The sequence below is a fragment of the Ptychodera flava genome (assembly GCF_041260155.1).
Source record: "Ptychodera flava strain L36383 chromosome 3 unlocalized genomic scaffold, AS_Pfla_20210202 Scaffold_27__1_contigs__length_13241970_pilon, whole genome shotgun sequence".
In the NCBI taxonomy this organism is placed as follows: domain Eukaryota; kingdom Metazoa; phylum Hemichordata; class Enteropneusta; family Ptychoderidae; genus Ptychodera; species Ptychodera flava.
The window spans coordinates 3,440,942-3,507,957 of NW_027248281.1; the positions used below are offsets into that span (position 1 = coordinate 3,440,942).

The 67,016-nt window shown below is 37.6% G+C and overlaps 2 protein-coding genes and 1 long non-coding RNA gene across 3 annotated transcripts; 1 reads left to right on the forward strand and 2 right to left on the reverse strand.

The window, feature by feature from the left end:
- Nucleotides 1-426: 426 nt before the first annotated feature.
- LOC139126424 (C-type lectin domain family 10 member A-like) lies at nucleotides 427-14,832 on the forward strand. The gene is made up of 7 exons (XM_070692485.1): nucleotides 427-1,005; nucleotides 2,054-2,206; nucleotides 3,944-4,059; nucleotides 9,297-9,432; nucleotides 12,127-12,672; nucleotides 13,474-13,544; nucleotides 13,979-14,832. The coding sequence occupies exons 1-5, from the start codon at nucleotides 459-461 to the stop codon at nucleotides 12,396-12,398; spliced, it is 1,224 nt and encodes a 407-aa protein (XP_070548586.1). The 5' UTR covers nucleotides 427-458; the 3' UTR covers nucleotides 12,399-12,672; nucleotides 13,474-13,544; nucleotides 13,979-14,832.
- Nucleotides 14,833-35,371: 20,539 nt separating this feature from the next.
- On the reverse strand, nucleotides 35,372-47,064 carry LOC139126483 (uncharacterized). Its single transcript, XR_011550590.1, has 3 exons — nucleotides 46,915-47,064; nucleotides 38,060-38,146; nucleotides 35,372-35,551 (listed from the first exon to the last, which is right to left on the reverse strand). It is a non-coding gene; the product is annotated as an uncharacterized lncRNA (long non-coding RNA).
- Nucleotides 47,065-58,928: 11,864 nt separating this feature from the next.
- Nucleotides 58,929-62,463, reverse strand: LOC139126459 (uncharacterized). The gene is made up of 5 exons (XM_070692515.1): nucleotides 62,317-62,463; nucleotides 61,822-61,918; nucleotides 60,284-60,594; nucleotides 59,822-60,076; nucleotides 58,929-58,985 (listed from the first exon to the last, which is right to left on the reverse strand). Exons 1-5 carry the CDS (start codon nucleotides 62,452-62,454, stop codon nucleotides 58,929-58,931), a joined length of 858 nt encoding a protein of 285 aa, XP_070548616.1. The 5' UTR covers nucleotides 62,455-62,463.
- Between the last annotated feature and the right edge of the window lie 4,553 nt (nucleotides 62,464-67,016).

Genomic DNA, 67,016 nt, shown 5'->3' on the forward strand with positions numbered 1-67,016 from the left:
ACAATAGCTTATATGCTAATATCTGTCACACAGTTAGGGACCAACTGTGATACCTTGGCCGGGGGTCATGTAAATTACAGTCTTGGGGTCAATTCGAAGCCAATTTTTGTGTTAAGAAAATAAATGCCACAGTTAGGTTACGTCGATTAGAGAGAAATGAACATAGTATTTTTGATGAAAAACTATGTTCTCGGACTTGAAGGACATAATGCGTTAAACGATTTAAATGTACTAATGGCAGAACTCTACAAATTACACATATTACACAAATCTAACTAGAGTCAATCTTAAGAGCTTTTATAGTCAGACAAGAAAGGTCAAAAAAGCCCCGCCCGTTTGGAACTGGTCAATGCCTGTTACTTTGTGTTTGTTATTTTATCGACGTTAAAATGGCGAAGAAATGTGGCTTATTTTCTGTTTGGGGAACAATTTTAGTTTCTGTGTTCTTCTGCAGCGTGATGCGTACGATCCAAGCGCAGCCTAATCAAGAAGAGCATTGTGTTTCGAACAATTACTGTTTCCAACCAGACATTTGTGCGTACATATTCACCTTTCAGACGAGTGGAGACGGCCAATGTCCGGCAGTAGAGCAAGCGGTAAGCAAGGTAGACGACATAGAAGCCGATCTTGAATTGTTACATGAGAGGTATGTTGATATTGCGAGGGAATTCAGCGTGGTGAACAGTGAAAAAACTAACACCCAGCAATTGATACAACAACTCAATGACGTCATCAATGATTTAGAGGACCGCGTTGATGCTGTTGAGGACGATTCCGTTAGCAATTACATCAGTTCTGTCAATGACAAATTAAGGAAACTCCAACAAGAGGTAGAGGATAAAGACTCTCAAATAAGACAATTACAGAATGACGTCATCAATGCGTTAGAGAACCGAGTTGAAGCTCTTGAGGACGATACTGACCTCTGTAAACAAGGTTTAGAGGAAAAAGACTCTCAAATAAGACAATTACGGGAGGATCTAGCAAACCTTAACAAAAGTGAAGGTAAGTATCAAGAAATATCCACAGAAATAACACAACATGATGTCATTTCAGAAGTCAAATGTCGGCTATACTAAGAATAATAAGAACAATAATTAAAATATAGACAGACACGCAGTGTTGGAGGAAGGTCCAAGGTCAACTACTTTAATAAAGTTTTGACAGGCTATTAGCCAAAGTCCGCCAAAAAAACAACACAGTTGGTGGATTCAGCTAAATTTGTCAGAAAAATATTCGATAAATTTATAAATGAAAATTTTATACAGATTGAACAAAATCTGGCAATGCGCGACATTCGTAAGAAAGTAGAAGGGGAATTTGTCAACCATCTAGTTAACAATATCAGAGGAGATATTTTGATCGAAGATGATAGGATGACTCGAAATTTCAAATTGTCAACTTTCTTTGTTATTTGACCAATTATTACCGAAGTCAATCTACACCAGTTTACATACACATGGCAATTTTCACACTAGCTCCTCAGAAGTAAAAACTCTAGGAACGACCCGGTCGACGGACGACATTTAAGGCCGAATAAAAAAAATTTGTGTTGTTCCGATAACCCGACCAACACTATTTTTTACCTGCCGACCCTAAACGTTTTAGAGCTACGTAAACAATAAGTAAAAAATAAAGAAAAAAACCCGTAAAATTACGCGTTCGTTATTTGCCATTTTAATTTTTGCTTGAACGAGGATGTCTATTATGCTTTTTCCTTTTATATATATTATACATTTTTCTGGTAATGTTGTGGCCAGTGTTTGACCGCCCTGAACCCTTACAATGCATAAAAAATTATTTAAAAATAAAATACTTTGGAAAAAAAAATTCCTGCCGACCTACTTACCCTATTTTTGAAAACCATGTTATCGGAACAGCACAATTTATCTTTTTTGGGGGGCCTAACCTTTTCATACCTGACTTTCTTCTAGCTTACCAGAGCGACCCCTAGATATAGGGGTTTAAGCCTGAGAGGGTTTAATGAGAAACTTGTTTTACAGTTATTGATAGCAGGGCTAATACACACTGTTCGTTTTATATTAACTTTTAGATTGTGACATTGGCTGGCTGAAACATAAAGATGGCTGTTACTTTATTTCTTTGTCTCAAATGCACAGCTTTGACGAAGCGAGAAGTCAGTGCCATTCAGTGAATTCAGAATTGCTCATTATTAACGACGTCCAAGAGAACGACTTCATTAAAAGTAGGTTAACCAATTTAATATTTTGGAAAACATAATGACACAGAAAATGCTCAGATGAAAGATACATTAGAAGGGATAACAGCGGTGTATACGTCCCCAAATTATACACAAGGTAGTCTAGTTACCCCAACGTTTTAAATCAATATATAATACATCAAGCAACCTAATGCGTTCAAATACAAGTACACAGTTCTCCTTATAGGAAAATTACCCATGGTGCATTGCAACAAGCCATTTTGTCCTATGAGCAATGTTGTTTGCAAGAAAACAGGATAGTATTCAATGTCTTTTTTCGCTCATTTTTTGTTTTACACTAATCTGTCTTTAAAGGATATAAATATTAAAATAGCTTGATAAATACTTTGTGGTTCGATAGTCCTTAAATTGTCAGAAACGAATTTTATGCACTTTTATACAACTATCTTTTATAGTGCACTCCTTTTAAAACTTAAATACCATTATACAGCCCATATAAGAAAGAAACGGCAAAATTTACAACTTGCGGCGTTCATATGAAAGTAAGCACTCATCCTTATACATAAATTACTCATGTTGCATTGTAAGTAACCATTTTGTCGTATGGGCAAAATTTTGAAAGTTTGTTAACCCTTTGAGTGCTGTTATCTTTCCCACCAAAATTTAAGTGTTATATGTTAACAACGTTATGGATTTTCCTGTAATTTTTTGATAATTTTGGACCAAATGGACATAACATTTCAAAGGCTGCAATTTTTGACCAAAATTTTGAGAAAAATCTGAAAAAACTTGTCTAGATCTGAAAAAAGTTGCTGGCTATGTCATATTCTATAAAGGCAACAAAAGTTGACTTTGTCACTCAGAGAGTTAATTCACAAATGAAGGACAAACGAAGACGATTCATGCTCTTCACAGACTTCACTACATGTTTTGCATTACGTCAGATGTACACATGTGTACTTCTAACAGTCTCTCTTCATCACTGAAATGGTTATTCAGGCAATAAAGCACACCAAGCCACGGTGTACCACGACATTTTGACAAGTCCACTTCATTTATTCACTCGCTGTCGCTCGTGCATAAATGAAGTGAACTGGTCCAAATCGAGTGGTATACTGTAGCTGGGTGTGGTTTGTTGCTATTATATCGTAACAGTATATTGAAATTTTTAAAAACATCGAAAAAGGATTTTTGCTCAAGCCGAGAGCTCGCATGTGTGCCAGCCATGGTATGCCACGAATGTACCACGGTTCTTTTCACGTCTCGACCAATCAGATCGCTGTATTTGCACCATCAATATACTGGTATATAATTTTATGATAATGACGTAACACTAGATTGATCACCCTTAGTTATTTTAAAAGTAAACGTTTCATGCACAGTTTTATATTCAATGCATGTTACATTGGTATAAATAGACGAACATACGGAGAAGCTGTTAAACAGCCAAACAAAGTTCCCTTAGATGAGAAAAAAACTAAATTACGGAGGCCAAAGGTACTGGAATTTTGAGAAACAAGGCTTTAAATTGCCGTTACCGGATCAATATCAGCTTCAATTTCCCATCAATATAAACTGTCCTGCACCAAAACATACATACTGTGTTTTTTTTGAAATTACAAGGTAATTTTCATCAGTTGACTAGTTGGTAGTTACAGATGGAAGAAGATGTTGCGATGAGAAATGTTGGCCCTCAGTGCAAGAAGAAAAATGTAACTAACTGTCTTTCCTAAATCCATTTATCCACTTTTAACTCCATAGATATATTTGAACAACGGGGATTCTACTCGGTACATATAGGAATGAAGAATCAATTATCTAATATATTTTTTGCATTGCTATTTAGTGCAGAACTATCATGGCTCGATGGATCTACGGTACAGTATCATGTCACATCTATTTCTGCCGCTACGAGTGCGTCGTTCGTCATTTGGGTTTCTTATGCTTGGTTTCGTTGCATTTCAGTATTCATTGAACAGTGTTACATGCATGACTGAGTGATGTGACATTACTGAATGGTGTGACATTACCGAGTAAGGCAACATTACCGAGTGAGGTGACATTACTGAGTGATGTGACATTACTGAATGGTGTGACATTACCGAGTAAGGCGACATTACTGAGTGATGTGACATTATTGAATGATGTGACATTACCGAGTGAGGTGACATTACTGAGTGATGTGACATTACTGAATGGTGTGACATTACCGAGTGAGGTGATGTCACTGAGTGATGTGACATTACTGAATGGTGTGACATTACCGAGTGAGGTGACATTACTGAGTGATGTGACATTACTGAATAGTGTGACATTACCGAGTGAGGTGACATTACTGAGTGATGTGACATTACTGAATGGTGTGACATTACCGAGTGAGGCGACATTACTGAGTGAGGTGACATTACTGAGTGATGTGACAGTACTGAATGGTGTGACATTACCGAGTGAGGTGACGTCACTGAGTGATGTGACATTATTGAATGGTGTGACTTAACCGAGTGAGGTGACTTTACTGAGTGATGTGACATTACTGAATAGTGTGACATTACCGAGTGCGGTGACATTACTGAATGGTATGGCATTACCGAGTAAGGTGACATTACTGAGTATGTGACATTACTGAGCAATGTGGCATTACCGAGTGAGGTGATGCCACTAAGTACGTGACATGGCTGAGTGATGTGACATTACTGAATAGTGTGACATTACCGAGTGAGGTGACATTACTGAGTGATGTGACATTACTGAATGGTGTGACATTACCGAGTGAGGTGACGTCACTGAGTGATGTGACATTACCGAGTGGTGTGAGATTCTGAGTGAGGCGACATTACTGGGAGATGACACATTATTGAATTGTGTGACATGACCGAGTGAGGCGACATTACTAAGTGATGTGACATTATTGAATGGTGTGACTTAACCGAGTGAGGTGACTTTACTGAGTGATGTGACATTACTGAATAGTGTGACATTACCGAGTGCGGTGACATTACTGAATGGTGTGGCATTACCGAGTAAGGTGACATCACTGAGTATGTGACATTACTGAGCAATGTGGCATTACCGAGTTAGGTGATGTCACTAAGTACGTGACATGGCTGAGTGATGTGACATTACTGAATAGTGTGACTTAACCGAGTGAGGTGACTTTACTGAGTGATGTGACATTACTGAATAGTGTGACATTACCGAGTGAGGTGACATTACTGAGTGATGTGACATTACTGAATGGTGTGACATTACCGAGTGAGGCGACATTACCGAGTGAGGTGACATTACTGAGTGATGTGACATTACTGAATGGTGTGACATTACCGAGTGAGGTGACATTACTGAGTGATGTGACATTACTGAATGGTGTGACATTACCGAGTGAGGCGACATTACCGAGTGAGGTGACATTACTGAGTGATGTGACAGTACTGAATGGTGTGACATTACCGAGTGAGGTGACGTCACTGGGTGATGTGACATTACCGAGTGGTGTGACATTACCGAGTAAGGCGACATTACTGAGTGATGTGACATTACTGAGTGATGTGACATTACCGAGTGCGGTGACATTACTGAATGGTGTGGCATTACCGAGTAAGGTGACATTACTGAGTATGTGACATTACTGAGCAATGTGGCATTACCGAGTGAGGCGACATTACTAAGTATGTGACATGGCTGAGTGATGTGACATTACTGAGAACATGACATTGCTGAATGACGTGACTTTGTTGAGTGACGTGACATTACAAAGTGACATAACGCCCCCTGAAGAATTTGAACGGCATATGTCATCTAGTATATTTATATTTATATAGCAACGTGATAACAATGCGTTATATATTTAATTATATGGACAGGCCCAACTGACAGCGTAATAAACAAACAAGCGAGATCACACTCACTCTTTTGTAACCATTATAATACCACTACCTATGAATATCAAACGATATTGATGTCCGATAGAATAACAGACAACTATACTTATCTAGATAGTTTCGTGTCAAAGATAAACTCTGTAAACTCCACTCTACATTAACCCTATCAGAATAGATCTGTTGATAGATCTGTTTTTATATACAGGACATTATGTAATACTTTCTCTGTCTTCATCAAAGACTGGATTTAGGGAGTGTTCAGTTATTATGGCCGGGGGTGGGCCGGCAAATTCTTCCTGCACATCAGTCAAAATAAGTGAACCCCCTATCCATTGCACCAAAACTTTCATGACCCCCCTATTTTAAGATGACAAAAATTTCATGACCCCCTCCCCCCCCCCATTGCTTGAGTAAATCTTCACACACAAACCCCTCGGGGCCCAAAAAAAGATTCTCAGATTTTTTTTCAAATGACTCCCCCTAATAAACTCACAAGGTGTTAATGTTCAAATTTCCCCTTCTGACTTGCTATAATTGTGAAATCACCCCTCAAAGGGATTGGACAGAAATTACAGGTGGATCGCAATATTTTTGAGCAAGTATGTGTGTACAAAATGTTGATATTTGGATTAATTGATAATCAGCTGTTGATAATGTTGATTCACGATACATGGTAGTCTATGAGAAAACTATGAATATTTTTTTCCAATACAAAACAAGCTAATCTGTGTATTTAAAGACGTTTGATAATTCATCTTAAAGTACTTAGCTAGACAAGGATGGTTAAAATTTGATATGTGTGCAAGAAATTGGATTTTGGAATTTCACCGCAATGTTGATTCACTGTACATTGGCGTCTATGAGAAAACTATGAATAATATTTTTACAATGCTAAACTAACTTAATCTGTGCTTTTATAGGTGTTTGACAATTGATACAAATGTACTTGATTCAAATAGGGTATTTTGAAAGTTCAGATGTGGGCAACAATTATAATATTGGAATTTCACCTAAAAGTAAAATTTCACTTTTTACGGTACTAGTAGTCTACAGGTATTTTCCCTGACAAAAATTGCTATAACTCTAATATTTAAGTAATAGGAATTGTTCATTGCCCTCAGTGAGCTCGATTTACAATAAGACAAGCCTCAGAGCTGCCAAGGCAAGATTTTCACATGACAGATATATAATCAATTATACTTTTGTTCAGAGTTACAGTTAAATGACTTCAGAGAATGAAATCATGCAGCGAATCATTTTTATCTCTAGAATATTTCTGAACACTGAAACTGCTTTTTTGACGGGACGGATACTTAGAAAAATTAAGTTACCCCCCCCCCCCATCTGAGCTGTTTGAAAAATACATGACCCCCTCCCTTTGCAGTTTTCAAATTTAAGGTGACCCCCGCCTGAATTTTGCCGGCCTACCCCGGCTGTAATAACTGAACGCTCCCTTAATCCCATCAAAGTCGGGTGCAGAGGTGGCAGCGTTTCCATCTAAGCTCATTCTGCGTTCTTCTCGTTAGCTGATTTTCGCCTGACATCTGGCCAACTGCCGTAGAAGGTTGCACTTAAATCTCCCGCTTTGCAGGAGGAAATCAAGTTTTACTTTAATACACCGGCCCTGAGGAATCGCTTTGCAGGAGAAAAACCAGTTTTACTTTAATACACTGGCCCTGAGGAATTACAAAAAGGGGTATAGTTATTGTCTAGGCCTTATACTACTTGTTACTTTGCATTGATGTGCAGCAGACGCACTAAGACGGTGACTTGACCATAAGGAGTCACCAAGAACTCTGGCTCCTTGTTTGTTTGTTTATGCGAGTTTGTCTGTTTGCTATGCATGATTATTTCCATATACAATAAAGGACCGAGCCAATAAAGTGTCCACCAAGGCAGTATCCTGTAACGGCGTTCGCCAAGGCAGTATCACATCGGCTCAGTTCTTCAGTGTGTCTGTGCTGTGGACGATCTTAGAAGCCGTGTACGAAGCCTTAGGGACCGTTCAGTTTTTACGGCCGGGGGGGGGGGGGCAAAATCCAGGGGGGGGGTATCGTAATTTTGGAATACGCAAAGGGGAGGTCATCACTTTTTCACTGGTAGGAAAGGGGGGGGGTCACCACATTTCAAAAACATAATACCAACAATAAAGTTCACTTTATGCCATGGCCATGATCGACCCTCTTTACTACAATAAATATACATTATGTATTAACCATGACCCTCTTAACGGGCAGACGCCTTTGGCGGCCCACTCCAATTAGGTTTACTTCATGTAATGGCAATGATTGACCCTCTTTACCGGCGGGCCGCCTGTGGCGGCCCACTACAATAAATTGACTTCATGTAATACCCCACGGCAATCTTACCGTAAAATTCCCAATTGAAGCCGCCGCGGCTTGTATTAGAAACATTTTTGAGGGACCCCTGGGATCACGCACTGAATAATGGTAATGGCCGCGCGCCTTCAGCGGCCCTGTCCAGTAAAGTCTACTTTATGCAATAGCCATGATCGACCCTCTTTACCGGCGTGCCACCTTTGGTGGCCCACTAGAATAAAGTTGACTTTACGTAATGGCCCATGACCCTCTTAACCGGAGGGCTGCCTTTGGCGAACCACTCCAATAAGGTTTACTTTATACAATGTCCATGGACATGAGTTGTCTATGGAAATGAAGTTAAAAATTGCCTTACAGTCGTCCTAATTAACAGACGTTTCAATGGATGTGGCTGAGAAGTTTGTGCACTGGCATCTCTGCTACAAAGTGCGCCGTGTACCGGAGTTCAAATCCAAACCATGCGGGTAAATTTGACATATGGGTTTTGGTTATTTTTCAGGGGGGGGGGTCATCAAATTTTTTTGTCTGACAAAGGGGGGGGGGGGAGTCATCTTTTTTTTCACAAAAAATGCAGGGGGGGGGTCTATATTTTTTGAACACCGGCAACAAGATTTTGCCGGCCCCCAGGCCGTAAAAACTGACGCTCCCTTAACAAGAATTGCAATACAGGCTGGTTAATGTTATGACAATGTAGTGCTGAGTCAGTCTATTGCGGGGTTGAGCATCTTGATGTCAATTTGAGACACATTTAGTATTAAAAACGTTTGATCTTCATAAGGAGTTAGCTAGTATGTATTTCACACTAAGTAAATTTGACCTCACTGTTGATACATAGAATTTATCAGATGAGAGTGATTTCATGCATTAATCTTCTCTACTGTATTCTGTCTTGTTAAGATTTCCTACAGTGACTGGGACTCTGATAAACGCAACAAGTGGGATCCAAAATCGTGCGTTGGAATGAAGGCGGCAAGCTATGGGAAATGGTATTATCACCCATGTTCTGATAAATTAGGATTTATATGCGAAAAGCGTAAGGTTTATTTACCTGAAAATAATTTTCAATGAAAGTGACTTTGTCTTACCCCTTTTCACTGTCTTTCACACATGATACTTTATACTGATGGCTAATATGAACACCATTGGAACTAATTTGGGATAATTGGATGGTGAAGTAATGTCGTTTTAACCTGTAAATATAACCTCATCTGCTTTTCTTTTTATGTTACACACTTGTTTTTATGAGTAATTTGTAATATCGCAACATTCAGCTATAGGGCACCTAACACTTTTGAGAAATTTGCAAAATTTAAAGATTTGATTATCCCAAATTAGTTCCAATCGTGTTTATGAGACCTCGCAAGTATGTTTGTATCCCGAAAAATCGTTCAAACGTTTTGAATTTTTTTTTCGGAGAAATTTACATTTCGATGTGTATGCTAATTTCTAATTAAGAAGATAGAAAGTTCATCACTGGCTCCTGTAGTATGAGCTGGCGTGCATATCGGTCTCTGATTGGTCTAACTCTATAGGGAGTTCGTATGCGTTTGGACACTGGAGAGTTACAGCAGCACATCAAGCAATTTAACAGAGAAACTACAGTCAGTCGAAGGGATAACCATTTGGAAGAGATAAATTTGATGACATTCCCGACTCAATCGATCAACTGTAGCTAGAAAATGACAACCACAATGATTTGATGTTAATCTATTGCTGCGTATCAATCATGGTCTGAATGCCCTCTAGTAAGTATATTACTTTTCGACCAGAGACTTCGCGTCTTAGTGCTGACACATTGAAGCCGTAAAACAGAACAGGGACTGCCTTCATTTCGTACAACGGACTTTATGAGTTCAACGTAGCGCGTAATAATTTATGAAAAATGATCAATCTCATCTCAAAGTTTGGTGGAATTACTGCCAACCACACGCCTGTGTCCGAGTGTAGAACGTATCGGCTACCAGTTAATATGCAAAAGTGAGCACACAGTAATATCATAGACAGAGTGGCAACACTTGCATGCCTTTTGTTCCATGGTCGTCTCGGTAGACTATTGGCTTTTCATATTAAAATGAGCTTCAAAGGTGTTAAACTTTTTGGAGGCTCGGTTTGTGGTTGATAATTACACGAGATTATGCGAAAAAATACGACGAGATGGCATCGTACTACCAGTCGCGTAGCAACCATAGTTACTTTGTGAGCTCTCAGGCCAGAAACACTGCCTCACGCCAATCAAAACATAACACGCCAGCAGTTTCATAAACATGTCCTTCTTGGCGAACGTGTAAAAGACGGTGTGACTGACCGTAAACCATTGAGTAAAACCAGACAGTATCGATAAAAGACTTTCAAATTTGGTTCAAACACACTCATTATATATTCATAAAAATATGAGAGGAATTTTTTAAACGGTAAAATCCAGTTTCCTGAAGCTCAAAACACTCCCGTTTTTGCCAGCACATCCATTCCGATCAGCACCACACGACAACAACAACACAAACTTTGTCGAACATACTTTCGCTTAACAATTGGTGAAAATCCGAAAATTACCGAAGGGTGCATGGTCGGCACTCTTCGGAAAAGAGAGCCAAGAGCTTCGTGAGGCGAGGCAAACATGGATTGCTTACGTAACCGCTTCACGCCTTAAACAATAGCTGTTGCCACTCTGTGTATGATATTACTCTGTGGCAAAAGTGAGCACACAGAATTCACGTTCAAATTTAGACACATCACGTGATATGTTGCTACTTATATTAGCCTGTACGATAGTCGAGTGCCGTTCTATGTTCGTATGCCGATAAGAGTATACCGTCTTGTAAATTTTTGAAGAACAACTTGCAGGATGCGGGTACATCGGAGTCTCAGGGTTGCTGTCGGGATCACTTTTTTATTTCGTGCAATTTGCATGGCACTACCGGATCAACTATAGACAATTGGTATTGAAAGAACATGGTTCAAAATATTTTTACAAAAAAGTCAGTGATTTTATCAATCAAGTTCATCTAGCCATATCATGGTTATCTCAAGTTACACAGGCTACAGTAGGGAATACCTAGCATTAAATACTAGTATTGCCGTGCAATCTTCCCATTGTCTAATCCAGCCCTATATTCGAAACGCCTGACATCGCTTCTTGGTCTTCTGGCCAGAGGTCCATATATCTTTCTTCATAAATATGACTTTGTTTGTGTACTGGTTCTGTCTCAGGCCTCTCAGCTAGGCGACTGATGCGTTATGTTGTGGGTTCGAATCCGATTGAAACTATCCGTATTTACTATCTGTTCTGTGCTGTTTCGTGTCTATGTTTACAACTATTGTCTTACGAATTCTGACCTACTGTCATTGGATTATGGATTGGTATGATTGCGATTATTTTTCCAACTTGCACACTCCATTTATCAACCAAGAAACTTTTAACATCACCTATGATGGCCGTGCATTTTTATACGCTGCACCTAAACTATATACGGAACGCAAAACCATTCGACATCAGAGAATCCCCAAACTTGGAAGTTTCTAAGAGAAAACTGTAAACGCACTTGTTCTCTAGAGCACACCATGAAGCGTCACAGAGCAAAACACTTTTTTTTTTATTTTGGCGCTATCTATAAACTTTGCTGATTGATTGATTGATTGATTGATTGATTGATCGTCGATAACCATGGCTTGTTCTGACAGCGCTACGCACGTGCAAAGATATGTAGTTACCGTTGGTTCTCTCTTTCAGATAAACCGTTTAGCGTGTTTACTACAAAGAAATCACACAGTAACGCCATAGAAACGTGCAAAGGGCTTGGTATGATACTTGCTATGGACAACAATGACAGGAAACACCAGATTTTGAAGGACTTAATTGAAGAGAGTAACACAACCAACAACGAAGATTTTTGGGTCAATGGCAAATTTACAGATCAAGGGAATGTAGCAACATGTGACGGCGGAATACTTTACTACTCTAAATGGGCGCCAAACGAGCCAACTGTTATGATATCAATCTGACGTTGGATAAGGGCTGTGGGTATTTAAAAAATTCAAGCTAAATTCTAACTTCCACATACATAAGATTCCCCATGACGGTGATAAACTATGCTGACGCCACAGTTCGTGTCGGTCTATTCGGATGTCAGCACGATTCTGTAAAGGTACCTCCCAGCCCAGTCTTAGCCAAGCGAGTTAGCCCTACCAAGTGAGTGAAATTCCCCCATTATATTCCCCGCTCAAAACCTATCCCGCGTGACACAACCATGACACAAAATCATTGTGTGCAACTAAGGTAAGTAACTTCACTCTGAAATTTCACCGAGGTCATGAGGTCATAGAATCAGCTCATTCAAGGAACTATGAAAGGGAGAATAAATTATTAGGACAAACAGTGTATATGAATGTCTGTTTGATATGTTACCCGCCTGCTGCAATAATTTTGCCACAACGCTGACTCGTATATAATCGGTTAGGGGTTTACTTTTATAAACGGGGATATCACCGCTACCCCCTTGGAAGTCCTGGTACCCCCTTGAAAGTCCTGGTACCCCCTTGAAAGTCCTGGTACCCCCTTGAAAGTCCTGGTACCCCCTTGGAAGTCCTGGTACCCCCTTGGAAGTCCTGGTACCCCCTTGAAAGTCCTGGTACCCCCTTGAAAGTCCTGGTACCCCTTGAAAGTCCTGGTACCCCTTGAAAGTCCTGGTACCCCCTTGAAAGTCCTGGTACCCCTTGAAAGTCCTGGTACCCCCTTGAAAGTCCTGGTACCCCCTTGGAAGTCCTGGTACCCCCTTGGAAGTCCTGGTACCCCTTTGGAAGTCCTGGTAGCGCCGTAGGTACTTTTAAATTACTTGACAACATTAACTTACACCAGAACGGCGAGTATAAATATTCATTCTTGTGTCGATTGATGAGTAATGAAAAAATTGTATTTCATGGTTCGCTGTACCAAAAGTTTAGACTGTATAAACCCTCTCCTTAAGTAAAACCATTTTTCATAAGAAGGATTTCCCACAAAGATCGAAGAGTTGAAATCATAGTATTACACCGAAGCACAGTTCCTTCACTGTGACTGAAGTTGATTTCTTCTCGATAGGGCTAATGCTGGACATTATTGGGATGACGCACCATGTGATGTTCTGAAGATGTTCATTTGTCAACGGAAAGGTACATATATGTTCATATATGTTCATATAATCGGATGTGAACACAATAACACACAGGAACTCAGCGAGACGTACATGCATATAGAGAGACATAGACGTAGAAATAATATGCTGATATCTGTTTACATGGGTTGTGTTTATGTTTTCAAATTTCGTCAGTCTTGTAACCCTTTAAAATAAATCACGATGATTCTCCTGTAGATGATGATCCCACTGCTCACGAAAATGTCTACAATTCTCATAAATCAACAGACGACGAAATGCCATTGAAATTAGATTAAACTTTGCCATACATTTTGATGTCATTTTGTACATGTACACAGATCAAGAAAAAGACGGTTACTACATAAACTGATTTAGAATAAAGACAAACGTTATTTATCAGTGTCGATAACTTTTTTCTTTCATGTCTCTTTCCGATCACGTGCTCGTCAGATCTCGAAGATATTGTTATGTGAAGACGATAAAAATGTACCGTGGCCATGCCAACCATGCGATCGCTTGCTGGTGTTTAGATTAATTGTGTCAATATTTTACTTTTAGATAACGCATTTTGTATGTAATTTTTGTAATGTAACTTTTTTTCTCTGACTCAGTGAGTCTGCACATAATAATCTGGCAGTTTGATAATTTGTTAACCAGTATAATACCAAGGCAATATCGATGTTTTTGCCTTCAAAACTTTCTGTAGTAAATATATTGATTTTAAAATCATGAGACTTTTTTTTCTGTAGCCACAGACAATTGTATCTTGTTTCAGTATAGAGTATACAAAAGAATGAAAAGTTACTGTGACAGCAGCAATGCGATGCAAAAAAAATGTATCAGATCAAAGGCATAATCTTTGCAATTAATCTCATGATTAAAATTAATAAATTCTCTTGTTTATGTGTTCCAAACCATATTGTTTACAAGATTTAGAGTTTGCTTCCTCTAAGGCCATTTTCTTCTTCCAATCATTGATTTCCTTCCTGGCCACAAGATAAAAGAGAGATAAACCAAAACAACAATGTATCGTTGCATTCCAGGTTCACTACATGTCATTTTGCGAGTTTGTTTGGTGAAAATTCACAAGTTTAAATTTCTCAACAAATTGATGAATTTCAGGAGTGTTCGCTGACTCAAGGTTATCCAAATATCCTCAGAAAAATATGTATTCGATTATCTTTGACTCAACAACTGTAGAAATGTCTGACTATTGTACAGTACAGTTGATCTTATATTATGCACATTACTCTGATTGTATTCTGATGTTTATGCTAATTGAATAAATTCAATATACTCATCAACTGAGTGCCTCTAAATAACACTAAATACATGTTTAGTCTTAGGTCTACACAATTTATATCAGGTTGAAGTCATATATATGTATCAGGTTGAAGTCATATATATCTATCAGGTTGAAGTCATATATATCTATCAGGTTGAAGTCATATATATCTATCAGGTTGAAGTCATATATATCTATCGGGTTGAAGTCATATATATCTATCAGGTTGAAGTTATACATATCTATCAGGTTGAAGTCATATAGATATCTATCAGGTTGAAGTCATATATATCTATCAGATTGAAGTCATATATATCTCTATCAGGTTGAAGTTTACATATCTATCAGGTTGAAGTCATATATATCTATCAGGTTGAAGTCATATATATCTATCAGGTTGAAGTTATACATATCTATCAGGTTGAAGTCATATATATCTATCAGGTTGAAGTTATACATATCTATCAGGTTGAAGTCATATATATCTATCAGGTTGAAGTCATATATATCTATCAGGTTAAAGTCATATACATCTATCAGGTTGAAGTTATATATATCTATCAGGTTGAAGTCATATAGATATCTATCAGGTTGAAGTCATATATATCTATCAGGTTGAAGTCATATATATCTATCAGGTTAAAGTCATATACATCTATCAGGTTGAAGTTATATATATCTATCAGGTTGAAGTCATATAGATATCTATCAGGTTGAAGTCATATATATCTATCAGGTTGAAGTCATATATATCTCTATCAGGTTGAAGTTATACATATCTATCAGGTTGAAGTCATATATATCTATCAGGTTGAAGTTATACATATCTATCAGGTTGAAGTCATATATATCTATCAGGTTGAAGTCATATATATCTATCAGGTTAAAGTCTATATACATCTATCAGGTTGAAGTTATATATATCTATCATGTTGAAGTCATATAGATATCTATCAGGTTGAAGTCATATATATCTATCGGGTTGAAGTCATATATATCTATCAGGTTGAAGTTATACATATCTATCAGGTTGAAGTCATATATATCTATCAGGTTGAAGTTATACATATCTATCAGGTTGAAGTCATATATATCTATCAGGTTGAAGTCATATATATCTATCAGGTTGAAGTCATATATATCTATCAGGTTGAAGTCATATATATCTATCAGGTTGAAGTTATACATATCTATCAGGTTGAAGTCATATATATCTATCAGGTTGAAGTCATATGTATCTATCAGGTTGAAGTTATATATATCTATCAGGTTGAAGTTATACATATCTATCAGGTTGAAGTCATATGTATCTATCAGGTTGAAGTTATATATATATATATCTATCAGGTTGAAGTCATATATATCTATCAGGTTGAAGTTATACATATCTATCAGGTTGAAGTCATATATATCTATCAGGTTGAAGTCATATATATCTATCAGGTTGAAGTTATACATATCTATCAGGTTGAAGTCATACATATCGAGCCATTAAGGATACTCGTAGTGGGTGACATCGTTTGAACGCAAGAAACGTCGGTCAAGGACAATGCGAAGCGTAAGATTTACGAGCAATTCTTGGTATATTGTCCATAACGCTATTATGCAGTTTTTTATCGAATTTTATTTGAAAATATTGTTTTCAGAACGTGCATTGCATGCTTACTGGAACGTGATAAGTTCTGAAGCTAGGCGTACAAAACCAAAGCTCAACTCGCGTAATGAATAAGCAACGGATCACAACATAACAGACAGGACCTGAGAAAATCAGGATTTCAAACAAATGCACAGGACTAGTTTTCCTTCACCATGAGATACATTTCAAAGAAATACTTCGATCATGTCAGGTTTTCTCAGTGTTCATAAAGAAGTCAGAAAGATCAAGATCGTAATATCGGATAACACCTAAAGTTATTAGAATGAGTGTCAGTGATATTGAACTCTTCGTTCCACTGTCAGCGAAACTTTCTGTGCAATGTATCTCTCTCAAGTATGTCAAGACAAAGTTGTAGCTTTGCAACGAAAAGTATCTAATTTGATTGAAATTTTCCAACTTGTCGATTTTATAAAATTATAACAGACTCAGTATGACACATATTTAGATCTTTGGTCACGTGACCAGAAAACTTTATCCCGCAAAAATTATAAATTTGTAAAAACACAATATTCTAGCTGCTATTCATAAAACTTTTTTTCGGTTTTTCTACATAATCAAAAATACCTGACCCTAAAACATCACAGGAGATCTCTTGCGAATATTTAAAACAAAAATGAAATATTAAAAATGACGGTTTCTTGTGTTTTTTTATCAGTCAATGGATATCACACAAGCTTATGAGCTGTTTACCTCGAAAGTGAAAGACTTAAACTTTTGCTCTAACTTTCCTCAAGGACTCTTTCAATCATTCTCTTTCAAAATCAAGATTAAAAATCGGGGGTCACAGTACAAATTTTGGTACTAGAGAAACAACTTACCCAAGATTTACCGATATTAGTCATTCAAAATGGCCGCCATCCCTGTGTTAACTCTATGGAGAAAAGTGAAAATTTTCGAATTTCGAAAAACTAAGCCGGTGAAAAGTTTTCTTTCACCAAGAGCTTTAAAACGAACCCCCACATGTAGTATATCAGAATAGAATTGTAAAAGTTTGATAGTCCGAATGTCTGTCCCCGAGGTGTGTTCTACCTTAACTGTCCATTTTACTTTCAAAACCTTTTGCTCAGCGGTTGGGATACGCAATTATTTTCAATATATGATTTGGCGGGAAAATATCGCCAGCTGGTCACGTGACTTGGCTCATATCTCAAGATATGCACATACTATGTTTTTCAATAAAGAGAAATGTTCTTTGGCCAAATTGCACGTCATTCCAAACAGAACTTATCTGAAATTACATCCTAACTACATCTAACATCACTAAAAGTCTAAGAGCTATACCTGAAAACCCATAAGCTGTAGTATGTGTACGATTGGTTTTACTGTTGTGCAAGCTATATGGCTTGTCTTTTGAATGAATTGTAGAGGACTGGCACTCGACTTTCTGACGGTGGATAACACGTCAAAGCCGTGAACTTCTGACAAAGTCAATAGTGAAATCTTTGAGAAACTATACTTCATCAATTACAAATGTCTTAATATGGCTCTAGGGTATCGGTATTATTCTAGTCATTTATTTTCAGGGGCATTTAGCAGTATTTGTGTTTTTCGCAGCGAAAAACAAGGGATACTTATTTAACGTTGTGGACAATACCATAGACTACAGCATAAGCTTTTGGCTTTAATGCATCGCCACGACAACAATGTTGAATGACATATAAACAAAAGTATAAACACAAACATATTTTTAATTTTATTTGTCACGAAAGGTGCAAATAATGAGTATGCATGTCGAAAATTGACACAAAATCAACCCAACCAAAAGCGTTTGATATCAATGCACTAATAACTATGGAAAACTGGATTAAACCAATTAATTTGTCAGGGAAATATGACGTCTTATTCAGCGGTAAATGTTTTGACTAGATGACAGACGATAAATTGTCTGAACGGATAAAGACATCTTATTATTTCTGTCCGACTACGCCTCCCGACAGGATTGTCGAGAACATGCATATCTTGTCGAAAATGATAGAAATTGTAGAAACTCATTATTCTTATCACATTATTTGCAAATTGCCAATTAGGAAGAAACTAGCCCTCATTTCAGACTCTGTAGTTGCTGTGAATAATCGCAATCTACCAATCAAACATACCCTTCAGAGCCGCTGTATAGTGTCAGCAACCAATATCTATTGATCCACCATGGCAGACCACGGCAGCTACGCCCCAAAGTTAATGAAACCCCCTTAGATAAAAGAGAAGTGAGCGAACTGTGAGATGTAGTACACGATGTTGTGGTTATTTCAACAGGTAGAGTAATCTGAGAGAATAAAGAATGAAATTCAGTGTTCCTTATCATTCAACCGTTAAATAATGCTTAAGTTCAGTGTGTCTTTGTTTCAGGAATCAATAACAGAAATATAAAAAGTCAACCACTTCGTCGATACTTTTTAAAAGAAACAATCTTTTATCAATTCTATCTAATAGAGATCTTTCTAGGAAAGCTATGTTGAGTTCAAATTTATACCGGAATATAAATGAAATGTTAGAAGAGAAAGTTCGCTCATACGATGAATGATTCATACTAAATACAAATTGCGAATATTTTGATATTAAATCTCATCATTGTTGATACACAAGGTGTTGCCATAGCTACCATATGACTTGTAATACTTTTGGCATATTAGGTACACGTGGCAATGGTAAATTAGGGCGATTTAATGGATATCGTATATTGTAGACAATCCGGGTCCAACTTGACTCTCTCCAACCAATGAGTTTTGATGCAGAAAAAATAATCCTACCTGTATCTGACAGATTGACCAACTCGAACAATGACACTAGAAGAGTCCGGTGGCGTCATATATACCATTCTACTGAGCTTTATCAGGAGCACCTGACCAGGTTGCTTTGGATTCCACGAATAGGGCTCATTGTTTTTCTTGCGCAAGTGACAAACAGTGCGATGAGATAACATTTGAGGAGACAGATAATAATACTTTTTTTACGACAGCAAAATCTAAAAGAACTTGAATCTGAACTTTACATGACAGTTCTGTGGAAGAAACGATTGGAAATAGCGGCGTGTCGTGGTACGGCGTCCACGCAAGGACGAGCTGTGGCTTGAGTGATCAAATTATAGCGGGCACAGGCGCTCGAGCTGGATAGTCTGCTAAATAGATAGCTTTTCGGCTCGATCTATCGATCCCGTAGTCGACATGCCGGCACTGCAACCTTAATGAGTGTTTAGGTTGCAGTCGTGGGCATATCGACTACGGGATCGATAGATCGGGCCGAAATTCGATCTATTTAGCAGACTACCAAGCTATAAAGCGGCTGTGCTTGCGGGTCTGCACTGCGGTCGCTCCATCTAATTACAATGCTGTGGCGTATCTAACATGTTGACATTGCAAACGTTTACCGATTCACACCTGTATCGCGTCCTTTTTTGATTGACAGCTTACAGACCTTTGTTATGGCCGCTTGTCACGCAAGTTGAAGACAAATAGAAATACCTTCATCGATCAAAATCAGCTTTATTATGCTCAAATCATAAACTTTTATTGATACATTCAATCACATAGACATTCATAGATAGATAGTCTAGTCGGAAGGTAGGGTTCCCATGCACCCCATGGATGTATTTTTTTAACCTACATTTTTGTAATCCTAAGGGTCTATATTTAATGAATTTTGATGTTCCAAAAATCAAATAGTGTCCCATCGGGTTCATTTGGCGCCATCTTTGCCGCCATCTTGGCGCCATCTTGGATTTCAACAATGTGGTAGGGGTCACGTATTTACCGCTCGACGGAAACAGAAACAATAGAATTGTGCGTGCAAGTTCCCTTTGTGTTCAAGTGTTGTGCAGGTTCGTTTTTAGGGTCTATGTGCAGGTGTGCATTCTCTCCCGCATTTCAGGCGTTTGGCTTTTGTGCAGGTGTTACGCTGAACATGTAAATTACCCCCTCCCTTTATACAGCCGAGTTTGAATTTAGGCAGTTCAGACCACCTCGGTAAATTGAGAGTGTAGACTCTCGTAACACTGTGTTCGGTGTCAAGATTTCAGTCCTTTGCCGTTTGCACACGTACAACTGGCTATCGTCCCCCGAAAGTGTCACAATCTGAGGTAAGTAAGAGCGCTTTCCTGTATAACTTTTCTTTCCTTCAAGTGTGCAGGTCGACGGACATATTGCATTATTCCTTGTGCGATGACGTGGCATTTATATGTACGTATACAGAATGGCCGTCGGCAGACTACAGTACCGTAGACCCAATTTAGTTTCCAGTGAAAATTACACAAGTCTTAAAGTTACTTGAAGTGAATTCTTTGTAATTTCTTCGTTTCAATTTACCTGCCATGTAATTTCATTTAAGCACAAATTTATTTGCCATGTAATTTTCTTTTCTTTACTATTCAGAACCGTATTTCGTACTCCGTATGACATATGCCGTATGCCGTGCGCCGTATGCCGTGTTTTGAACTTCGTATTCTGTATTCTGTATACACTCTGTATTGAGTCTGCATGTGTGTATATGCAGTTTCAAAGGAATTAAAAGGAGTCAAACGTGATACGAGTTTCCTGAGTGTGTTCATCGGGGGCCCATAGCGACGTAGAATTTTCAGATTCTACAAGAATACTATAAACGTTACAGTTTTAGAAAGCTAAGGTCATGGCCTTTTCATTGATATATAACTTAATAGGGGTAAATTAATATTCGAACGTCGATTAGACTTTACATCGGCCATTGACCGTTAAATCGTAAAAATTGCTAAATTTCACACCCATAATTAAGTTCCCGTTCCTCCAAACAATGTTCATAAGGTATTTATATATTTTTGGGGGAACTTAGTGCAATAAACAAGAAAAACGACATTAAAAGTATGTGTCTTGAGATTTAGTGGATGCATGAGCTGTTTTCTTATTACGCGGTATGCCATATATCCGTGTGTAACATAAGGGTAGGGGTAGCTGCAAAATTGGAGCTCTACGGTGAGGCAGTCGGTGAGTTTTGGTTTTTGCGACATCGCTCACCAGTAGAGCTACAATGCCAAAGGCCCTGTAGCATACAAATAAGCACGCTGCACATAGCACGGCATTTTGATGTAAAATCCCATATATTTACTGCATTTGGTCGTACCGATTTATCACTACTGAAGACTAAACAGTAGACTGCTCTAACCTTGTCGTTTATGGGGTTTGGTATTTGTTCAAATACGTCGATCGCGTTCCAAAAACTTTTCTTGGAGCCGCCATTACCAACTTCCGGTAATGGCGGCCCCCAGAAACACGCTCAATGTTTATGGAACGCGATCGACGTGTTCGCGCTAATACCAAACCCCATAAACGACACGGTTAGTGTAGTATAGTGTTTAGTCTTCAGTAGTGATAAATCGGTACTACTAAATGCAGTAAATATGCGGGATTTTACATGAAAATGCCGCGCCATGTCCGGCGCGCTTATTTTGTATGCTACAGGGCCTTCGGCATTGTAGCTCTACTGGTGAGCGATGTCGCAAAAACCAAAACTCACCGACCGCCTCACCGTAGAGCTACAATTTTGCAGCTAGGGTAGGGGTAATGTTTCCCTTTGTTTCGAATCATGAAAAATGAAACCATTAAAATGTTCATATTTTTGAAAGTTCTGTATCAGACCTTTCTAAAAATATATAGATTTATGAGGAAAAGTTGCATATTTAAAAGTTACAAACCTTAAACCTGTCAGTTTGTGTCGATTTTAAGTAAGTGATTTTTTAAGAGCAAAATTCAAACATATGGGCTAGGGGTAATGTTTCCCTTTCTGCCTCGAGCCATGAATTATAAAACCATATAAATTTTATACTGTTTGAAAGCTCTGAAATAGGCCTTTCCAAACATGTATAGTTTTATTGGAAAAATTGGCATATTTTAAAGTTACAAAGCTTATGCCTTTCAGTTTGTGTCAATTTTAAGTGATTTTTTAAACAAAATTATAATATAAGGGGTGGGGTAATGTTTCCTGTTCTGCCTTGAACCATGAATTACAAAACCATACAAATATTTTACTGCTTGAAAGCTCTGAAATAGGCCTTTCCAAACATAAATAGTTTCATTGGGAAAAATTGCATATTTGAAAGTTACAAAGCTTAAGCCTTTCAATTTGTGTCAATTTTAAGTAATTTTTTTGAACAATATGCACAAAACAGTTAGTCCGTTGGCCAGGTATCGAAATCATCCCCTCTAAGGCATTGTACCCAATATGATTTCTTTTAGCTAGTATTCTTAACTGTTATAATCTGCTTATTTTCCATTTAACTGATGGTGTTTAAGAGTATAACGACTTGTTTTGTAGGGGGCTGTCACGCCCTCAGTAGTGAAATAGAATGGGTTAGGGGTAACATATTTACCCTAGTCGGAAACAAAAACAACAAAGTACTATAAACAATACAATCTTAGAAAGCCCAGATAATTTCCTTACCATTGGTATACAACTAAATGGGGATAAATCAATATTCAAACATAGAGTAGGTTTTATATCGTCCATCAAATGTAAATTCTAAAATTTGCTTAATTTCAAACCCAATAATTAAGTTCTTGTTTCTCCAAACAATTTTACAAGGTATTATAAAAACTTAATGCAATAAAGAAGAAAAACAATGTTTAAAGTGTGTATCTTGGGATTTAGGAGCATGCAGAATATGTAGTATGTGACATACCTCTCTGTAATAGACTTATGGTTTGCTATGCGTTGAGGAAGAGAATCCTAACAAGAGTAAATCGTAGCTTCTAGCTAATTTTGTGTCTTGTGCTTCGTGTGTGTTTGTGGAGTCCCTGTGTACTTGATTTGAATTATTTTTCTGAGTTTTTTCGTCGTATTATGTATCGGAGTCGTTTCTCAGTATGAATTCATTTGTGTCTTCTAGGAGATTGATTTTTTTGACCTTTGATGTTGGAATTAATTTCAACCTTTCCAAAGAGCGTTCAGTTCTATAATTGTTTGATTTATGTGAAGAAAGATTCTTAGTAAATCCGGTTGTTGTTGTTTTTTTTTGTCTCTGTGTTTCGTTTATGTTTGGTATATTGTAATATTGTGTTTGAGATATTCTGTGTTGTCATTTTGTGCAGTTATTTTTGCTTTTTTAATTTTATTACGCTTTCTGTTTCTGAGTTTTAACACAATTTCGTGTGTGGTCATGTTTTGCCATTGTGTTACGGTAGTGCTATTTAAACCAGTGTGTGGGATGTAAAAGGCCCCCAACTCATTGAAAATTCATAATGGCGCTTGAGTGACAACTGGCAACAGCTAGGTAGACCGCTCCGTTAAAATCAGCCTAAACGATTCTCAAACAAATTTTTTAGCAAACACCTAGGCCATACAGGCATCCGCAAAGTTTCACAAAGTTTTTTTAAAACTACGACGACTTGGGGAGAAATCGCTTCTGAACAAAGGGAATGACCTCGTCGCTTCGCCAGTGCAAAGTGCGCCGCTGGCGGTAGGAACATGAAGTGATTTTTCTAACCAGTGCCTTGAGTGGCAGAACACCAGTTCGCGAGATAAGGAGACAGGGCGTTTTCATCGCTGTAACGATGTCGCCCGGCCGACATCGTTGCAACACTTCAAACAGTGGCGGCGCTCTCACTTCCGTTTCACTTCTGCTCTTGTCAGTCTCTTGCTACATAAGCCTGAATATGAACGTATCCATATAATGTTAAAGGGACAAAGTCGGCCATTTCTCCATGAAGTTTGTTTAATGCAAGATACTACTTATATTGATTGACATGTTGAAAGATGCTGAATGAATGGGTGACCATGCATATATTTGACCCCGGTTTTAGACACGATACATGAAACCATGGTGACAATGAATTAATGGTCATGGCAATTAAATTATTTTTGCCATGGCTTCATTACAAATTAGTAAAATCACTGTTTAAATGTAAATGAAGGCCCTATACTCAACGGTTTATATCACTTGAATGTTAATCAAACGTTGTAGTTTATCTTTTAGGTAAAATTCGTATTAAAATTACTGGACAAGCCCACTACTGAAAAACTCATCCATGCATTCGTACCTCCAGACTGGACTATTGTATCAGTCTGTTCTATGGTATTTCAAATGACCAACTAAATCGTCTGCAGTCTCTTCATAATGCAGCAGCCCGTCTAGTCACAGGTACACGTAAATATGACCACATCACTCCTGTTTTAATTGATTTACACTGGTTACCTGTGAAAGCGCGTATTAGTTAATAACTACTTTTAAGATTGTAGTGGCGATCACCGCTTTATTTGAAATATTTAATTGACCTGTATGTAACGACAAGAAATCTACGATCTTCAAAGAAATTGCGTGTAACTCCTCCTCGCGGCTATTCTAATAAGCCTTACGGTCATAGAGCTTTTTCGGTACGTACTCCTTTTCTGTGGAATGCACTGCCTTCAGAAATTCGTTGCACCAGAAATGTTACATCTTTTAACAACAACAACTTTATTGTCTTCAGGCCTTCAGCCCAGATCAACACAGATAAAAGAATTACATAAACATTATAAACAGATTGCACCATTACGTAAATAATACCAAGGCTTCTTTCCCTAATTCAAAAGCTTGATAAGTATAAACTTTGCTAAATGACATATATTGTTACTCATGAAGAGTTTCGTTAAATTTCGTAGACCTGGGTTTCTAATTTGCCAAATTCGGCAGAAACTGAATCCGTAGATTGTCAGTGGTAAAGATTACATTCGAACAGAAAATGAAATTCATCATCAATAGAAAGAGTATCACAGATTTCACACGAACGTTCTGATCGCTCCAAGTATTTACTACAACAAGTTTCAATCAATAGTTTGTGACTGGAACAACGTAACAGGGACTATGACAGTGCCTTTCGATATCTATTGATTTTAAATATAAAGTAAATAATTCTTAAATGATGGGTGTGTTTGATTTGACAAAATAAGTGTAAACGACGTATTCGAGACATCCTCCCACCATTCATGTTGCCAGTTGTCCTTGACTCTGTTCAAAAAGGTGATAAATTGTTTTGTTTATTACCAACACCTTGGCTGACTCACGCATGACCGAAGCCATACCTGAAGAGTGTATTTTGTAAATATGTCACCAATGCTTAGCAATTCTACTATTCGGCATAGACAGAAGTTTCACCCTCCATTCGATGCATCTAACATAATTAAAAATAAATAGAGGGGTTCCTAATTCTCCAAGTCGGCAACAGTGGGAATGTTACGTTTTACACCAAGGAAACGTTTACAATAATTAGTGTACGGTCTCAATACATGTATACATTTGATATCCCCATAACTACAGTAGATACTCAAAGGCATGTTATAACATGCTAAAGAGCTTAGACGATGCAGGCCGAGAAACTTGGGCAACTCAGATCAGACATTTACTTTTTAGATATGGTTTTGGTATCGCCTGGATTGAGCAACAAATTGGCAATCCAGAATACTTTTTAAATATATTCACACTTAGAATTAAAGATTGTTACCGACAGGAATGGCATCAACAAATCACAGAGTCATCTAGATTAACATTGTATTGTGAATTTAAATCGCTACTAGAACCGGAAAGATATTTAAATATTTTAAGCCAGAAGTACAAATTTGTGTTATCAAATTTTCGCTGTTCTTGCCATAAACTAAATGTCGAGATCGGGCGTCATTTAAAGCTTCCATATCAGGAAAGAATGTGTGTTTATTGTAAAAATGCAAAAGATATAAGAGTTATTGAGACAGAGTTTCATTTTGTATTTATTTGTCCATTGTATGCAGACATTAGAGACGAATATATACCAATGTCACTGAGAATAAATCAATCACAGGACAAGCTGATTAGAATTTTATCTTCCCAAAATCCACAAGTTATTTGTCAATTTTCTAAGTATTTGTGGAATGCCTTTAAACGTCGTGATGAAATAGTTTCAGATTTGACAATTTAGCAGATATCTGTTATGACTCATTGAATATACTGAATTGTTGTTGTATCTTTATTTGTCTACTGGATTATAACCATTCTTCCTTTTCCTCTCTCTGTCTGATTTTGTATATTTATACATTTTTTTTGTGTCCGGCTAGAAATTCACTGACCATCGATCATATTTAATGTATTTTGTAAATATTCTGTACGATGGGCCGAGGCCCTGTATTGAAATAAACTGAACTGAACTGATATCCCATAACTCAGCATCATACAGCAAAATCGGAAGTATCATTATATCAAAACCTTAAAAATAAAGATTACAAGGGAGTTCTCTGAACTTTTTGGTAAAGCGATAATAAATACGGATTTCTTTGTTTGGTCTGCTAGAGTTTGGGGGTCAATCATTACGTCTAGAAAATACAAAGCCAAGATATTTATAATACGATACAACATAAACCTTTTCCCCTAAATTTATAAAACCATTGTTCTGTCTTTTCAATATCCAACCATTTCTGAAGACAGTGATTTTTTTGTGTGCAAGATTACTTTGATTTTCATTTATCAGCAAACAAATTGGGTAAAATTAGAAGTCTTTGTAGGCCTACTACTGTATCAGCAAACAGAGTTATATCATCCGCATATCCATATAGCAGATGAAAAATATCTTTCAACTCGTGTTATCTGAATGTCCATGTGACCCGCGTTTTCAACAATACTTTGTAGTTCATTTATGAAAACAGCGAACAAAAAAGGGGCTAAGGATACATCTCTGTCTTACTCCCATTGGACAATCAAAGTTTTCTGTGATATGCTGACCTGTTCTACTAACATCATTATATATACTATTAAAAGCATTTACCTTGTACACCATTTGTAGGAGTAACGTAAATAACAGCGTATGGTTTACGGTATCAAATGCTTTAACAAAGTCAACAAAAATACAATAAAATCTTCCTCCTTTCCTGCAAAGATATTTCTTGACTATGGAATATAAAGTAAAAGTATTACATAAGGTTGAATATCCTCTTTTGAAACCTGTTTGGCACTCTGACAGTTTTCCTTCTGCCTCGGCCCATTCGTTAATATCCAAAATAATGGTAAATAATTTACTAAAGTTGCTTAAAGGCACTATTGGCGATCCCTGGGATCGTCTTTGTTCTAGTCTGTAGGAGGATTATGGAGGTTTGATAGCCCTTTGTTTTCTTTTGAAATTGTAATCTGGTGTGTAAATTTTCTGATGAGACAATCTGGTGCCAACAAAGGCCTTTAAAAGCGTGATACCTCTATAATTATTTACATTTAAGTGTGCCCTGAATTATAAAGTGGATCGATAACACCCGTAGTCCACTCCTCTGAAAAACTACCGGAATTAAAGATTAAATGAAAAAGTCTAACAAGGTATGATAGGAGGACATCCTCAGTAGCTTTGAAAAATTCAGCCGGCATTCCATCAAAACCCGGTGTTTTCCTGGTTTCTGAATAGCTTTGTGAATTTTGTCTGCTGTAATAATACTATCTAATATTGAATTATATTCACTATAGGTGTCGTCCATAGATAAATCAGGAGCTATAGTGTCATCCGACAAAGATTGAAATACTTTTTAAATACTCAAACCACTCATTTGCCGAGATTTCAGGGCTTAAACACTTTGTACTCAATGATTTAAACTTATCACTATAGGAAAATATTGCGAGAAAGTGACGCTTGACCAGTGAGCTGCGAGAATGCACTCTTTGGTGAGAATAAAGTATGATAACAGATTCTCACCAGTGAGACTGTAAATTCTCACCGAGTACGGTGAGAATGGTAATTTTCACGGTGAGAATGTATAATACTTATCATTTACTGGTGAGAATCAAGCAGACTCGCTGTTTACCGGTGAGAATTAATCAGACTCGCCGTTCATCGGTGAGAATCAACCAGACTCGCTGTTCACTGATAAAGTGAACAGCGAGTCACTGATAAAGTGAACAGCGAGTCTGGCTGATTCTCACCAGTGAACAGCGAGTCTACTTGATTCTCACCAGTGAATGGTGAGTCTGGTTGATTCTCACCGAGGGACGGTGAGTCTGGTTGATTCTCACTAGTGAATGATGAGTATGATACATTCTCACCACGCATGCCTGGTGAGAATTTCCAGTCTCACCGGTGAGAATCTGTTATCATACTTTATTCTCACCACGGAGTGTATTTCTCGCAGCTCAAGTTCTCACTGACTGCGGTGAGAATAACAAGAGATTCTCACCAATGCGAGAAAGCGTCATTTTCTCTCTCCAGTCTCGCAATGTTTTCCTATAGTGTATCCGACAATGTTTTGCTATATCTACCTTCCTTCAGTAATGATAATTTAATGTTATCGTGATACTCTTGTTTCTTTTGCATACACAAAGCTTTGAATTTTCGAAGTTACGAAGATTTTTTGTTTTTCACAGACTTCAGCTGTTGACACCACGGGTCAAACCGGCCATGGGGCATGTGTACTGATGAATATTGGTGAATTTCGTTTCATTTCTTCAGCAGCACATTCAAAAATATCACATATATACGTATACAGCTAGAAATATCAGAAATATCAAATGCAAAACGTACATTATCCCACATTTCTGAGGCACTAATGCGCTCAATAAAAATATCTTTCAGTTAATTTTCATTTAAATTTGACAGCCTTTCGTGTACCCTCATATTCATTTACAGAGGGCTTTTGAAGACTAGGAATACACATATTCACTTCAATGTTTGATACAATCGGTAAAATGATCGGACAGATCAATATCAATAACTGAAAAATATGTTACAGGTCTAAATAAATCAGTAGAGATGATTAAATAATCGACAGTGCTGCACTCATTATTTGAGATACATGTACACTCTCCAAGAATGTCTGGTTCGAAACTTCCGTTGACGATATGAATATCAAATATTTTACAAAGTGATAAAAAATACTTACCAAAGTTTTGATGACTTAATTTGTCTTTTGATTTGCGTGGAAAGGTAAACGTATCACAGGAATATGATTCCAATGGTAAATAATCAATAGAATCATCTAAAATATTGCAATCCTCAGAAGAGGTTCTTGCATTAAAATCTCCTGTTAAAATTTCATTTACATCTGGATAATCAGACAATATATCTGACATTCACTCTTCGAGGAGCACTATTCCGTTTACGTCAAGTAAACTATGTATATAGTCGAGTATTCTGGTGCAGTGTAAACACAAAGTAAACAATATCTGTAGATGATTTAAAATGAAAGAAATCATTGTGAAACAGTAGTACAATTACATCTTGCAAATTGCATTTCAATGAGTGACACCGTCTACAATATTATTACTAACATAGACAGCAACTCCCCGCCCTGCGCCCTCGTTTACAACGTTTTACTCTTGGCATATTAAAACCAACGTAACCAGGAATACATATATGGCATTTCATCAGATCCACTAAGCCAGGTCTCTACAAATCCAAGGATATTGTGATTTGCAATTGTTGATTGAAACTCATCTGTGAAAACCTTAGCCCTCGTATTTTAAGTGTCAGTGTCTTCAAAACATTAGTCGAAATATCAACAGCAGTATTAGAATGGTTTTCACAGATACAAGTTTTAAAGTAGACATCCTTATCATTTTTATTTTATTACACTTTAGACCTTGGCCTAGACCCTATTTTGATCTACCTTTTGGTTTGATATCATCGTTAACATTGTATCATGCACAAACACTCTCCTTCGATAATAATTCTATCATATAAAGAAAGCCTACATCGTTGGTTGTTTTGCCGGGCTTGTCTAACAAATTTCGATGTTCTTTCTAATGTTACGAACACGGATAGAGAAATCTTCAGCAACAGGGTATTGTGTTTCAGAGTCTTGGCATTTCCGTGCAGCTGTTAACACCTAAAACTTGTACACTTGGCAATGATTGGTCGCGGAAGGGAAGGGGTATTAAGCCGATGAGGACGTTCAAATTCAATTCAATTCAATTCATTTTATTACCTTTTTTTAAATCTTGACAAGTTCATTATTACAAAAACTGAAAATAGGCAAAAGGCAAATATGGATCCAGAAAAATAGCTGGGGCTTTAACTTTCTCCTCACTATCATTCCAGCTTTCTTTACCGTTTGCCGGCTCAGGAACTCCATAAATAATGAAATCATTGCGTTTTAATTGCGATGTAGTACAGTCGGCTTCAGATTCGAGTTTAAACATCGTGTTCGTAGTTGTTCAGTTTCATTCCTGAGTAATTTAACATGTTCACATTCCCGCTGTAGCTCTGACCTGACCTCTCTCATTTCAGCTTCAATTTGTCCTATTTTGTTATTTATTTCATGAGAAAGGGATTCTATTTGACCGGAGATAGTCAATTTCATAGTACCAAGTTCATCCATAATATCTTTTATTGTATCATCATTTTCTCCGGTTTTGCCGCTGTCAGTGTTCAATTCTTCAAGCGATATCGAGCGACCGCACAGTACTCGCACCCTGGTAGACATTGTCTCTGTAATTTTAGGCTGTTTTGGCTTAGTTGACTATGGCCCGGGATTAGATTCTATATCGCCACTTAAATTAGTAATTATCGGAGACAACACATATAAGGCACACGTGAGGGCGTCAGGCAGTGGCTCAGTTCACGTTTGAAATGACCAGACAAGCCGTCACTCATATCAAACTATATTCTGACCGCAACAAAGCTTCAAACGCCAGTTTGTCTTGTAACGCTCTTGCTAGGCCAGAACATTTGATTTTGATTTGATTTATTTAAAAATAATAACCACACAATACAAACAAGGAAAAGGACAAAGAAGAAAGTTTTGGGATAACACAGAAAAGTTAAAACTTATTTCCACTGTGGTCCCACGAAAAGCAAATTCACAAGCAATTGCAAATCGGCAAGACAACAATTAATAAAAAACAAAATCATTTGCTCACGTTGATTCATTGCTTCATAAAATACTTTTTTAACTTTATTTTAAAGAGAGAATTTGAAGTAATACTCAGTATATTTTTTGGAAATTTGTTCCATTCAACACTATAGCTGTATATACAAAACTATTCTGATAAACACCGAGCCCCACCTTGAATAATAATAATAGGGTCCGGATCTTGTACTATGGACATGACTGTTAAAAAAATTATCTGACAAATATACATGGTACATAAACAGGCAAACTGAGAAAATTATGAACCGTACCGTCTGAAAGAGCAGCACCAATGACGAGCAGGTCGAGACAACTATCGTTGTACAGGCAAATCGATAGCCCAATTCCATTGTTGCAGATCACTTGACCATAGGGTTATACGCAGACGGTAGAGTTACCAGTTTCCATGATGAGCTTATTGGTTGAGAAAATCAACCGATACGGTAACGCCAGGCAGTTAGCGTTATTCCAATCCTATGTAATTTCCTTTTCCTTAGACACAAACTTGAGGCAATTTGTTCAGAAAGAGGGGAGGCCTGTACTTCTCACGAGTTATGGAATTCAGTCAACACGAGCACACCTTTGAAGGCTCGACGTGCAATCTTTACATCTTTTAAACGTTGTTGAAGACACATGTTTTTATTAAATTTTATTCGTAATTATAGTTTTAGCTGTCATGTTTCTGAATCCTTTAAAAAGTTGTATTCGCGCACTGAGACGTTTGTGGAGTGTTTTTAAGAATATCATCATCTATCATTATATTATTATTTATTATTATTATTATTTACCTTCTGAAATTTAATGTCTATACATCATATATATATATATATATATATATATATATATATATATATATATATATATATATATATATATATATATATATATATATATATACATGTATACTTGAGATGTACAGATAGCTCCCAGTGTTGTTCGTAGCGTGGTTTGGTAATAGCGGATGAATAAATTGCACACATCTACTGATCTGCATCTTCAACCTGATGAAGTCCTACTTTTAGGACGAAACGTTGTATCAAAATTACCAACAGAATAAACAGAAAATATACAAGCAGATCAGTAGATGTGTGCAATTTTATTCATCCGCTATATATATATATATATATATATATATATATATATAGAGAGAGAGAGAGAGAGAGAGAGAGAGAGAGAGAGAGAGAGAGAGAGAGAGAGAGAGAGAGAGAGAGAGAGAGAGAGAGAGTTTTATTGTATTTAATGATGACGATTTTAGCATATTTCATTCATCGAGACTTTCTGCTCCATTCTAATGTCATGAATTACAATAATATCAACAACACAGCAATGAGATCATGGTTTACAGCTTACGATCACTGCATAAAAACAAATCTTTGATTCATTGAGATATTTAACAGATAAATGTGACTTGCGAACAAACTTAACAATTTACAATTGTTCTTTTTCGGAACCCATTCGAAAGTAATTTCGCCTACTATACAGTCAGGTAAATATTTTCAATTTTAGTGTCCGCTAGAAAACCAGCAGGATTCTGAGATCGGGAAAATGACACTTGAATTTACGCTCGTTAACCATGTATACATTATATGGGTCAAAGTTGTGTGATCGTGGGTCAAAGATGGTGCTAGAGTAAAATACGGGGAGTGTGTGAATATTTATCCGAGTACGTGTGATGAGATGAAAGGGGATGTAAAAAGTTGCAGTTGAATACTTCTTCTACAGGAGGCGACTTAAGGGGTGCGGGGATTAAACATTTTCGCTTTTTGGGCAGCGCACATCACGTACTCAAATTTCTTTCTACAGACTACCCTTCCTCTGTCCTGTGATGTAATAAAATAAATTTTGGGACAATATTTCTTGTTTCGTGAGGGAGGATGGGATTTCAAAAGTAATGCAAAATGGGAACTTTTATATGTTGTTTTAGTTTTGTCAAGCAATATTAAAACAGTCAGAGACTTTCATAGTTAATAAACTGTCATGAATATATCAAGAGTGCCACAGAAAGCAACTTCAATAATGATACTTTCCTATAGTTTATCTACATAGCACAAGTTTTCCAGTAGTCTTAAACATAAATTAACCCTTTAACATATCAGTAAGACTGTGACCTTAATTTAGTCAGTCATTGCGACTAAACGTATTGAAAAATGCATGTCCTGGTCTATCACTCAGTATTTATACCTAATTTTTTTACTTTAAAAAGGGCAGGGAGAAGTATAGCCTTGATAGTTGTATAGCTGCTGCAATGAAAATATGCAACTTTCTTCAATTTTGTTATAAGTGCCAATTACCTGAAAACACCATTCAATTTGTATCCACATCTCAAAAACACTGAACCAGATGTGATTTCAGTATGCTTGATTTTACTCCCACTTTCATGCATGTCACTGCTTACAGAGTATCCAATGAGTTTCAGATAGTATTAAGTCTACAACCTTCACACCCACTATTCAGACTTAAATTTTTAAAAATAAGATTGCATGTTATACATATACATGTTTTGTTGGTGAGCTAAATACTATGCATTTCAACATGCTTTTGGTTATATTCATGAATACTGCAGGGATCGAGGCTAGAGGCATGCATTCAGGGGAGGGGGAATCTGAAAATTTCAGTTCAGAAGAGCTGGAATGGGGACATGAAGGGTTTACTCTGAGTCTAAGGGAGGGGCTACTTAAAGTACTTTTTTACATACTTTTTTGTATAGTTTGGTACGCAGGTAATTAAATAAGAACATTTTTACATACTCTTCCCATTCTAATGTCAGTAAAAAGTAAGCACAATATAAAACCATTGCATCTCATTTCATGACTTTTATTTAAAACAATCTCCAATCTCATGATGCCATTGAATTTTCACAAGCAAAACAACAAGTAGACCTCGTCACAGGACACCAAGCTGCAACTGATGACATTTTTTAAATATTTGCATACAATATATCAAATACTGTTTCTTGCTGTCATGTTCAAACACACAACATTCAGTTTGTTAACAAAGCCTGTATATTTTAAAATATAGGTGATAATTAAACTGGAGTCAACAATGAAAGTCATTTGTAAATGATGCAAATCTATACACATTCACAGGTTGTGTTTGCAAGCTTAATACTGGAGTGTTCAACATGCAGTAGAATAGGAACGCACTTGATTAACTTAACAATGGTATTGTTCACATTTTCAAAGTTAATATTTCTACTGCCTATGGGTAGTGACAGAGATAGCTCTGACTTTTAAGAGTTGAAGAACTCCCAATGTGGGTCATGTGACTGACGCTCATGACATTGACTGCTTTCATACAAAATATCAGGCCAGAGATTAACACATGGAAGATTGTTTTATAAATAATGCCATTTAAAACATGCCATTTAAAACATAATGAATACACTGCATTTGACTTTCGGGCTATAAAAAAAGTCTTAACTTTCGATTAGCTGGCCAATCATGGTAAACTTAAGGTTCATCAATTATTACACATTCATCTGATCATATCATATAAAAATACCGTCAATGACAGTGTGCTCATATTTGGTCCATCAAGATATATTTTAACCAGAAAAACAGTAATGACAAAAGTAAATAAGTCTGAAACTTTAGGTACTGGAGGTCAACTTTAGGAACAGGCTTAGCAGAGGAATGTTTCAACACAGTCCTTCATGGTTTCAGCAGGTCTGTCAATATGTATCAGTTCATGAACAATGACAGGAAATGACTTGAGGTCAGTGGAGTAGGCTGTTTAAGTCACTGCCACCACTCCTACACATAATAAGTACACTGGATACAAATAGGTTAAAGGTTATAGAAGCTCTGACTGAGATGTGATGTGTAGGCTGGTTAAGTTAATACCACTACTCCTGAACATTTGCAAGATTTCCCCTTTTTCTACCTCTTTGCATATTTTTGACACTGACATGTTCATTTAAACAACAGAACATCTAAACCCTGGGTCTACCCGTACACCAAATACTAAGATGGTAGGTCAGCAGTTTGGGAGCTTTTGCATCGGACTTTTGTAACAAATTACAAAGCTATCAGACAAGTAATTTTGAGAACACGTTTTCTTGACCAAAACTGACAAGTGACCCCATAAAGCATACCGTGAGGATAGTAGTAATGTCTTAATCTGCATCACCAGACTCCTGACAGAGAAACCATACTTTGTTATTTATTTTAAGGCACTTAATTTTTCTGTCTGTCGGCAGAGCATGTCTGCATCTTTCAATGAGATTCTTTTATTTTTTGATACAAGAAATGTAATGGCTTCTTTATATAGGATTTCCGTCATGTACTGTGGAACAAATCTGTAAAAAATCAGAAAATTTACAGGATGTATCATTAATGTGTTCGTTTGAGGATTGGTGAAAAATATCAATCAATCATTACATCAAAGCCGCACATTTTTACATGGTTTTACGACTTATCCGGACACCCAAGTTTCTATATCATCAGCGAAGTTGCTGGGTAATTAGCAAGTTTGGTGTCCGGATAAGTTGTAAAACCACAGTTCAAGATGCATGAGAAACCACACACAACCTGTTTCGAAATGTGAGAAAATGTTCAGGGACTGCAGCTCTTTCTTGTGTTGGTCATGTTACTAGGGTACACATTTGTTTCGCCTTTGCTTAACTCTGAATTAACACATTCTTGCCTGCCAGAGCATATTTGTGTGATGCTACTCAGCATTCACTCTTACTTTACTCAGATACATTAACAATGAGTTCATTGTCATTAACCAGTGGTTGTAAGTGACTGTTTACAACTTGTGACATGTACTACATAGAATGAGCCACAATCTTCAGTTGATATTGTATGTGACTTTAGTTCTATTCCCTGATCTGAGTCAGTGTAATTATTCAACTTTCAAGAAAGCAAAATCACAGTCGCCTTTACTATATCTAAATATGCAACATTGTCACAAAGATCAAACATTTGCTTTTCACCATCCTGAGATGACAGAAACATTTTTTAAACCTTTTTAAACAATTTTTACGCCAGGAAAACTTACAGAGAGGTGAATTTAACCCTGGTTGATATCTTTAAATTGTGCTCAACTAAAAACTAAGTAAGATAAAAAAATCTGAGACACAATTTGGAAGAGCGTTGTGACAGCTTGCATTCCAGCAAGTTTGAGTCAGATATTTTTAAGTATTGAGACAAAACATGGGTAAAACCGATTTTTGAAAGGTTATGCAAATTACCTGCCATGTGATAGTTATGTAAACAATGGTGACACTGTGGTTACCAAAATCTTACCCTATATCTTGGCCTTCAGAAAATGTATAATTTAAGGGGGTTCTGAGCTTATTAACTATCAGAGAATTGTTAGATTAACGAGGTCAATTTCTTGTCTTGGAACCTTAATGCTCTCTCTCGAGTTCAAAAGGTGTATATGGCCAAGCATACAGCATTGTAACAAGATGGCTAACGTGAGTGCTGTCATACTTTCATACTGCCTGTTGCTGTCAACAACTTTTTTGTAATTCACTTTCAGTGATTTTATCTTGCTCTGGAACTGATAAGCTATCCTGTTTAAATCTTTTTGTACAGCCCTTTCAGCATTTTTTTTGTAAACAAGGCTGTCTCTACAGGTTCCACCTAGCATTCTCTGTATACTTTCATCTGCCCAGACTGAGATAAGCAAACTGATCGTCAAACCAATTATTGTCATGGAATGTAGTGCTCTGTTCGGCAGCCGTGACGAAAGAAATTGAATGTTGGTTGTTGTTTGTTATACGTTACATTTAGCTGTTGCGTATGGGCGTTTAAAACGGCTCTGAAGCGGGTCAGTCCGTCCACACAATGAGTTGCAGATAGAGTTAATACCTACACAGGCTCAGGTCTGGCCGGCTGAACTGTCTCACATTTGAAACGTTTCAGAAGCAATTCTGAGCATCCATTCATAACTTTTGTGCCCGTGTTTATCCATTTATGACTTTGTTTGTGTACCGTCTATTTACTGTCTGTTCTGTGCTGTTTTGTGTCAACGTTTACAACTATTGTCTTACGAATTCAGACCTAGTGTCATTGGATTATGGATTGGTATGATTGCGATTATTGGACCAGAGCCATTTCAGAGGCATTTGAATGGCCATGGCACAACTTATGAGTTTTTCAACATTTGAACTTCACAATCTATTCTCAGTGTTTTTTGGACAAAAACGCCACATTAACCTGTCAAGCCATTTAGCAAAATAGCCTTGTAAAACAGAGAGTCATTTGGCCAGATAACAAGTAAATTGGCGGTCAACTTCAGTGGTCTGGTACAGCGATTGTAATACAAAAGTCAGCAGGAAGCCCAACTCTGGCCATAAAATTGATACTGATACTACAGGCTGCGTAAACATCGCACAGTGGTACAAACCATTTCTCTCATGGTGTATCTTAGAAAAATAAACTGAATTGAATGAAGAATAATTCACAATTGACACCGATTGAGATTACCCGCTGATTTTAGTGTTTGCAATTGCTGTACCCAACCAGTGAAGTTGATCGCCAATTTATTTGTTATCTGGCCAAATGACTCCCTGTCTCACTAGGCATTTTGCTAAATGGCTTTGACAGGTTAATGTGGTGTTCTCCGGTGTAACATAAGGTCATGCTATTACTATACATAATGCCCTCTTACACAAGAACATAAGTCCCTCCAGTCCAATGAAGCTAAAGTGAAAAATTTAATTTCCGTTATTTTGCATGTAGTCAGCAAATACATGTGAAAATAAATTCCTTGTGAAAAATTATAAAATACTGTACAATAAACATCAGAAAGCGAACATATTTCTATGATATTAAATACAGTATGAAACACTCACAGTATGTTGTTCATGGATTGCTCCTCCATACTACGTACAGTTTTCTTGTCACTTGTAGTAATGCATACTTCCCATCCTGAAAACAGACTGTGATAGAAAAAGTGCAAAACTTTTACAGACTGAAGTTTACATACTCAATTAACATTACCAAATACTTTAGTGTGGTACAAATGATAGGCTCTCACCTTTGACCTTTGGACTGGGTGCCATTGCTTTAAACGCCATGCTTGGTACTATGTAATTTGGATCCCGAAATGTTTGTTGTAACTGTACATACATACAGGTAAATGCATTTCTTCATCAATTTCCTGATTTGCGGATGCCAATATTTATTTTATAATTAAGTCTTTATCATGTACACAAAAGCATACCACAATTATATGACAAGATAGAACAGTTTCATTTTTGACCAAAGCATGCTTAATTTTGGGTACACACCTACAGTCCTTTTGTGAAGTTGTCTTGGTTTATTGTTTGAAGTAAGAATATATTGAAGCAAACTCCAAACAGAACACTCTATTTTCAAGGGAGACAGGGGCATGGCTTTTGCAACTATAATGCCCATTCTCTCATAAACAATAAAATCCGTCTCCGAAGCCAACCTTTGTGTACATTCCAGTCATATATATTCTAGATAAGTTCAATAGAGTGTTTGAAGTAAGAATATATTGAATAAACTCCAAAACCAACACTCTAATTTGAAAGGAGACAGGGGCATGGCTTTTGCAACTATAATGCCCATTCTCTCAAAAACAATAAAATCAGTCTCCGAAGCCAACCTTTGTGTACATTCCAGTCATATATATTCTAGATAAGTTCAATAGAGTGTTTGAAGTAAGAATATATTGAATAAACTCCAAAAAGAACACTCTATTTTGAAAGGAGACAGGGGCATGGCTTTTGCAACTATAATGACCCATTCTCTCAAAACAATAAAATCAGTCTCCGAAGCCAACCTTTGTGTACATTCCAGTCATATATATTCTAGATAAGTTCAATAGAGTGTTTGAAGTAAGAATATATTGAAGCAAACTCCAAACAGAACACTCTATTTTCAAAGGAGACAGGGGCATGGCTTTTGCAACTATAATGCCCATTCTCTCAAAAACAATAAAATCAGTCTCCGAAGCCAACCTTTGTGTACATTCCAGTCATATATATTCTAGATAAGTTCAATAGAGTGTTTGAAGTAAGAATATATTGAAGCAAACTCCAACAGAACACTCTATTTTCAAAGGAGACAGGGGCATGGCTTTTGCAACTATAATGCCCATTCTCTCAAAAACAATAAAATCCGTCTCCGAAGCCAACCTTTGTGTACATTCCAGTCATATATATTCTAGATAAGTTCAATAGAGTGTTTTGAGTAAGAATATATTGAATAAACTCCAAAAGAACACTCTAATTTGAAAGAGACAGGGGCATGGCTTTTGCAACTATAATGCCCATTGCTCTTATAAACAATAAAATCAGTCTCCGAAGCCAACCTTTGTGTACATTCCAGTCATATATATTCTAGATTAGTTCAATAGAGTGTTTGAAGTAAGAATATATATAAGAAAATCCAAAACCAACACTCTAATTTGAAAGGAGACAGGGGCATGGCTTTTGCAACTATAATGCCCATTCTCTCAAAACAATAAAATCCGTCTCCCAAGCCAACCTTTGTGTACATTCCAGTCATATATATTCTAGATAAGTTCAATAGAGTGTTTGAAGTAAGAATATATTGAATAAACTCCAAAAGAACACTCTAATTTGAAAAGAGACAGGGGCATGGCTTTTGCAACTATAATGCCCATTCTCTCATAAACAATAAAATCCGTCTCCGAAGCCAACCTTTGTGTACATTCCAGTCATATATATTCTAGATAAGTTCAATAGAGTGTTTGAAGTTAGAATATAATAAGAAAACTCCAAAACCAACACTCTAATTTGAAAGGAGACAGGGGCATGGCTTTTGCAACTATAATGCCCATTCTCTCAAAAACAATAAAATCAGTCTCCGAAGCCAACCTTTGTGTACATTCCAGTCATATATATTCTAGATAAGTTCAATAGAGTGTTTGAAGTTAGAATATATATAAGAAAATCCAAAACCAACACTCTAATTTGAAAGGAGACAGGGGCATGGCTTTTGCAACTATAATGCCCATTCTCTCAAAAACAATAAAATCCGTCTCCGAAGCCAACCTTTGTGTACATTCCAGTCATATATATTCTAGATAAGTTCAATAGAGTGTTTGAAGTAAGAATATATTGAATAAACTCCAAAAAACACTCTAATTTGAAAAGAGACAGGGGCATGGCTTTTGCAACTATAATGCCCATTCTCTCAAAAACAATAAAATCCGTCTCCGAAGCCAACCTTTGTGTACATTCCAGTCATATATATTCTAGATAAGTTCAATAGAGTGTTTGAAGTAAGAATATATTGAATAAACTCCAAAAGAACACTCTATTTTGAAAGGAGACAGGGGCATGGCTTTTGCAACTATAATGCCCATTCTCTCAAAAACAATAAAATCAGTCTCCGAAGCCAACTTTTGTGTACATTCCAGTCATATATATTCTAGATAAGTTCAATAGAGTGTTTGAAGTAAGAATATATTGAATAAACTCCAAAAAGAATACTCTATTTTGAAAGGAGACAGGGGCATGGCTTTTGCAACTATAATGCCCATTCTCTCAAAAACAATAAAATCAGTCTCCGAAGCCAACCTTTGTGTACATTCCAGTCATATATATTCTAGATAAGTTCAATAGAGTGTTTGAAGTAAGAATATATTGAAGCAAACTCCAAACACAACACTCTATTTTGAAAGGAGACAGGGGCATGGCTTTTGCAACTATAATGCCCATTCTCTCAAAAACAATAAAATCCGTCTCCCAAGCCAACCTTTGTGTACATTCCAGTCATATATATTCTAGATAAGTTCAATAGAGTGTTTGAAGTAAGAATATATTGAATAAACTCAAAAAGAACACTCTAATTTGAAAAGAGACAGGGGCATGGCTTTTGCAACTATAATGCCCATTCTCTCATAAACAATAAAATCAGTCTCCGAAGCCAACCTTTGTGTACATTCCAGTCATATATATTCTAGATAAGTTCAATAGAGTGTTTGAAGTAAGAATATATTGAAAATCCAAAACACAACACTCTAATTTGAAAGAAGACAGGGGCATGGCTTTCGCAACTATAATGCCCATTCTCTTATAAAAACAATAAAATCAGTCTCCGAAGCCAACCTTTGTGTACATTCCAGTCATATATATTCTAGATAAGTTCAATAGAGTGTTTGAAGTAAGAATATATTGAATAAACTCCAAAAAGAACTCTCTAATTTGAAAGGAGACAGGGGCATGGCTTTTGCAACTATAATGCCCATTCTCTCATAAACAATAAAATCAGTCTCCGAAGCCAACCTTTGTGTACATTCCAGTCATATATATTCTAGATAAGTTCAATAGAGTGTTTGAAGTAAGAATATATTGAATAAACTCCAAAAAGAACACTCTATTTGAAAAGAGACAGGGGCATGGCTTTTGCAACTATAATGCCCATTCTCTCATAAACAATAAAATCAGTCTCCGAAGCCAACCTTTGTGTACATTCCAGTCATATATATTCTAGATAAGTTCAATAGAGTGTTTGAAGTAAGAATATATATAAGAAAATCCAAAACCAACACTCTAATTTGAAAGGAGACAGGGGCATGGCTTTTGCAACTATAATGCCCATTCTCTCAAAAACAATAAAATCAGTCTCCGAAGCCAACCTTTGTGTACATTCCAGTCATATATATTCTAGATAAGTTCAATAGAGTGTTTGAAGTAAGAATATATATAAGAAAATCCAAAACAACACTCTATTTTGAAAGGAGACAGGGGCATGGCTTTTGCAACTATAATGCCCATTCTCTCAAAAACAATAAAATCCGTCTCCGAAGCCAACCTTTGTGTACATTCCAGTCATATATATTCTAGATAAGTTCAATAGAGTGTTTGAAGTAAGAATATATTGAATAAACTCCAAAAAGAACACTCTATTTGAAAGGAGACAGGGGCATGGCTTTTGCAACTATAATGCCCATTCTCTCAAAAACAATAAAATCAGTCTCCGAAGCCAACCTTTGTGTACATTCCAGTCATATATATTCTAGATAAGTTCAATAGAGTGTTTGAGTTAAGAACATATTGAATAAACTCCAAAAGAACACTCTAATTGAAAGAGACAGGGGCATGGCTTTTGCAACTATAATGCCCATTCTCTCAAAAACAATAAAATCAGTCTCCGAAGCCAACCTTTGTGTACATTCCAGTCATATATATTCTAGATAAGTTCAATAGAGTGTTTGAAGTAAGAATATATTGAATAAACTCCAAACAGAACACTCTATTTTCAAAGGAGACAGGGGCATGGCTTTTGCAACTATAATGCCCATTCTCTCAAAAACAATAAAATCAGTCTCCGAAGCCAACCTTTGTGTACATTCCAGTCATATATATTCTAGATAAGTTCAATAGAGTGTTTGAAGTAAGAATATATATAAGAAAATCCAAAACCAACACTCTAATTTGAAAGGAGACAGGGGCATGGCTTTTGCAACTATAATGCCCATTCTCTCAAAAACAATAAAATCAGTCTCCGAAGCCAACCTTTGTGTACATTCCAGTCATATATATTCTAGATAAGTTCAATAGAGTGTTTGAAGTAAGAATATATTGAATAAAACTCCAAAAAGAACACTCTATTTTGAAAGGAGACAGGGCATGGCTTTTGCAACTATAATGCCCATTCTCTCAAAAACAATAAAATCAGTCTCCGAAGCCAACCTTTGTGTACATTCCAGTCATATTATTCTAGATAAGTTCAATAGAGTGTTCGAAGTAAGAATATATTGAATAAACTCCAAAAACAACACTCTAATATTGAAGGAGACAGGGGCATGGCTTTTGCAATATAATGCCCATTCTCTCAAAAACAATAAAATCCGTCTCCGAAGCCAACCTTTGTGTACATTCCAGTCATATATATTCTAGATAAGTTCAATAGAGTGTTTGAAGTAAGAATATATTGAATAAACTCCAAACAGAACACTCTATTTTCAAAGGAGACAGGGGCATGGCTTTTGCAACTATAATGCCCATTCTCTCATAAACAATAAAATCAGTCTCCGAAGCCAACCTTTGTGTACATTCCAGTCATATATATTCTAGATAAGTTCAATTGAGTGTTTGAAGTTAGAATATATTGAAAAAATTCCAAAAACTAGAGATGTTAACAGAATGTTTTGAGAAGAATCTCTCAAGCAAATCTCAAATAAAGATAGTGGCCAAAGGTCCCTGAAGTACTATAGACTGGATACAAAATTAAATATCAGTATTTTCATCCTATTAACCAAGCACATTTTAACTTTCAAATTAACATTGTAAGTAAGTTCTGTTGAATAAGTTGAGACTGTACATACTCAGAGAAAGCACACTGAAGAGACAAATGTTTGAAACTTAAGAAGTTCAAGGTCATCAAAAGCATTATAAGGAATCATGTAACTTTCATTGCACTGTTATACACAGATTGCATAATTGCTATAAATAGCACATGAGGAATCTTACAGCCCAGCTTTACCATAAAACCCTATCACTTTGACCACTCTTTTAATTGACCACTCTATTTTTTTCCTCAAAAAGTAATTTATTTTATCCTTACCAAGTCAACCATAAATGGAAATTAGAACTTTCTCTATCTCTATCTCTATTGACTATTTGAGCAATTTCTTTTAGATATTAAACATACAGGGCACAATAAATGACAGTTCAGAATAGTCAAAGTTGGGATTCAGGAAAGTTGCCTTTACATGTTTTAATCCTCCAAGATGGTAAGCATTTCACTATGAACTGTCAAAAAAGTTGAACTTTCTGATAACTCTACAATAAAATTATTTTGGCTTTGATGATTTCCTAATCAATTCAATTATTTAAAATCATATTAATTATTTTTTCTGGGTGAATTGATAGGGTTTATACAGTACAAGAATTACATACAATGTAAGTCAAACTTTGACCAAAAATGACAAAAAATTCCTTAAAATACAACATTTGCATATTTCATCACACTTGAACAAATCTAAGTTGGGTTATCCCTAGGGACCTCTATACCAAATAACAAAGCTGTCTGACCAGCGGTTATGAAGAAGAAGATTTTTTACCAAAAACGCCTTTTTTGGCATTAATTTGCCTATTTTCAATAATATCAAAAAATTAAAAAAAATAGTTTCTCAAAATCATATTTTTCATCTACACAACAAATATCAAATCAGTAAGTACTGCGGTTCTCAAGATATTTGAGTGGACGGACGCCTCACAAACGGACATACATACATACATACATACATACAGACTGACGACGGACGGATACCCATCCCAATAGCTTCTATAGACTATAGTCTATAGTAGCTAAAAACAACTCTAATTAGAAAAGAGACAGGGGTATGGCTCTTGCAACTTATAGTGGCCCATTCTCTCAAAAACAATAAAATCTGTCTCCCAAGCCCATTATTGTTTACATTCCTGTCATTTGTATCCTGGATAAGTTCAATTGAGTGTTTGAAGTTAGAATATATTGAAAAAATTCCAAAAACAACACTTTAATTTGAAAAGAGAAAGAGGTATGGCTCTAGCAACTATAATGGCCCAGTCTCTCAAAAACAACAGAATATGTCTCCGAAGCCCACTTTTGTCAACATTCCTCTTATTTGTATCGTATAGACAAGTTTAATAGAGAGGTTGAAGTAAGAATATATTGAAGAAAATCCAAAGAGACAACTTCAATTTGAAAAGAGACAGGGTCTTGCAACTATAATGGCCCATTCTCTCACACACAATACAATCATGTCTCCGAAGTAATGTCAACATTCCTCTAATTTTTATCCTAGTTAAGTTCTAGAGTGTTTCAAGTATGAATATATTGAAGATAATAAAAAAAACAACACTCTTATTGGAAAAGAGACAGGAGCATGGCTCTTGCAAGTTTAACCCTTTTCATGCCAGACAGTATCACTTCCCCATCAGCCAAGTCAGTTAAAAGCCGTATAGAGCCAAAATATGATGTATTTTCACCCACTTGGCTTGGCCTGTTATAGCATCTTTAGTAAAAAATCAAGTATACAGTATTTATGTTTTGAACAGCTTTCAATATTATGTTAAAATACACCATATGGAATATGTTGTGTTTCATTAATTTTAACCATCTTGACCTGGTGGTGAAATATGGACTTTGCAGGAAAAGGGATAATGACCCATTCTCTCAAAAACAGTAAAATTAGTCTCGGAAGCACATAATTGACGTTAATCAGAAAACTTAATCAGAATTTGAAAGCACACAGGGGTTCAGTATTGGTCACTCTGGTCTGACAGATGGCACATTCCAAAGGCAACATATGCTGAAATTTGTGTAATACATTTCCTAGACAAGTTCAACTAAATGGATATGAACGGATAAATCATCACTATGTCCCTTTGAGAACACACGGACAGATGCTCAGGAGAGATGCTGGTGCTAGCTTGATAACTAACCTAAAACTTGAAACTTCATTGTGTAGGAGTAAAGACTGTAACATGTGATGTCCTGGATACTTAACCTTTTCACCACAATGGTTTTACCCAAACCATTGTTATCAGAATGGTGATCTTGGACCTGTTTCCAGGGAACCAGGCTAATCTCTAGAATGTGAATGTCAAAGTCTGTATATTGACTCAAGGATGTTTACTCAAGACTGAAGTTAACAGATATGATATAATATAACAAATGCCCAGGGTCCTCTCGAATGGGCAGATCGTCCATGTAGCCGACACGAACACGAAGTGTCTGTTACCGGCTACCGAAAACTATGAAAAAGAGTAAAGAATGAGCTACAAAACCACTATCAGTTTTAAGTTGCAGGTAGAGTAAGTCTGTACCTTTGTATAAAATACTATAAAAATAGTAGAAATGAACAACCAGCTGAAAGTTAGTTGAGGAGACCTTAACTGCATATCATTTGCATCTCATTGTCGGCTACATGGACTGTGTGCCCTCAAATGTGAGAAACTAAAATATGAAATATGTTATTTTTTATCGCTTTTGATGCCCATAAGAGCATGGAAATCTCTGATACTTCCATTCCATGTTTCTAGCATTCATCTAACAGTACACAAATTTCTGTTCCATAACTCATAAAACAGTCCAAGTGCAGTATTGGTGTACCTTCCAAAATACACATATGCAAGGCCCTAAAATAAATTAGTTAGAAAAAGAGGGTCAACAATTTCTCATATCTATCTAACCGCTGATTCGTTTGGCACCATTTTGAGGAATCGGAAACCTTGAACATGGTCCTAACATCTGTACCAAATATCAACACAGTCTGTTCAGCAGTGTTTGACTTCTTGTCGTTACGGACAATTTCACTCTCGACATCCACTCAACCCCATCACAATAACTTGATGACCTACGGTCATTAATGTTAAAAATTATCAAATGGTACCGCTTCTCTCCCCTACCGCGCAGAACAGCACTCTGAGAATGATGTAGCACAACGTTATAGCTAGGTCCCATGGCATTTGAGGAGGGACCCTGGTTATACCTCAGGTACGTGGAGTTGCCGTGTAGTAGTTTCTCTATCACGGTCCCTCCACAAATGTGGGGACCGTGCGCGTGTCTCTATGCGTACACGGCAACTCCACCTTACCCGTGGGTTTTGCTAGCTTACATTACACTTGCGGTCCACTGTTAAAGATCGTATACAGTTTTTCGATTTCATGACGTGCAGCTGCTTGGGTAACACTTCGTACACTGAAAAATTGTAACATACCGTGATATTCGGCAGGATTCCTGAAGAATCAATCAAACGCAGGGAGCGTGGGCCTACATGTACGTCCTCTCAAAACGCAAGGCAGCATGGCGATAATCTGCGCATGCGCTCTGCAACGATTTCGACCTGGGCGTTATCATTGCGACCAATGAAAACGCCCTGTCTCCTTATCTCGGGAACTGCCTCTATCTTGCCTGCGGCTCCTGGACGTCGTAAAGCAGGAAGTCGGAAGTTGAAACCTTTGACCTTTACGTTGTTTAGATGTGGGCAAACTTGTAAACATATTTCCCAGGGACCAAAGTTTGTGTTGTGAAGCGTAGTTCTCTCTCTCGCTCGATCGATCGCGTTGTGTTGCCAAGGTTTTGTCTGCCATCCACCGCAATAGACAGTACTAGCCAAGGTAAGCCCATGTTTAATCACACTATCTATGGTTTGAGTATGACAAAAGTGTCTGAAAAATCGATTAAAACTGATTCAGTTCATTTTCCCGTGCGCGAATCGTTTGACATTCACAAATGTACATTGTGTCCAATCACGGTCCGTGGTTTGATAAGGCACTTGTATCTTAGCTGCAAAATTGTAGCTATACGGTGCACTGTGAGGCGGTCGGTGTTTGGTATTTTGCGACCTCGCTCACCAGTAGAGCTACAATGCTAAAGGCCCTGTAGCGTTCAAAAACACTTCTAGGACGCAATTACCCACCTCAGGTAATGGCGGCTCACAGAAACACGCTCAATGTTGCACAGTTTTTGGAACGCGATCGACGTGTTTGAACAAATACCAAACCCCATAACCGTGATTTACATCACAATAAGTTCATATTTTCTCAAATAATACAATTAGCTAATAATGAACTGGGTACATTAAAATATAGTACTGAAGTTGTTCACAAAAAGACAACTCTTGCTTGTTTAACCCTTTCACCCCCAGTTCCCTGTATACAGGTCCAACTTTACCATAGAAAACAATGGATTTGGGACATAACATAGTGGTGAAAGGGTTAATAGAGAAATAAGCTCAATAAGCTGATTTTTCAGTTGTATCATTTGGGAGATTTATTGTGCTGAGGACTTCATTTCTTTAACATGTTGTCATAATGTATTCTGGTTGTTCCACAGGTTTAGTGATGGAAACACTTACAGCAGATTATATCAAAGTACTGAAGTGGACTGTGGAAAGAAAAATGTTTTCTTCTGTGGAAGTGCTGGTACAGGAAAAACAACTCTGGTGAAAAAGATCATAAGGGCCTTACCAAGAAGAGCAGTTGTCACTGCTGCAACAGGCATAGCTGCTAGCCAGTATGACAATGCATTTACAATACACAGTTTTCTCGGCATCGGAACCAAGAACAATTCGCTTTCAACAGTTTTGTCGAACATCAACAATAACCCAGATATTCATCATCGTATCAACAACATAGATGCTATCATCATTGATGAAATATCCATGATAAGCAGTCAACTGTTGGAGCTTATCAATAGCATTTTGCAGAGTGTTCGTGAGAATGAGGAATTATTCGGTGGCGTCCAATTGATTGCCTGTGGTGACTTTAAACAGTTGCCACCTGTTCCTTCTAAAACTGACATCGGTGATTATGCTTTCAACTCCGAACTGTGGTCACTAACATTTAAGCACCAGTGTGTATTTGACCTGTGTTTTCCGTCAGGAAGATCATGAATTTGTGGACATTTTGGAAGACATCTCTAATGGAAAGTGTAGCCAGAAAACCATCCAGGTCCTTTCAAATCACAGAAATGAACTTGATCCTCAGAACTTCAACATGGAATTCATTCCAACAATATACACTCACAATGTTGATGTTCGGCATCACAATATGAGTAAGTTACTGGAACATCCAGGTGAAATCCACACGTTTAAGGCAACTGATACAGGCAGCAGAACAGTCATCAACAAGCATGTACTTGCAGAAGAAAAGTTGCATCTGAAAGTTGGTGTACCAGTAATGTTGATTTATAACTGCTCCAGCAAGTTACGAAATGGAACCACAGGCACGGTAGTTGTTTTGAAGAAGGCTTGCCAGTGGTCTGTTTTCCAGCTGCCAATCAATATGTTAGGGTCGGCCGAAAAACATGGAGAGTTGAGGCTGGTGGCATTGGGAGTCAAGTGTGTTCCCGTACTCAAATACCCCTCAAGCTAGGGTGGGCATTCACTATACATAAGTCACAGGGATTGAGTTTAAACGCAGCTGAAATACACTGTAGAAACGTGTTTGCTCCTGGTAAGTAGAATCATTGTGTTTGATGTTACGGTCTTTGGACACTTACCTGGATAGAAACAATAAACTTGCAAGTGATATTATTTCTTTGTTTTCATTGCAACATTTCATGTTTCTGAAAAAAGAAGGAAATTTCATTCATACTGATATCAGTTTCACCCTTTGAGTGCTGTAATTTTTCCTGCCAAAAGTTAGGTGCAAAATTTAATAATTTTGGGAATTGTTCTGTAATCTTTAAAATACTTTTTGAAAAAAGTTGTCTGGTTGAATTTTGTAAAGGCAACAAAAATCAACTTTGGTGCTCAAAATTTGTTTCTTGCAACCCCCCCCCCACCAACAAAAATGTTTCATGGTATAGTTGCAGGCGATGCCAATTAAAAGATAGAATTAAGAGTCTACCTAAAAATGTTGGAGACATTTGAAGCTTTACTGAGTAATTTTATTGGGGTGCAGCTCATTGAGCTTAACTTTGTCAAAAAAAAGATCTTGCCTCAGAGAAACTTATCAACAATAACAATTGTTATTCAAGAAAGTAGAGGATAGATAATGGACTAGATGTTCAAAGGTATAGCTACTATCAATTTAACATGGAGTACATTTCATTAACCCCTGACAATTATTAGAACTATGTTTTTGCTTGGAAGAAATCATCATTTTTTTCACTTTTCACAGGGCATCTGTATGTTGCACTGTCCAGGGTGCGTACACTCCAAGGTCTACGTCTCGTAGGTTTCAGCCGTAGCAGTGTAACAGCACCACCTCCCGAAGTGTTAGCTTTCATCCATAGCATCCAAACTGGCAGCCAGTATGTTCCCAGCCATCGAAGAATCAATTAACCACCGGTGATGATGCTGATGATGCTGATGACTGGCATGATGTCAATGATGATGAAGTCAACTGGGCCAACAGTGTAGAAAATCTGCTATCAAGTGACAGCAATGTTCACTCTGACACTGAGGACATCCACCAAATTCTTGACACAAGCGATAATTACTTTTCATCCCCTCCACTGCATTTCAATTTAAAGTTTTTCCTGACATCGCTGACAGACGACTCCATATTCTCCAAAAATCCAGAGTCACCAGCTTATCAGGTTAATACTATTTTACATGACCTGCAACAACCAGGCAAGTTGATGAAGGTAAAAGCTTTCATTGAAAATCAGTGGAGAAAAATATACACCATTATGAAGAAAAACAGTAAAGGAACCCTTGACAAGGCAGATTCTCATGAGAGAAAGACCTTCACCATGCATTTTGAAGAATTACACCTCCACATGACAAGTGAATCTGTGAAGAGGGAGTTTGAAACTGTATGCGGTGTACCCCTTACAGCCAACCACATTGACTGTATGGCCACCATGATAAAAGAAATTGCTGACATCATGAAAGCAGAAAAGCAAATCAACCTATCTACTGTTGAAACACCTGACATAATAGAATCAGGGAAAACTAAAATTCGCTACATTGGAGGGTGGGCAACACGAAAATGCCTGAAGAATTACCAACGTTACCTGTCACTTTACAGCTCATCTTTGGAACATAGTGTCCGCACTTCCTTGCATAGACACTATGAGAAGAAGACCATGGTAGAAAGTCTCATTTGGACATCCCATTATGCACATGAGCATACACAACATAGAGATCCCTGTCAGTAACTAGTCAGTTAACTAGTCAGTAACTAGTCAGTTAGCGTCAGTGGTGAAAATCTGCTGGGGCAACGGAGGTTCCTCTATGAAGAATGCCGTACCATTAAAAGATTTGCTGAGATTCGCCCACCAGCTGATGTCTGCTCTCGCTTGCCTGTTAAGGCGTATGTGATGAGACTGTCGTGAGACCGAATTTGTCACATCGATGAGTCGCCCGCAAAAATGTGCGCCCGCCACGAATAACTCTTGCCGCCCAGTTGAGTTTGCCGATTAATTGCTGAAGCTCGCGTTTCGTCGCTCGCCGCTTTGGAAGCCAATATTCCAGGAGGTCGCTTACTTCTTGTAGCTTGGTATCGTCTAGGGACAGAGTCCGTGTCTGCGCGTTTATCTCGATCCCTAGGAATGTTAAAGGCAGGGGGAGCCTATAAATACCCCCTATCTCCCTGGGCATTCATAATCCAACATGAGTGGCACATGATAACAGCGTCAACGAATGCTCCCGAAAATCTGGAGCTTTCAACAACCATGGTGTAAATTAAAGTATTGTTCCAACATATTACGTTTTGTGAATACTTGTGGCATCACCTTGTTGGCGAAATTCTCTCATTTTTACCATTTTAAGTTGATTTTTGATGCCAAAACTGCTTCGATGCTGTGTTCGAAGCGTCCAACAAACAATAGATGAAAGCATTCAAACAGCTGCCAATCACGAGGGGACGCGCAAAGGTGCAAACGATCAAACATTTGTTGTGTACATCCGATCGATTACGATGTCAACAATGAATAAACGATTCTTAGAACTGAGCAAAATACTTGACCAACGGTTACTGAACACGAGTCTCAGATGAGTTCAGACACAAACGGACTATTTTATGGTTTCAAGCAGATTGCCTCTCCCTGTATGTTTGTTGATCTGTGTACCTCTAGGCCTATGAATGGGTGACGTGTATGTTGACCTGCAGTACGATATTTTACGATAGATCTCTTTTGGAAGTATGTTGTCGCCTAGCCGATGCCGTGTGTTCCCGGCGTTATACGGCCTCCCACCACAGCTCTGCTGATTGCCATGGACAAAACCGGCAACATGCGGATCCAATTCGGACGGAACACGAAAAACTACTTTTCGAACTGTTTTCGGCCAAAATCAACTCGATTCCGATCTATGCAGCCAACCCAAATCACTCAACCGCTCACAGACCCATGCAGTGGACGGCCATTGGATACGTTCACGCCACGATTATACAGGTGCCCATGAGCTGCATTATTTTCTGTCGGGTCGGGGCGATGAAACTAAATCGCGATTGCTTCATCTCTGTCAGATTTGACCGAAAAGAGACACTTGACATAGATTATAGCATCAAATGTTGACCGTTCAGACCGAAACATCATAAAAGGTTTGAAAATCGCCGTGATGTCGTTCTTTTCTATATGTTTCTCTGAGCTTGTTTTTTACTAAATTGCTCTGACGTTTTTTGAAATCTTAATCAACTTTTCTTTCCCAACCAGGACACAACATTACCTTTTTACTTTCATAGTAACTTAGGATTTATTTAATTCGCAGATTAATAGACTCTTATGTTCTTCCTCGATTGCCTGTGACTGATTTTGCTATCCCGATACCGATATTGCGTTCGCACTCAGGTGTCTTGAAACTTACTTCATTCACTGGAATAGTTTTCGGACAAACTCAAGAAATTCGACAACTACTAACGAATAGTCGGCAAAATTTACAGAGACTAGCAATAATAATTATGGTTATTTTACCGTCTTTAGCTAAGCGGACTCGCTTGGCGGAAGCAGTATATATAACGTTCTGAGTTCACATTTTTACCCTACCGTGTGAGTGTAGTATTCGAACGGGTGAGATCATAATCTTACGCTGTTCCGAGTGGCCTGGAGATTTTTTATAATATACAATAAATTGACCTTATTAAAATTACTCTGTTTTACAGTGCTTGGATATTGATATGTTTTCTATACTTTTTTACTTTTGATTTGAAGTCTTTTGATTCTCCATTGGCGGCAGCACATGTACGGTTACAACCGTCATGTGATGACCGGAGTGTGCTTGTAAAGTTGTCGGCAAGTTATCGGGAAGTTGTATTTGGAGGCTGCAGTTCGGCATTTCCTACATCTTTGAAACAGGGATTACAGTAATCTTTCATGTGATGAACATTTTTGAACGTCTTTGCAATGTGTTCCCACCATGAGTTTGAGCTGATTCTTTGTTTGTAAAAATCGTCAGAAATGGGTCCAGTGACCGTGTTAAAATAGACACAGATGTAAAACCATTGCGAGGAAAATAGTAAGAAATTCACGTTGCAATATTTGCTGTCGTATTTCTCAGCAGGAACAATCATTTTTTACACGTTGTGTATAAGAACAGCAAGCATGTTCGGCGGTCAATTGCTTCTATCATAATGATCTTGATCGCAGCTATTTGGCGAGAAGACAGCGGGTACTTATAATCTCGCAAAATTATTGATATCATGTCTTTGTATAGAAAATTTTCGATCGGAGGCAGCTCAAATCAACAGCCATGGTATATTGGGAATAGTGTTCTCACTGGACACCGAACTACCTGCTATCAACAGTACGTTATGTACCATCGGCGGTAACACATTGGTCGTAATCTTGTCTAATTCTGCCCCGCCTTTTGTACCGTCCAGAAATTTCAAAACTAGATTTTTTTTACCCTGACATATAATACAGCGACCTTGCACACTATTGATCATTCCACTGTTTCTGTTGGGATTTGTTGGTTTTTTAATTTGTTCCGTGGCCCCGGTAAGATTTTTTCAATACGATACACAGTTTGAATTTTTTTCAAGGTAAATTTAGTATATTCCCAGTTTGTGGGGTAAAGTTGTCTGGAGTGAAAGTTTGAGTTGACGCTGATAGAGTAGACGTCGAGCCCGGCACAGTTGACTGAGATCCGGTCGGTTTGAGGTCGTTCAGTCCACAGTTCTGTATGATCACCGTTCGGCATTTGGGTGATTTTTTTTTGGTCAAAGTAATTCAGTAACAATATACGCCAGATTCCTTGTGTTGTTTTTGTCACTGTCATACGCGTATACGGACGGTTTTCGATTAAAAACGGTAAAAATATCCTGTGCTTGTAAATGCGTGCAAAATTTATTCAGTGACTGTTTACGCAGCAGTCGTAAATACGACTAGGATTTACCACCACGTAACAACTGTAAACACCGCATCAACAGTCCATACGAAAATTTTGTGCTGAATCGAGGGAGATAACAATTGCGGTAGGAAAGGTCAGTCCACCATCTGTCAAAGTTGTTGATCGGAAAAATCTTCACTGTTCACAAACTACATGAGTGGCTGTTATAGTTGTACACGTAGTTCCATGGAGATTTTCCACTGTCCCTTGTTACGAGCTATGTTCAAAGTGCGTCAAGCTACGAATATTTTCATGTATGGAGTTACAGACATCGGTGAAGTACCGGCTACATTTTGTTAAAAACCCTTGTCTGTTTGTTCCTCGTGTTGTTTTTTGTGTCCCTAAGTCGACTGGCTCTATGTGCGTACAAACATAGCAGTCGGGATTAAATTTCCTGGATAAATAGATACACTCATCGTTTATTCCGCCTCTGACGCAAAGATACACACAGTTTTACATGTACCACTCCTAGCCCTGGGATCGATTTCCATACCTTTAAGCATTGCGTAGGCTCGACCACCTTATCCCAGTTTATGGAAAACCAAGTTGCTGAAGTAGTTGTTGCAAGGCGTTAAATGCTTGTTCGCACGCTAGTTTAGAGTCTGCGATGATTAGGAAATCGTCGAGATACACGATGACGACATCATACCCTTTCCTGCGCATCATTCTAGTAATACTTTGCGTGATGCGAGTGAAAATTTCCGGGCTCTTCGCTGCACCGAATGGAAGGCGTGTGTCGACCATGTATGTCCAAGTTTTATGCTGCGTGATTTGTAACGTAGGCCCGTAGCACGCTGTGAGTCAATACTTATGGGTACAGAGCGATAAGCGGATTTCAGGTCGACTTTGGCCAGATACGATCCTGGCTTGCACATAGCGACAGCGTGATCGATAGTTTCATATTTGAACGAGTTTGTAGATGCATATGAGTTCACGCTTTTGCCGGTAGGTTGGCTGCAATCGTGAATGAGTCTAACCTTGTTTGATTGTTTCTTGGGTATAGCACCGAGGCTGCTTATAATGTGCGGTTTACTGTTCGTGATCTTGTAATTTCCTGCTGATATCTCGTGTAAAATTTGTTGTTCAACCGCCTCGCAGTAAGCTGGATCGGTGCATGATGCATAGTTCGATCGTTCCACTTTTTGAAGGGGGGTGCCAGGGTCGATGATGTCGAAACCGTATTTTATGCCGTTTAGAATGAAGTCGCGATCCATGTCGTATTTGAGTTCGTTTTCCCATTTTTCCAGGCAATCAGTCAGAGGGCTAGCTACCTTATGCTAGGCTTGACCACCCAGTTCTTGGCTGAGCAGCGAATTGTGGCGGTGTTGTGGGTGGTCTTTGCGGCAGCCGTCCTCTATGCACACGTGCGCGAAACGGCAGGAAGTGCGGTTGCAGCCGGCTGGTTTTTGGAAATCAAAGCAGATTTCGGTTTCTCGTGTGACAAAGTTGCGGCGCGCAGTGTCCTTCGTAGTGTTTTTTTGGGTTGTATTTCTGTTTGCCTGTCGTTTATCAAGGTGATACAGTGATAAATGGAGGTCCACGGAACCCCATGTGATTGAGTCCGTCGCCTGTTTCTTGCGATACTCGTGATCATACGATAAAACTGATGATGTCGTAAAAGATTGCGCGTAATCCCCGATGTTAATTGTGTGATCGAGGTACGCCAATGTGTCCTTCGTGGACATGCCGCGGTTAATCAACGTCTTTAAGATTCGGGCGTGGTGGCTGATATCCACTGAGGAAGGGAAACTTGGTCAGGTTTCGGTCTACGCTTGGCGGTCCGCATAACTAGCTTCATGTCCCCTTCCGCTGCTAGTTCCGTCTCGTCGGAAGAGTCCAGCGAAGCAGTCTTTGTGGTTATATGGTCCGGAATCAGTAATGGTTTACGCTCATCCTTCGTTAGATTTTGGGATGTGGTGCGCTGGTCCGATACAATGTCTTTTAGCGCGTCGTTGCTGAAAGCTTCGAGGAGTTTGTTCAGCTCTTCATCTTTGGCGAGGGACTTTGTAGTCGCCCCTGTTGTTTCTGTCCCGTGTGTAGGTTGGTCTTGAGGTGCCTGTTGTTTTGCCGGTTTTGCGTCTAAGTTGTTCCATGCCCAGCGGAGCAGTCCGCGTTGGCCTATAGGCAGTTTAAGTCCGATGATGTCTTGATTGTTGAGCCGCTTCAGGACATCGGTTGATGGGATGCCTTGTGTAGTTAGCACGTCATGTGTATCCTCCGTTAGGCCTGCTGCCTCACACCATTCGCGGAAACTTTGTGCTTTGTCTGACATTGTTGCTATTCGTTGGCGGGAACAATAGCTTTGTGGACAAAGGTTATCCACATGTGAACGCTCTGAGGTCGAAGCCAATTCTGATTAACTATTAGGTAGCCTCGTCCGGAGACCGTCCCACTCACAGCCTCGAACCCGGCCCATTTAAACTACAATAAAACAAGTATTATTGTTCACCAAACAGTACCGGCGAGGAGGCCTCCTCCACATCTCCGATGCAGCATTTGAATTTTATGTTGCTCTGGAGAAGGAGCGCATAATGCTTATGAGCAACAGCAACTTCAACACTCACAAAGCCAATCTACTGATCTGGGTTCGTAGTGAATTATTGAGGAACACTTCTTTAAGGGAACAGTTCATTTCAATAATGGCTCCACCAGAAGACGCTAGTCTTTTTCGGGATGGACAGTTCACCGCAGAAGGTCTGGTCCTCATACGCGAGATTTTGGCAGACATAATACATCATTATGTCAATATGGGTGCTGCCCAGTTTGTACAACAGCAAAGATGCGCACTTAAATTAAAGAAAACTGAAGCCCACAGAAGAAAGGTGATGCAGCGGGATCAAAAGTCTTCTGAAAAGAAAACCAAGATGTGCATCGACAAAATCAAGGAAGACTGTAGCGAAAATAAAGGCAATTCACATGCAGCAGTCTATGCCAAAGTTGTAGAGAATCCAAAATACTTCACATCCCGTTTGTACACAAAAGATGAAATAAGAACCTTTTTCGGCTTGTATGATTTACGGTTCGTTCAGCGATACAGCAAGGACAAACTCAATGATATTTTAGTGAACAGAATCAAATCCTGTGAAAGAATGCCAAAACCGAATAGAGTGTAATTAAATCACTGGGTACAAACACATGGCACTACTGCATGTTCAGTTTTGTAGCGGTAACTTGCTGGATCCATGCCCAAATGAGGTAACAGAAAATAAGGTAATATATAGGTTATGAAAGCGATCATTTCTTTAGAGTTTGTTTGAGATCCTGTTTATCGTGAGATGGTGAAGATATCTTGAGTTTTACCAAATTTCGGGAAGAATTTTCTACATATTTGGTAAAGAATATTCTCTGAAACTACTTGTCCATTTTTTCTCAAAATTGAGTTTAATGCATAGAAGGGTGATATCTTTCTTATATGTTCAACTTGTTACAAAATTCATTTTTGGGTTATTAGTCAAAATTAGTCAAAATTCTTTTCTCTCCATAACTAAGGGTTCTCCACAGGAATACATTTCTACAACAAAAGAATATGCAAATTATGCATTATTATGTAAACTGGTCATCCCTCTGTTTTTCTAAGCTGTGGTGAACACTGCTACTTATCAAAATGCTATGAAATCAAGGTTTGATAGATGTCTTCATTGTAGCACCAAAATATTTTGCAGGAGATACTGAAAATATTTTATTGCAACCAATTTTCATACATTTGTTACCACGTTTTGATTATTATAATGGAGCGGACAGTGAAATTTTGAAAACTTTGACATTGATTTTGTATATTTGAAAATGTCTGTGTCCTTGACAAGTCTCACTGTATAGAGAATATCTAACTGTTCATGCTTTGAATGACTCCAAACCAATACATCAGTTTACTGTAAATACTTAGTATTGGGCAATTTCGAAAGGTTTTGTACATGGAAATAATTCTTGTATTTCACGGCAAAGAAATTTGCCTACTGTTGACTGAAACTATGCAACGTATTACATCTCATGTTAACTGATCAGTCACTGCTGTAAAGATTAAGGTGATTGTCTACATAGCTACTGCAAATTGTTTTAATCAATACAAAATGATGAGTCACACTGACTAATTATTTCAAAGCCTAAAAACACATGGAAAAAACATATTTACAACCATTATGGTCTACAGTAAAAAGGCAGTGATGCTCATCAGACCTGTAATATTACATTTGTATTTCCATAAGCTCCGTCCAGGACGTTGCAAAGCAGCACTTTGAAATGGCAAAAAAGTAACTTTTACAAATTTAAATCTGACTTTGGCATGGTTTCGCACAGAAACTGTAAAACACCTCTTTATTATTTACAAAATAAACAGCCTTTTGTTACTGTCTAGTACAAGTAAGATTCCATGCAATGCCAGAATAGTTGTTTAATTTTCTATATTTACTGTCAGACAGTAATAAACACAGTTCCTCATCAATCATGTTCTCTCTGTTTTCTTTTCTTCCCTTGTAAAGTGGAAGGCTTAAAAAAAGAAAATTGTTCTACTTTTCCAGAATTACATTTTGTGGTACTTGCTGATTGCCCCAAACATATTGCATTGATACCTGGGCCATACTGCAAGTAAGAAGGGTTGTTATTTTGGCCATTTTTACCTCGTTGTTGGCAGAAGATATTCTCGACCAAATTGCTGTTTGCCCTTGCAGCAACAATCCCACACCCAGGATATTTTGAAAAACTTGCACTGCATATCTCCCTTAAACCTAACAACATTGAGCTAATGTCGAATCTAGCCTTGTCGGAGAGTAGCATCTTATTCTTTTCAGAAGCAGACAAACCAGAGAGTGAATAGACACTTCTTTCCCATCTTCTGAAATATTCCAATATTTCGTCATTTTCCACCAGTCTTGGGTCATGTGTTGAAAGGAGTGGGTTCCAATCCTTGAAATTTGCAATTAGCTTGCTGGTATTGCTGAGCAAAAAATAACTGCATCTTAATCCTGCAATTCAGCGTCTGATGCTCCCTCACACTCCCGGTATTTCTTGAACGCCTTTAGAATCAACAACATCAGCAAAATTACTACAAAACATATGACACAAACTTTCATTGTTTGGTATTATTTTAATGATATTGTTTGAAACAAGTCATCAATGATGACAGAGTTCACACTAGTTCGATGTTGTTTACATCTCTGGTACTTGGTGTTAATTGTTAAAAAAAGATGACTTTTTACAGATAATTGTAAATTGTACTTATTGCAAAATTTCTGGAGAGCAATTGTGGATAAGGGTCAAGAAATCATATGATTATACATGTCCAAGTACATTGGTCCTTTAACCAGTTTGGATGAAATTAATTCAGGGTGTCAAAGTATTACATTTTGACAAGAAAAAAATGTGACCATAGTGACACCTGGTGGTCATTTTAACAAAGCTACAAAATATTGAAACAAACATAATGAGTGTGTACATGTCATGACACAATAACCCTGTACCATCTTTGAACAAAATTACAGTAGCTCATGGCTGTATTACTTAAGGTTCTGCAGATGAAAATTATCAAACAAAATGACTGCCCGGTAGCCATTTTGAATCATATCATGACCTAAATACATAGGTGCCCACATGAACATCATGATACAATGGCCTTGTGCTACATTTAAAAGAAATTCAATTACTGGGTCTGAGTTGGGGCTCAAAGAATGAAATTGTATGTGACAAAAGTCAGGTTTGCTTATATGTCATGACACATTAGCCTTTTGCCAAATTTTAACAATATTGGCTAATGCATGTCTGAGCCAGCCAGCCCCCCCCCCCCCGGCCTATTTGAAACATAGTGCAATAGAAAATCACATGCAGTATGGCTAGACTAGTCTTGCATTCCTACCTTCATTAAATATAACATGTCTCTATTCAACACATCCTCAGCCAAATGGTTGCGCATCCGAGATGCAGGGCCTAGATCAAAATGTTCCGGTGTTAACCTGTGATGCAGAGGGAGACTGTGTTTATCCTGGTCAAATCTGAAGGCATCTTTCCAGTACTTCCAAAGAATTTTGCCATTGCCTTGCTGAAGGGTCCGTGTCGACCTGCCAGTCTCCGAACTTTTCTCAATTCCATTTCGAATTTTTTTGAAGTTGTGCTGAAACATTAAAATGACATTGTGACCAAAATATCATTAACTTGCTCTACTTTTAACTTTAAGTTGGTTTAAACTTATATTCTAGCTGATTAAAGGAATTTTTTGTATCACTACAAAATGTATTTCAATATCTCACAGGTCTGTTGTTAAATAATGTCAAAAATGCATCTTTTAACCTAACATTTTATAGACAATAATGGCACCTACCCAGGGATCCATGTAGAAAATCATAGGTTCATGAGTGTACAGGTTTAGAGTTGTGAATTTCTCCCTCACAGGATCCTTCCCCTTAAAATGCAGTTGGACAAAGGAACGGTTTGCCTGTCCCCCATCCAAGCAACAGAAGGTTACATGAAAACCCCCTTTCCGCAACCACTTTACAGAATTCCAAAACTGTGTGTATAACGTAGCTGGATCCACTTCCCTTGTTGGCCAGTGAGCAATTGGAAATCTGAATCCTGTATTACCCAGGAAGACCATTTGAAGCACATGGGTTGCTGTGACAGTGGTATCCTCTCCTAAAAAAGTAAACCGATATGCATTATCAGAATTAGATATACCATATTAATTACGAAGAAATATGTTTACTCTATTAATTTGATTGATGGACACACCTACGTAGTGTATTTGAGTTTATACTTTCAATACCATTGTATTTCTAACCTTAAAGCCGCAATTTTCAATCCTACGTAGTGGGTGTGAGTTTATACTTTCAATACCATTGTATTCTAACCTTAAAGCCGCAATTTTCAATCCCAGGTTCTCGTATTAGTGGGATTCTCCTCCCAGTCAAACACTAGCCAGTAAGAAATTTGATTTCTATAACATAATTACACAAACTGATCTCAACCTTTTGGTGCCTTTTGTTTATCCCACAAACTGAGTTTATACAAGAGTTTGATTACGGTCGGTTCAAATCGCCAACGGTCATGATTCCCCACCACCAACACTCAAATTTCCTAAAAAATCCTCTTCCAGACACGTTAAAATTTGAATATAACCACTGAGTTTGGTCAGTTGCAGCTTCGCGCTGACCGCTTGGCAGTCTATCTGTGTTTTTAAGGCTGGAAAAGCTAAAATGTGGCTTTTTTCTGGAGTGTGTGCCTGTTCGATGTCCACTTACACAATGAACGCAGGCATAGCTTTGCCCCCTTCTGCCTTTAACTTAACCCAAGAAGTCAAAGCAAATCATTAACAAGCTAGAACCATGTACATATTCAGTGCTTTCGTAAGTTTTTTAACAATAGGCTGAAAGAGAATATCAAGCGGCTAGTAAATGTCGCCGATAACAAGGGGAGAGCTTGAGAGGGGATGTGCCCCCTCTTGCCCTAAAAAATGTAGAGAAGTGAATGTCCTAATATATAGTGACATGGCATATTAAAGCTCCAGTAGCTGCATCTTTTCTGTATTTTGATAATGCAAAAGCACCATCCAATCTCTCAAGATATGTATTTAATTCTAAGTCATTCAGCCGAAGTACCTCAGTAATAATTACATTTCAAACAGTGGCAGGTCACAAAACTCCTTGTACACATGTGTAAAGACTGGTGGCAGCCAAAAATGATTCTTGTGTTAAGAGCCAAGTTCTGTGTTGACGGTAGTGCATTGAAACTTTCTGTGGCCAGACTTAAATGTTTCCTTAGTTACTTTTGGTTTAAAATTATTACAATAAAAATACTACAAATTGATATAGCTAATGGTGCTTTTAGGGTTACAGTTGGCCTCACTTTTTTATTAATAATTACCTGATATTATCGTCTGCATATCATCATTTTCATCTCCAAGACAAACAAGTCCAACCACTTCTGCTCCTTCAGCAGTAAACTTTATTTGCAAATCTTCCTGCAACAGAGAAAGTGTACGAATAAAACAGATTAGAATAACTCTGCTTCACCATGTTACTCAACTACAGTCACAGGCTGCACAGACTGTATTAATATTATTGAGTTTTTCTTATTAAATTATAGCTAATTGTCCTAATGCCTGCAAACATAAGGAATTAGAACTCATTTACAGTCGACAAGTTGTGAGGTATGGCAGTTACATGAAGATCACCAAGTGCCACTGTTTCTGACTAATTATTCTGTTTCTGACTGATTATTGTGATAGTGTAGCCAAGGTAATAAGATGGTAGTACAGAGTATCACAGTCAGTCATTTAGAAAAATGCTTTGAGGTGAAGTCAACTATAGTACAAAAAATGCACATTTATCCATGCTAAATGTTAGGAAGGTATCAAACCTGAATTGCCATTTCATCCAGTACTATTCCTCCATTTCTGCCTTCAATTGGTAGACATGTATTGTCAGCTTCCCGTACCATCCATTCAAGTACTGCATCATTTAATCCAGGATTCTGATCAACGCAATTTTTATACATACTTAGAAGTCTCCCGATGGTAAAATCAGCATCCCACTTCTCTTTAATTCCTCATACGCACGAGGAATCCTCATCCATATCGACAGACACATCCGGATATATATGGGGAAAAATTCATGAAACTAATGTTCTGACTTTAACATTTTGGTGTGAGCAGAAAATTAAATAAAGCAAAATGTATTCCTATCATTACTATCACACAACAGAGTAAAATAATACTTTAGAAAAACCCTCCAGGGCTCTGACAACCCTGCTCTGCTGGCTTGTGTCCAATTTTTGTATGTCAGCAAACACTGCATATGATATATGAACAGCTGAAAAGTAAAAATAAAATATGACAATCCCTGTATACCACACAGTGATACACTGTTAGTGTTTTCATACAAATCAGACAACCAAATATAGGCTGGTGTCAAAGCTGTACCAGCATGGAGTAGGGGGTTGTTTGAGTGGAAAACATGTCAAAATGCCTGTTCCAAAAATTGAAGTCAGTTGATCTGTATGCCTATAACAAATATTTTACCTTACCTAACATAATACTATGAAGTACCTAACGCTAACTTTGTTTTATCAGGATTTTGCTAATAAAAAGTGCGAAACGAACTTTGTGTTGGGTTTATAATTAGGTAGCCATTCTGTGTAAACTGTACTTGGGCCGTAGACTGACATAAAGACTAAAAGATTGACACTTACTTAGGATGCCATCTCCTCCCAGTTGCACCTTTCGTCTGTAGCATTTTCTTTTGTTCATCCCAAAGTAATAACAAGTCAGGATTATTTCCACAAGCTCCATTTCTTGAGCTGATGTACCCCTTTTTCATTAACATCACTATCTTTTCCGATGTTGACTAACCTCTGATAAGTCCACGGATTAGCATAATTAGTTGTGTTGACTAATTAATCTCAACATGTGTGTATGAGAGATATACGTCCTTGTAATGGAGTGTAAAATAAATAAAGAGTCACAGAGTCTAGGTTAGGTTATATAACCATTTATTTTATTTACTGTGATCATTGAGAGCATGAAGAAAGAAGAGAAAATGATAGAGAAAACTGTGAAAAACTCAGTAATACTTAATGGGTCGCCTGTGGTGCGTCAAGGAAGGAGATGTTATGAAACTGCTGCCGTGTTATGTTTTGATTGGCGTGAAGCAGTGTTTCTGGCCTGAGAGCTCACAAAGTAAATATGGTTGCTACGCGACTGGCAGTACGATGCCATCTCGTCGTATTTTCGCATAATCTCGTGTAATCATCAACCACAAACAAAACCTCCAAAAAGTTTAACACCTTTGGAGCTCATTTTAATATGAAAAGCCAATAGTCTACCGAGACGACCATGGAACAAAAGGCATGCAAGTGTGCTACTCTGTCTATGTTACTCTGGCCCAACCAAACTTGGCACTGATCATGATTCCAGTCCAGTTCGAGCGGGAAAGTGCTGGTGGCCTTTGAAAGACCCTTTGGTTTGGTTTTGTACCGTAGTATAGGAAGAAAACCCGACCTATCGTCGTTGCTGTGAATGTTTGTGTTGTTTTAGCCTCTTTTTGCCTATTTGAAGAATCGTCTTTGCAGCATCCATCCTGCGTTCTGTTAAGCGAGTGTATTCGATCGCTCTCTTAAGTTTGTGATGCACAACTGTCTTGAGTCCCGGTGCTTTATTGGGTGTAGAGGTAAATAGTTAGAGATCAGGGTGATAAATTTGTTGCCGCAGTGTCTTTCCAGGTGTTGCCACTTTTGAAGGAATTCAACACTCGGTATTTTGGCCTGGTAAGTATTCTTTGGGGTGTACCTGTAGGCTGCGTGGTACTGAATAGGGACCACTTAGGTTTCAACACATTCGATACTCTTGGTTGTATGAGTAACTGGGATCCGAAATGGGAAAGGCTTAATTAATATCCATCTTTGCTGATATTAATTCTCATTTGGCCTACAGGTGGCCACCTCTACTTGTTTCGGTGAAAATTGACTTTCAATTGGACAAAACATGAGTATGACTTTCTTCTGTGTGTTATTTAGGCCTATGAAAACTATGAAAATTGCATACATGTTGTTGTCAAATATCTCAAATCTTAGATTGTAAGAGATAGGCTTAGGCTTCCCTGTAATCATACAAATGAGTTAAGTGGGAATTTATTGGAGTAGATTACAGTAATCGAAGAGAATGGTTGACACTATAGAAAGACTTATCTCGGACTGCGGGGACCTAACTATGAAAGAACAGCACAGAATACTTGCCCAATGTATGAACTGTTCATGTAGTTCATGCAGTACTGTACAACATGCAATGTAAAACATACAAATCAAAGAAGTTGCAAATTTTCTCAACTTTTCACAAAGTTTATATTCCATCATTACTATCAGGATTAGGATTTTCCCAATCAATAAATAAACTATTACTTGATTACACCTTGATCAGTATGACTAATATTTTGCATTTGCCACGACGCAACCAGCCATGCCCGTCCCTGGGATCGCGAACAATGCCTTAACGAAGCTTTTGAACGTTTATTTTTTTTGAATTGTGTAAGAATATCCTCACTGTGGAGTATAATGTGTGAAGCCGTTGTCTAGCTCACTTGACTCTGATGATTATGTTGACTTATTTTTTCTCAGCTGCTGATGGCTGATCTAGCTCGAAAGTTAGATCAATCTAGACTCTCTGATTCGATCATGCCGGTGGGAATGGTATCTTCAAGCATTGACCCTAAAGATATTTATGTGGCTTCCTTATTCGCTGCGTTTGGAAAGAGAGGAAACTTACCCATAAAACTATCCCTTAAATGTATATTATAGAGGGATGTACGGCATACCATATATTAGGAAAACAATCGACGCACCCCATAAATCTCAAGATACACACTTTTAATGTTTTTTTTTACTTCTCTATTGCATTAAGTTCTTTCAAATAATATATAAATACCTTGTAAAAATTGTTTGGAGGAACAAGAACTTAATTATTGGGTTTGAAATTAAGCAAATTTTACAATTTACATTTCATGGACGATATAAAATCTAATCGATGTTTGAATATCGATTTATCCCCATTTAGTTGTATACCAAAGGTAAGGGAATTATCTGGGCTTTCTAAGAATGTATTGTTTATGGTACTTTTTGGGGGTTTTTTCCGACTAGGGGTAAATATGTTACCCCTAACCCATTCCTATTTTACTACTGAGGGCGTGACAGCCCTTCACAAACAAGTCGTTACACTCTTACACACCATCAGTTAAATGGAAAATAAGCAGATTATGACAGCTGAGAATACTAGCTAACAGAAAATCATAGTGGGTAAAATGCCTTAGAGGGGATGATTTCGATACCTGGCCAACGGACTAACTGTTTTGTGCATATTGTTCAAAAACACTTAAAATTGACACAAACTGAAAGGCTTAAGCTTTGTAACTTTCAAATATGCAACTTTTCCCAATAAAACTATACATGTTTGGAAAGGCCTATTTCAGAGCTTTCAAACAGTATAACATTATATGGTTTCATAATTCATGGTTCAAGGCAGAACGGGAAACATTATCCCTACCCCTTATATTATAATTTTGTTTTAAAAATCACTTAAAATTGACACAAACTGACAGGTTTAAGCTTTGTAACTTTTAAATATGCAATTTTCCCCATGAGTCTATATCAGGGATAGAAATACTTTTTTATTTCTTGTGGCAAAAGTTTGCCACCGGATATAAAATCAGGTGGCAATTATGAAAAATCTGGTGGCAGTTTAACACATCATGTGATTGGTATAATACAACATTTTGTCATTGCCACATACTCATTCTAATTTATAAATTCTTGAAAATATGGTGAGTACACATCACAAAAAGTCAACCCGTACTGCAGGCCTTGAAAACATTTTTCAAACTTACTAAATGTGGGACACGTGAATTTCATTTTTACTTGCCCAAGAGGAAAATTACTTGCCCTAAATTTCTAATAATTGTACCAAATTTGTAACAGAGAGCAAGAGTTTGGCCATATGAAGGAATTCAAAGAGGGAAAAAACAGATTCAAACATGAACTACATCTTGTTAAAATGAAGGACTATTACCAAATCTGAAATGTCGCAGAAGAAATGTGAGAATACTTTAGTCTATTCTGTAGATTTGGCCATCTAGAAAACATCTTTGAATTTGGAATTTTTCCACTCAACCTAATCCAAATTAAAATCTTTGCATAAGGATGATAAGATTGTGTGATTTACAATGTGCATGGCTGGCTGCTGCTCTTTATTATCAAGCTGAGATCACAAACAACTGCTCTGCTAGTGTTTATCTGCTAATGCATACGCACATGTACGGTACATCTGCAACCCTTTTACCTGTTTACATGTTTGCTCACTGAGCACAGCAGTCTTTCAAAGTTTTATTTTGATAAATGTATTCGTCAAGAGAGCAGATTCAAGTTTCGTTTTCGTTACTCTTCAGTGCAGATTTGTTTTCTGTAAGTGAGAGCTGATCCCTAAAACCAAGGTCACGTAATTTGAAACTGTCTGCATCTCACGCACTACGTAGCTGCAATATGTGGCCTCCATGGTCGACTGAGCCCGTTCGACT

What these genes read in the sequence shown, in the direction of transcription:
- LOC139126424 (XM_070692485.1), top strand. Translation starts at nt 459, where the DNA reads ATGCGTACGATCCAAGCGCAGCCTAATCAAGAAGAGCATTGTGTTTCG. An exon ending in AAACCTTAACAAAAGTGAAG is followed by an intron (nt 1,006 to 2,053) that starts GTAAGTATCAAG and finishes ATTAACTTTTAG; the next exon opens with ATTGTGACATTGGCTGGCTG. An exon ending in AGAGAACGACTTCATTAAAA is followed by an intron (nt 2,207 to 3,943) that starts GTAGGTTAACCA and finishes TTAACTCCATAG; the next exon opens with ATATATTTGAACAACGGGGA.
- LOC139126459 (XM_070692515.1), bottom strand. Translation starts at nt 62,454, where the DNA reads ATGTATAAAAATTGCGTTGATCAGAATCCTGGATTAAATGATGCAGTA. An exon ending in TATGCAGACGATAATATCAG is followed by an intron (nt 60,595 to 61,821) that starts GTAATTATTAAT and finishes TTACTTTTTTAG; the next exon opens with GAGAGGATACCACTGTCACA. An exon ending in TTTTCTACATGGATCCCTGG is followed by an intron (nt 60,077 to 60,283) that starts GTAGGTGCCATT and finishes TTAATGTTTCAG; the next exon opens with CACAACTTCAAAAAAATTCG.